Below are 72,089 nucleotides of genomic sequence, written 5' to 3' on the forward strand. Positions count from 1 at the left end.
TCATAACATTTGAGATCAGTGTAACATTCCATGGGCTGCCAGCACTGTTGTTTGGAATCCTCATCTTGTTACCTTCATGTAACAGTGTTGGATCTTCTGAGAAGCAGTGCATCTGTTGGAGGTGTACCTTCAATTCCTTAAGGCTGATTTGAGACTTTTCTTAGGAAAGTTAGGGTAATATCCCTCTGCGATTAGAGATCTGCTTGTAAAGCATGTCTTTTCTGAAATCTGTTTTCAGTAGGAGTTGTTCTGTGTCACGCCTCCCGGGATGTTGCCTACTTGCACATGGATAATTTAATGCTTTCATAGACTTCAGGCAGCTCTTATCGGGATCTCTGTGGCATTTTTTCCACTTCCTATACGACAGATTTCAGACTTGTCAGAAGACCTGGAGTCTGCATTCTTCTTTCTTTGCCTCACTAGTCCTCTTGTCTGTTGGCGCTTGCTTTTTTGTGCTATAATTTTGAAAGTACCCCCAACCCTCGAAATCTAAGATGACTGCAGAGCACAAATCACAGGTTTCCAGCCTCCAAGGATCAGAGCCAGGCACCCTCCATGCGCTATGACTGAAAACAGTTGCTTCACATAATTTTGTCAAGTTTTTTGTTATTTCCAAGAGGAGTTTCATGGCTGCTACTCATTTGAACATTTTATCACCGAAGTTGGGAGTTGCTTATTTTCTTTCCATGGCTGTCACATTATTGAGAACGTCTTTCAAATGTGGCTTCCAATGCTCGCTGGACCTGAAGCGTCCTGAGGCCCCCAAGACACATTTCAGCACAGTTTATTTTTGTTTGTTTTGTTTTTTCTCCTCGAAGCCTGCATTACTTTGCACAGTTACTCGTGTGCTTGCCTGCTTTGCTTTCCTCACTAGAATGTGAACGCTTTGACAGCAGTGGTGTTTCCAAGGCTGGTTACTGCTACACGCTCAGAGCTAGCACAGTGACTGGTGCTGAGAGGTGCAGATACTGGTTCAGAGCCTGGGTGTGTAGCTCAGCCGTAACCCTGAACTTGGGTTCAATCTCCAGCATAAAAACACAAGGCAAAAACTCATTAAATAAACAAAAAGAACAGAAAGCTGCTAAGTTTCTTAAATCCTGGGTAAACTAGAAATTTATTAGAAATTGTGGCTGATGAACTATAGAACAATTTACGTGAAACAGGTTTACATCTCAAATACCTAAATAAGTTTGATCATGCTGAGGCGTCTTATGTTTCACTGTAGTATACAGCAGTGTGAAAATATACTCATCTTACTTTAAAGAGATTAAATGTAGAGTGATTTTAATTAGCTTGTTCTTATTTAATAATTCAAATTTTAATGATGTATTATAGAATCATGAAACATACTGCACATTCTAAGAGTGCATGTATTAGGAGAAATGTTATGGTGACTTCCGTAAGATTAAATAAGTATTTCTGCTTACTGGATGAATTTTGGCAACTAAGAGTTAGTATTTTATAACATTAATTTTATTTCTGAAACTTTTAAAATTTGAAGAATAAGAAAAGATCAGAATGCCCAAAGTTCTAAATTTGATTCCTAGAACAATCAAGAAAATAAAATGAAAATATTAGAAGTAATTTTTAAAAGCTGAAAATGGATAAAAATCTAAAATAATTTTAATTTTTTCTATTACACATTTTGATTCTTTACATTGAGGATAAAAAGCTTTTATTTAAATTTTTAATTTACCCCTACATAAAGTCTTCGAATCATTTTCTTTTTTGTCTGACCATTGCAGTGTTCTTTCCAAATGAAATTTTGGATAAGTTACATGCTCATAATTTGCAAACATTTCTTTTGCAGTTTTTTTTAAGTACTTCTAATGAATAAGCATCAAATAAATAAGTGTAATTTTAGTCTCTTCTATATCTCCGTATTAAATATCAGTATAGAATATATTGGAAACAACTTTTAGTCACAAAATAGATCTCATAGACTTTAAAGAGAATTATTCTGCTCTCAGTTTCTATGTCAAAATTTTTCCTGCGGTATTTTCTTGCAGGGTATTCTTTCCAGGGTAGTAAAATGAAAGAGCCTATAAAAATCTATGTAAACTAGTGATTTAAAAATACACAATTACAAGCACAGTGTTGGCTTCGTTCTATGTATTAAATGCCTTAGAGACAAGTGAGTGCTTTGTAGCATCTGCTGACAAATGGCATGTTGTGCTTGAGACATATTGGAGAAACTGGGGCAGTATTCTCAGTGCTTTGCTATGACTTGATGAGAAACAAAAAGAGCAACAATATAATATGACATAAGATATCCTTGAGTGTGTTTGGTGAAGCAGGATCTTCTTAAAAGTTTTAATGTTGGAACAATGAGACGGCGAATAGATTGTCACAGTGTGCTGAGCCAGGACCAGATGTGCTTATGCAGTAAGTTTCCTTAATGCATATTATATGGAAAACAATTTTCAGAATGCAGGTCTTTGTTTCATGAAGTATCCATTTCAATTAAGATAAAACCAGAGTCAGGTTTGGTAAAGATACACTAAGCTAGGTTCATTAAATTCTGCTCATGGTGGGAAAGCTGCCCCAAGAATACTAGAATTCGCTTTTAAGAATTTTACATTCTTTGTCAACCATCTCTTTAGCTTTTAAATATCATAGATGCTCCCTTTTATGCAATTTCATCTAGAATAGGACTAATTTGTTTTATACTAGTGGATATAAATCTTATTAAAAAGGCTGAAAATATATGCATGTGTGGCCTGTGAATTGAGGTGTTTTTCAGTCATACCAAAAAACGCATCCATCTTGTGTGTGTATGTCATGAGATGACAGGTCTGTATCTGAGAAAAGTGGACCATGATTGTCAGTATGTAATACTCATAGATCCATCCCTAGTAAATATTCTAGTGCTCCTCATAGCTGCCAGAGCACACTGCATTATCTCCATATGGAAGGATGAGGAATTGCTTGTGCTAGGTAAGTTTTTACAGGTACTTTCATCAGCTTTCTTAAAATTGTGCAGCCACATGAGGCTCTCTGATTCCAAAGCATAAGCAGAGCATAAGACTGATGTGAAAGTCAGTCTTCGTTTTTATTTTCTTATATTTGTTGATCGGTAGTTTAAGAAAAGATGGCCAATGCAGTTCCAAAAAAGGTGATTTTTGAGTAAGAACTTTGGAAAACTGAGGGCGCAGGTCATTTGGGCATGTAGGAGGGCAGTGCCCTGGGCTGGACTGTCCCAAATACCCAGGTCATGAATGAAGTGTTCTGCACTGGCCTTATACTGTGCATCACTCATTCATTCATTCATTTACTCACTTTTTCATTCCATTTGTTATCCATTTATCATACAACTACACTTGACTACTGCTATTTATTAGACTTTGAGTTATGAAGAGGAAGCTAAGATGAACCATACATGGCAATCATATAAATCATATGAAATTTTACACTGAAAAATCAAATGTGAATAAAGATATTTCAAATACTAGTAGGTCACTTGCTTACTCTGTTGCAACTGCCAGGTTTTCTGCTATTCTAAAATCCATCAGACACAACATTATAACAGCCCTTTATTTTTGTTTATCATGGCTAAAATGTTACATCCTTGGAAAGCCATATGTCCTTCTTTATTATCATTATTTTACACTTAATATTTACCCCCTAACATAATACATAGTGTATTTATTTTCCCTCTTGTCTTTCTCTCTCATTGAATATAAGTTACATCAGGATGATTTTTTCTTATTTATTTACTTAATTTCTGTTTTTCCAACACCGAGAACATTCTTGAGTTTTGGTAGGTGGTCTATAAGTGCTTGTGGTTTAACTGTTGAATGTATTAAGTGGAAAGGGCGCGGTGCAGTGCAGTGTGTACATGTGACATACATTTCTAATAGAGAAGACAAGGGCAGGGGTGATTGTCTAACAGGAGAGTGGGATGTGGACTTCAGGGACTGTGGGAGAAAACCAGGGGTGGACAGATCCTAAGTTGCCCAGATGTACATGAAATAGGACACAGACTTTCATGTAGTTTACTCAGAGTCAAATATTTAAGAAGCTGGGAAAGTGTTTTCATTGTTTAGATCAAAACTGTGATGCATTCAAGTTACATAATTTAAACCATAAGTGTCAAATAATGCAATGCCAAATAATAATGGCATGACTTACACTCTGGGAGTCTACGATATTATAAAGCTAAAGGTAAATAAAAATAGTGATTTGTGACTGTAGAGACAGTCTAAAATGAGGCTGTACTGAGGGGCTGGGATGATAGAGAAACTCAAATGCTTCATAAACAACTATGTGTTCCCAATCTGTGTTTTTCTTAAAGATATAAGCATTATAAAATTAAAGTCCTTATTATCATTCAATTTGTCAGATATAAATGTGCCCTCATGGGGACATTTTGGATTTTACCTTAAATTTATAAATATATTTTCCATTAAAAATAGGATTATCATTGCGTGTACTGTTTTGCAGTTTAACTTACTGTACTGGGCTCATTCCATACTAATTCATTTGGGGGCTAAGATAGTCTATTTATATACCATTGTGGAGATGTCATAATTATTTTAGCCAGTTTGTTTAACTGGATATTGATGTATCTTTTTAAAGACAATAAATATTTGCAATTAAAAATATTTCAGACATTGCTCTATTTTTATTGCTATTGGCTTTGCATTCTTTTTGTAAAGTTCGTAGATGATTTAGCACTTGAAAGGTAGCCTTTATTTTCATTTACCCAATTTAGAAATTGTAACAATGTTAGAGAAAACCGAAAACCAAATTATGTATTCCAGTGATCTATTATGGTATAATACACTGTCCTCAAATTTAGGGCTTTGAGCAATGATTTGTAATTGCTTTCCAGTTCTATGCTTCGACTGGACATTAGTGGGTGTTTCCCACTTGGGATAGGTCATGCTATTGCAAGAGATGACTCCTGCTGTCTCTGCCGGTGTCTGCGATGAACTCTTCATTCAAGGTCAGGTACCTCTGTCTGCGTCCTTTGTTCTCATATTACTCATTTCTCCTCCAAATGGCGCTTAAAGAATGGCAGAAGTTTTCTCCACACAGTGAATTTTAAAAAGCAGGAAACAGAGGTCGTTAGAGCAGCTAAGAGATTTACCAAGAATAAGTAGCCTTTATATATGCCATTTTCTTTTGGTCAAAACAATCAAATTCTGTTGGTCAAATAGAATTTCAGAAAGGTGGAGAGTTCAGTGCTTAATGAAGGAGAAGCAAACTAACATTGTCTAAGAGCACATGGAATGGGAGATGTGGCAGTGACTATTTTGGAAAATGCCATTTGCCATATTATGTTACATTTGCTGTTATGAGTAGATTTTTTTAAATCCCATTCCATATCAAACGGTCATATGTGTCACCCAACTGTTTCATAGCTGCAAAACGAACCCTACACCAGTACTTTGCCCTGCCACTATATGGCTTGTGCTCAAGTTTCTCCACTTTCTTTCTATGTATTTACCATGCCAGATACATAAACACAATAATTCTTTCCACGAATATTAAATACCTACTACATATCTAGTCCCTGGACCTACGGAGATGGATACTACACATACTGCGCACTCAGGATGTCTATAATCTGATAAATAAAGTAAGGAAAACAAGTTTGAAGATATGTTACAAGAAGGCATTTCAGGTGTGGTGCTGAAGAGGAAGGAATAGTTGCCAGGAGTCTAATCGTGGAGGTGACTGAAAATGGAGGCTGGGCATAAGTTTGAGCTGCTCATGGTTAAAGTGTGGCAGGTCATTTGCATAAAGAGAAAAGCATGATGATGATAGGCAGACGTCCTGAGGAAACATGGACAGATTTGCATATTAGAAGAACAAAATAATATAGCAAGTATACAGGGAATGAACAGGGCTGGGGTAGGAGGTCAGAGAAACAGATCACATTAGATTCTATTTCTTGTGAAAAATAATGACCTACATTAAAAATAAATTGAGATGTAAAATCAAATAAAAAAAGGTTTAAAGGTAGAGTTTATGAGATTCTTTTCACTGGGAGGAATCTAGAATGGCTCATGAGTGTGTGAAATCACTACTAGCTAGAAAATGCTATTATCAAATAAAGGTGAGTAGGAGGAAGAGCGAGGTTGAAAGCAAGCACATGAGTTTGACACATCACTGGAAAATCCAAGTGAGGACGATCTTGGTTCCAGCACCATACTTAAGCTGGAAGCGTGGATGCGAGACCCAGCCGAGTGTGCGACCTCGGCAAGCTCATAGAGCAGGAGAAGATCCTAAAGAAGACCGAACTGTAAAGACCAGACAGCAAAGAGAAGGGCCAGGGAAGGCTGTAACAGGGAGTCAGGGGATGGACTAAGTTGCAAGACATGAAAAGCAAACAGGGTTAACTGTTTTGGATCTGTCGAGTGAGTTATGTCTGCTGTCTACACGTTGGGAATTTGCCAGTATGTTTGCCAGAGCCTGTGCTGGGTAGCTATGGTTGCCAAGACCGTCTGCTGTAAGTCCAAAGTGTGAGAGAAAGGTAAGCTAGGAGAAAGTATTGCTGAACAATTGGGTTATTTTCAATATTTACTTATATGTTTTAGTGCACCCTAGATTAGTGGCATTCTTTTCATATCTGAATGTATGCCAAACATTATTCTACAGCTTCATGCTATGCAGTTTTAAGGATGTGGTATTTCCTGGTAAATATGTTTTTCTAAGTGTATTTGTGGATTGATTTGTGACTTGTTTGCCCTCCCATATACTATCTTAGCGTGGAAGCTGACTTTTTATTATTTCTCAATATACAAATTTTCTTGGTTGTTGTAACATCTTACCACTATGGCCATCTCCTTCACGTAATGACCCTTTTCTTAATCAGGTTTTCCTCATGTAGTGATAAACCTCTCTAAATACTTCCTGGCATTGTTCTGATTGGTCAGTTTCAGTCATGTGTCCATCCTCTTGCTGACCCCTGGGATGGTGAAGGTGCATTATCTCATTGGCCAGGCCTGAGTCACATACTAACTTGTCTTTGGAACCATGGTTTCTCCTAAATCATGGTAATTAGAAATGCAGAAATTTATTTCTGTATGGGAAACTCAGGATGTCATTAGAAAAGAAGATGAAGGGACTCCTGGGCAGTCACAAAGAACAGATGTCCACTACTTATTTTCTGCTTATTATTCCATTAGCCTTCTGCACTAGTAAGTAATGTAGTTATGGTTATGAAATGATTTTCTTAGTTCCCTTTTCGTATGTTATTTCATTCAAACTATACCTCCAGAAACATTCTTTCCAAAGTTCTCTATGTCTTTACATTCAGGAAGCACTGAGGAAACTGCTCATTTTTCCTGAAGTGTATATATATAATTTGTATTATATGTATATATAATCTATATGTATATATATTATATAATATATAATCTATGTATTCTACATAGATATATCATCTATGTATCTATATATCTTGTCATATATATCTCATCATATTTATGTATATATTCAAACCTAGAGAACAGGAGTCTATATGCAAAATGGTTTACCATTTAACTGTAAGATGATCATCCTAACCCTCCTGTCAGGCCGCCCACTCAAAGGCTAAAATTGGGGAAAGCCACTTAGTAAAATTTTCATGATCTTGTTGAGCCAGTCAATTTGAGCCCATCACAGAGGACACGCCTCTCAGCTCCCTGTGGGACCCCTGGAAACCTCGGCGTGCACAGTGCTGAAGTACCATGCAGTCAGGCTATGCTATGATAAGGATTTGCGGGGATAGTCCTCACAGCGTTTCCGCTCCCTAACTGATGAGTGTAGTTCAAATGTCCTCTTCTCCTGACTGCAGGCTTGCTTCTTTTCATCCTTCACCTTCTGTCATTTACTGTCATTCAGTCCTCTGTGCTCATTGTCCCTTTCTGTCCTGAAGTCGTCATTTTCACCTTTCTGTTTCTTCTTCATTTCTTGAGAAACACAATTAATTCTAATCAATTTTATAGTTTCTAACAATTCTTGAGAGATACAGAGGAATAAAAATTGTTGTAATAGTATGTTCTCTCTTGGTCTGGGATATATTTTTATCATCGTGAGTCAGAGAAAAATAAGCCTCAGTAATTATCTTTCTAGAAACAGGATATAAACAAAATTAATGTAGCAAATTAATGTAGAAATTCTCCTAAGCATATACTTTAAGCTTTCTTTATCTCACAGTAAATATGAGAAAGTTTTTCTTTCAAAGAGACCTTTCCAGGGTAGTATTCTTTTATAGCACAAAGAAAAATTCCTTCTGTAAAATCTCCACTCCTATAAAAATTTTCCCTAAATAATTTTAAATTTTGAAGGACTGTAATGTAACTTGTTACATAATGAATGCTTTATTTGCTAATGCTAAAATTGAACTGAAAAATTAAACCTCATTGTAATATAGGAAATCTAAATGAAATGTATGGTATACCTTTTTTCTATTATACTTGTTTATTAATAAGAAAGAATTCATCCCAAACACTTTCTTGATCAGTCTAGGCCTCACTTCCCTTACTTAATTCTTATATAGCTACCGAATTGTATAAAGAGGAATGAGAAAATCATTTCATTTTTAAATTTGCACCTTGCTGTGTGTGATGGGACATGCCCAGTACACGTGAGGCCGAGCAGCAGAATTGCTGTGATTTCAAGGCCAGCCTGAGCTACATAATCAAGTTCAAGGCCAGCCTGAACTACTTAGTATGACCCTGTGTCAAAACAGAACAGAGCAAAACACTTTGCATGTAACACAATTGGATTTTAAAAATTTAAAACAATTAGAACTTTGTAATAAAAGCAGTTTTTATTTTTATTCACAATTAAGATTATCTAGTTTTGTTGTTATTACCTTTATATTATCTTCACTAGTTGCTGCTTCTCATAAATTGCTCTACGTTCCTGTTCTTTTACAACAAGGAGCAGGAAAGTAACAATGAAGCTAAGTAACAGAGCCAAGACGCTTCCCAGTGCTTTTGGTGCTAGCATGAAAGAAAATCATTTTATAAATGGGAAATGTAACCATTGCTAACAGAATAGAACACCTATCAGGAGATTCCCCGGACTTGGTGACAGATAGCTTGTATCCTAGTATCACCGAGAGCCGAGTCACACTAGATAGATGGCGGAGATGAGAATGAAGAGAAGGAATGCGGATCAGCAAGGCTTACGTTCTAGTTGGGATTGCAATAAATGTTACTTTGCCTTTTTAAATCTGTACAGCCACCGGAGACAAGAAGTCAACACCCTTGTCATCATTACAATTGAATAATGCAAAAAGCTCCGTCAGAAAAGGGCAGAATACTCACAAGGAAAGAGTTTTGAATTTTACTTGTTTGTTGGGGTCTTTCGGAGTTTTCTGTTTGTTTGTCTGCTTGTTTGTTTTTTGAGACAGGGTCTCATTGTATGTTTTAGGGTGACCTTGAACTCATTGGGTACCCCAGGTTGGCCTTGCAGTGATCCTCTTGCCTCAGTCTCCCCATCACTGTGATTTCAGACTTTGCCACCATTCTCAGCTGGATAAATGATCTTTAGAAGCACCCTTTTAAAGATTTCTGCTGAGTAGCATAAAATGTACCCAATTTTAGAGGCTTTCTAAATTTTTTTTCTAGGAAATTTCAATACATGACTGTTTTCTAAGCAAATCAAAGACTCCTCGTATATAAGTGCTTTTTTATGTATTTAAAGCCTTTAAAAAAAGAAATTACGTATATTCATGTAAAATAAATGTAGACACCAACTTCAATAAAATGAGTTTTCTTAGTTTCTGTCAAAAATACTGGCTCAAAATGTGAACAAATCTATAATTCACACACCATGCATTTATCTCGCCACCAGATCTGATAAAAATTTGCATTGCCGATACATCTGTTGTTCTGCTTTCATGCCCAAAATTTTCCCTAGTGGCCTGAAAAAAATGATAGCAACCCTTCCTAGAGAGCCTGTCCTATAATCAGAAGCTTCCACGCAGGGAGAGTCACTGGAATCTCTAGTAATTAATTATCGTCACTTGTCTCATTGGCAGCTGGGGGCCACATTTACCACACCAGCTGCCTGCCTTGTACAATGCTATATTTGTTCTGAGCCCCTTGGGTGATTCTTGCTGTATGCAAAACAGCAGCAGTTGTAGTTCCATTTGCTTCTGCATAGATGCTTTATGACTTGTGTGTCATAACTATGGCAACCCCTCAGGACCAGAGAATGCCTGGTAAATACCGTGAGATGACACTACAGACGTGAGTAGAGAAAACAGGAAATTATTAAATCACAAGTGGAAGTTAAATGGAGCAGCCAATAAAATGGCATTAAAGTGTGAAATGTCTCAGGACTTATTTAATTATTTTGCTTATTTGGAAATTAATGTGGTGATTTTAGGTGGAAGTTCAAACCCTGAACAAGACCCCTCCTGGGAATGTTTGTGTCCAGCTGTAGAAGTAGTTTGGTACAAAACTATCAGGCAGTGAAAAAACCTAATTATCAAAGTCTAGTCTATCACTAGATCTTATTGATCTATGACTTAAAGATATTCCACATGTAACATCTGGTGCCCTTATGTGTTTCTTTAAATATTAGTAGCATACACTCTAATACATGAAAACAAATCTGAGTACTATAAGATAATCCTGAATTTGATTGGTTACTCAAACAAAAGTCTTAATACTTTTGAAGATACAAAGATCTAACACGTTGATAACCTGAAAGTTTAGAAATGTGGATGCTGCTTTTTTCCCTAAGTTTCCTTCTGATGTTTTAAATTTGAGTTTAGGAAATTATTTTAAATGTTTTGGATGATTGGAGAGTTCACTTCCCTGTTTCTAGGACGCCCCTTCAAATATTCTCTTATCTCTGTCTGGCTCTCATTGTCCTGGGAGTTGTTCCTTATGAATTTGGATTTATTCAAATGAATGCAAAGCCTGTGTTGGGAAGTAGTTTAAGGGAACAGATCTGAGTACACACCCATTCTATCACTTTGTAAAAAATATATTAACTCAGGCAAGTTGATCAGACGAGATCTAGAGCTGATGTTCTGGGACTAGTTAGTTACTGCTAGTTTCTTTTGGGAATGCTTGCCATTGTGAATGACAACACTTATTAAAGCTCAATCCATGACAACTTTTAGTTAACCTTTAAACATTCATTTGAAGTTCAATAATGAAATTATACATAAGGACCTATATGCATAGTATACTAAGAATGTGCAAGAGCCTTTGTGTTCATGTTTATTAATTAGTTAGCCATAAAACCTATTTTAAGCTTGTGTTTATAAACTTGGGGTTCATAATGCTGAATTGAAGTACTAGGGTTTTCACTGGGAAAAGACATTGTCATACTGTGCAAATCCTAGTAGACATCAAAATTCTGCTCCTCTTTTAGTATTTCTTTTGCTACTTTCAATCTGATATTCCTTCGCCATGAATTAGAAAGTATTTCTATTGTGAAATTCGTATCAACATCTGTTCACCTCCATAAAAGTTTAAAGTTATATGAAAATTTGAAATGTAAATCAGATACCATTTTCTGTTACAACTTTCAATTAAAATGAAATAGCTAGATTTTTAAGAAAACCAAAATTAGCTGAAGGATTCCCACATAAATACAGTTTTGCTTAAATTCTAAAATCATCGTGGCTGATGTCATTTTCTCTTTTGATGTCATTTTATGTCTTTTTAGTCCATGAAGAACATGGAGCTTCTCCAGAAAACTTTTGCTGATAGGAAAAATTTAAAACTTGGTAATATAGGGTGACTGATTATCTTAGCCTGCATTGTATTAAAGATTATGTTGGTGTTTCTAAAGAAAGTTGGGACCTGGCTCTTACATGCACAGATTTATTTGAAAATTCTCCACTGAAGGAGAGAGATTTCTGTGACCTACAACAAGGTAAAAATCAGTAATAGTGGCAATGTTAATGAAAAGGCTTTACACACTATTAAGTGCTTTACAGAGCTACCTGGCGTATAATAGACATATGATGGCCTTGAAAGGAATGAATGAAAGTACAGGAGAAAAATTTCCCTACAAAAAAAGATAGTGAAAAACTTGAACATATCTTCTTTTCTACAGAAAGAAAGGATTTTTACTCAATGGTACTCTCCATTTACTGAGAGTTGAGTTTTTAATTATTTTCTTTATTTTAGCTAATATAATCTATTGGAAAATTTAGTGTTCAGATAATATGACAAATTTATGAATATTTTCTTTTCTCTGTCAGAGTATTTTGAATTTAATAATAGAAGATGTTAGAATGCACACTATATTTAAATGTCTCTAATTAACATGTAATGTTATAGTTTTTCATTTTCAGTTTTTATAATTGAACTTACCTCAGAAATATCCTTTTTCACTGCTAGAGGTGAACCTGAAAGTTTGTTAGTAGGTTGAAGTGTGCATTTGTCATATTTTGCCTCTAATTATTATGATATACTAGTGAACTTTGGCATTACAGAGATCTGGCTTGACAAGTACTGTCATCTTAGGAAATGTTCCTTCATCTGAAAATGGTCATAACAATACTCATCTTTTATAGTTGGCAATTATTAAGACATGATGTATGGAAATAATTTCAATTCAGTGCCTAAATGCATAAGAAGTGATAGCTGTTATCAAAATAACCTCCAATAGCTCTTTCTGGTAGAGGTAAACAAGCTATTTGTCATTCAATCTAGAAAAATTTTGGGAATTAGAAAAAACTCTATTCATAATTACAATTAGGACAACAGGCTTAAACTAGGAGTTTGGGAAAGTTGAGAACTGTAGTCACATTTTGGAAACATCTATCCTATAGATATATTTGCTAAACATTAAGAAAAATAATACACAAGACTTTATTGTAGTATAAATATTTCAATTTTAATTTTTCTCCTTTTCATGTTTGTGTTATTGCATGAATTTTAAAATTTATTAAAATAAGAGAATTGTTTTGGTAATGTGGAATAGAGAATCTTTGTGATAGAATAAAGGGATCTTACATGAAAAAGACCAAACTAAAATATGGACCAACTTCTTTATTTTACACAGAAAGAAGCCAAGCCTTGAGGCAATCTAAAAACATTAGTTAAATCTAAAAAATTAACTGAAGGCCAATTAAAGGTGCAGTGGTACCCTCTCATGCATTGTTTTTAATGATTTTAGTTACCTGATAGCAAATTGTATTATATTGTATAAATAGAAAGTGAAAAAGTCCAGAAACAAGCAATCCATATGTATGAAACTTCACATTATCCTAAATAGAATGGCTGAAATCTCAGGTCATTCTGCTTTTATCTTTCCAAGATTATGAATTATTTCTTTGCCCAGTATATGCACATTGTCCGAGTCACACACCCATTAGTCATTTAGACATCTCCAAGATCAGATTGATTGTCATATTTTTACAATGTTCCCTTTCAAGCAACCTTATTTTACTTATGGTGGCCCCAATGGTCAAAAATATAGGCTGCTAGCTAGTTTATTGCAATGTATAGTTATGATTTTTCAATCTTCCTGTTTGTTGTTATTAATCTCTTTCTTTGACTAATTTATAAGTTAAACTTTGACATAGTTGTGTATATATAGGGAAAAAATAAAGTACATGGGCTTAAATGCTATTTGTAGTTTCGGCTATTCATTGGGGATCTTGGTCTATATCTATTTCAGGTAAGAAAGGGGACTACTGTGAAATTTGGGGTTGTCATTTATCTAGTTGTCAGTCATCATGGAAGTAGAAAGTTGGTCTTAGCATATGTAAATCTTCCTATAATAGATCATTGAATCTAATCTTTCCATATTTGCCAGGGGCAAACTATATTAATCAGTACTGTGTTCTGCTCCCAAATTTCAAATGTGAAGCTTTAACTGAGATGGGTGAGAGTGTTATTTTTTAAACATGAATTACACTTTTGTCTGGCCCTGAAAAATTTACATTCACAGTAAGTCTGGCCATAGATTCTTTACTTTAAATGAAAAGCATGATTTTTAGATAAAAGGGAGAAACTTAGAAAAGGAAGAGTATCACAAATTAAGGAACTGGGCACTATAAATTGTCTTAGGCAACTCATTGGTATCAAAGCAAACAACGGGATAAGAAAAGCATAACACATATTTTTGGGTTGTGACAGCTGGTATTTATTGACTGCTAGACGTGCTGAGTCACAATGCTTCACTCGTGTTAACACAGGTAGTTGCATATGATATTGATAATGTCATTATTCCAATTTTACACAGGAAAAATTTATATAGAAATGTTAAGTAGATATCCTTCAATTTGATTATATAAGCCATTATTTTTTTCCTTTTACTTTTTAAAAAACAGATATGTAATCTATAACAAACAAAAATGGCAAGCACAAAAGTTAAGGTGGCTTTCAGAGACAGATAAAATATTCTACAATAAAACAAACGAAAAGAATGAAAATGAGGCAAACTGATCATCTATTAGGAAAACAGGAGGAGCTACAGAAAAAAGAACATGCATAATATGAGCAGTAAACACATTTTCCAGAAATGGGCCACATTAGCAACAAACATAAAAGAGGAAATGGGTGTAAATTGCAAGACCCATGGGGCTCATAATGTAAAAATAAAATATAAAGCAACTTTTGGGAAAAATTTATTGCTATTAACACTGAGACAAGAGAAAATTTTCTGTAAGGGGGCCTCATAAATAATAACTGCAGAGAGTCAGGGTGAGCCTTCCCTCCACATATGGCTCAGAAAGTGCAGATGAAGCCTCCCCCTACCTGGGGGAGCCTGGGTGGGTCTTTAAGACCTCCAATGACACAGAAGAGCCCTAGCTGGGGGGTATACTATGGACAGGTGGGTCTGGTGGCCTGGAAAATTCAAACAGCAGTAATAATATAAGCTAAAAGTTGGTTCACATCAATACTCCTAGGCTACTCAATGCAGGAAGAATCCAGGACTCATCCAAATGGCTCTGGAGGAGGAATTCAGGTGACTGGCCCTTTCCCTACACTGTGGGACCTGGTAACTGGGTGAACTCCAGCCACACGGTAGGACCCTGACTAAGAGGCACGGGATGAACCGGTGAGACTAGACCAAAATATGAACCAAGAGGTGAAAATCACAAGGGGAAAAAGAAAAATGCAATGTCAGACCTCCAGCCCATCTGGAACGAGTATAGGAGACACTGACATAAAATGAATTGGAAGATACACACCTGAAATTTCTGAAAAGTTAGTAAGTGAAGTAACAAAACAAATCTATGAGGTTGTAGAAGAAATGAGATCAGAAATAATGTCTCAGATAAAAAAGAAATGACTACTTTAATGAAGGAATTGCTCAGCATAGCTAGAGAATACATTGATTAAAAATGCAAGAGCATAAGAAAATGTTATGAAAACCCTGAATGAACAATATAGAAAAGAAATAGAATGCATGAAACAGATGCAAATGAATTTCAGTGGAAATTAAAAATTTCATTGAATGCTGGCAAAATTGTTTGAACAAAACTGATGATAGACTTTCATTCCTTGAAGACAGGATCAGGCTAGCGATCATGTAAGGAAAGATCTCTTAAAAACAACAAGGGACTAAATTTTGCTGAGAAACCCAAGAGCTGGGTGTGAGCTTGGCACAAGGTATCTGGTGTCTTGCTGACTCAAGGTGATTCCTAAGAAATTACCTGGAGTCCAGGTAATCAAGTCACCTGTTATTCTCCTCACAGTTCTGCTTGTTGTACTTTACTGTAGCCATGCCTTGGGGGGCAGAAGAGTAAGCTCAGTGTTGGGCAGAAATGCAGCCCGTCCCACGGTCAGGCCTGAGGAAAAAGATTCTGCTTCCTGCTCCTCTCCTGCTGCTGGAGATGCCGCTGGCCTTCCCCAGAAGTTTCCAGGAATTGCACTCATAGGCACTGCTGCTGCTCCTGCTGTGTCACACAGAAGATACAGCAAACGCCACAAGAAAAGAGCTGGAATGGCAAATGACTACTTTCTCTAAGACCCTACTCTCTACTGAGAGCTCAAATACAGAGCTTCTGGTGAGAAAGGCAGAAAAGGTGATGCCATACCTGATGTACAAATATAAAATGAAGGAGCCCGTTCTGAAGAGGGAAATGCTAAAGGTTGTGCATAAAATGTTCAGAGAGCAATTTCCCATGATCCTCAAGGTAGCTTGTGGGCACATGGAGCTGGTCTGGCCTGGAGTTGAATGAAGTCAAGTCAGATGGTAGTTCCTACACCCTTGTTATAGGCAGCTGAGCTAGTTAGAAATGTTATAGGCAGTCAGACAAGGCTAGGTCCTTGAGGAAGCTGGCACAGAGGATGCTGGCACAGATGTCTGGTGACCTTGGAGGAGACACACCCCTCTTGCTGTGGACCAGATCTCAAGACAGAAGGCAAAACAAATGCAACCACATCCTAAGTACAAACATTAGGGATTAGGTATGGATCACCTTGAAAATCCAAGAGTCACCATCCCAATACCCTACAGGAAGACTCACTGATCTATAAGAATGCTCACTTTCTATGTTACTTTCCTTTCCATTTTTCTCTAATTTGGCCAACTCTACCTGAACAATTAATCTGATTGGTTGATGATAGTTCTGTCCCACCTCATGCTCATCTGCCTTGAAAGTTCCCATTTATTCAGCACCTTAGACCACCTCCCCTCATGGTTTTATTCGATAAAAATTCTCAGAGAAAACAGAATCTTTGGCAATCCACTCGGGATCTCTTGTTTCTCTCTCAGATGGAAGCTTTCTTTCTCTCAAAAAATATTTCTACTCTTAACCTCTATTTTCCTAAAATTATTCTTTGATTTTAGAGATCTTGAGCTCATATCAGACATACTGTAGATCAGGAATTCCATTCCCCCATATCACCCTGAACATCATATTAGATCTCCCCAGTGATAACCAGGGCAATGACTTCACAAAAACTGGGCTTTTCTTATCTTTCCTTGCATGGCTGCCCTGCTGCTTAGAAAGACTTCTTGGAATTCCTGACCACCTTAGGGGTGACGGAAGGAGGAGGCACTTCATTTTTGGAGATGTCAGGAAGCTCATCACTGTAGATCTGGTTCAGGAAAAGTACCTGGAGTTCTGACAGGTTCCCAGCAGTGATCCTCCATGCTGTCAATTCCTGTGGGGTGGCAGGTCACTTGTTCTGAGGCCACTGACTTTCTGTGCTATTATGAAGAGGCTTTGAAAGATGAAAAAGAGAGAAACCAAGACAAAGCTGTGGCCAGGCCTTGAGCTACTGCTCACACCAGTCTAAGCCCCAAAGCCAGCTCCAGCCTTTCCACATGCTAGTGATATATGAGGCAGAGTCATCACGTTATCATTTAAAATGCTTGTTAGTCTCTATTCTTGCTATGTATGAATAATGTTTGAACAAATTTTGTTCTTATATCATCAAGGGCTTCCCTTTCCACAGAAGGTTTATTTAAGTTTATAGAGAAATTTGGTGAATGTTATAGATCAAGCAATCATTAGTGTTTACCAGGTTTAGCGATAAGGTATTGGTTTGTTTTGAAATACAAACTGGAATTCCTGAAACCACTTTGATGATGCATATCAAGATAACATATCACAGAAATATCCTTGGAAATGTGAAATGTCCACAGCAAAATGTTTGTGATCAGCTGTGTAGTAATTAACTGTGGCATCATCTTGTGTAGGAAACACCCATCTGATTGGATCACATATTTCTCTGTGTGAATAAATTGATTTATTGAAGACAGAGGACCCAGGTTGAAAGCAATAAGAAGAGAAAAGAGAGTGAGTCAGCTTCTATTTCTTCTGAGGAGCATTGTCTTCTCCTGCGCCTTGGCCATCCTATTCTGACTTCTAACACAAACCCTTCAGACTCCCATGGCAGACGCTTTGGCCTCCCAATACAGAGTCCCACAGAACTCAACAGTGACCTCCAAGATTTCTAAATTTGACTGAATTTTCCAGCTCTCCAGCATTCAGACACTTGCTTCGCACTCTCATCCCTGACTCTGTGAGTAGTCTTTGTAATCCTAGTTTGTAAATTCTGGTAAATTTATACATCTTACACTAATCTGTTTGTTCTAGTGCACATTGATACAAACTGATGGAGAAAAGTAAGAGTTGCTCAGTTCTTAGTTTGCTTTACTTGATTCCATTTCTCCTTTCATACATTTAAATGACTTATATTTAATTTGCTTATGCTGTTAAAAAATGTTTAAGAAATTCAACCATCCTGAATTTGAGTATCTGCCTTTGGAAAGTTTTCAGGTTTTGTCCTAATGCTTTTAAAACAAATGAATCAGTTCCAGTTCACACAATGTTAGATTCTGGGAGAATTATCACAATGGAAATGGAGGAGATTTTATTCTACTTCATAGAGAAGTAGAAGACAGTGGAATGTAGAAATGAAGAGAAGACATGATTTTCATTACTAAGTAGTACTTTTGCCTAAAATTTTTTGATATTGTTTAGTTCGTTTTTGTCTGTGAATGCTTTTGTACTGTGTGAAACCACCTGGTTTAAAACTTTTAAAAATATTTGGGGTATGTGCATGATAGGTGAAAATCATTATAATAAAAATACCTATCCTTCATATCTTTATAAAAGGCAGACACTAGCACAGAACTTCACTTATTCTATGTATCTTTTCTCCCTATTATAAACCATAGCCTATTAAACCTGTAGTTTTCACTATTCTACCATCAGATGAATTTTGTTTTGTTACTTTCCTTACTATGAAGGAGAACACACAAAATTATTGTACTGGCTTATTTCACTTAACCTAATGTCTTCCAGGTTTATCTGTGTTGTCACTGTTGACAGTATATCCTTTTTAACTGATGAGTATACCACCATGTACATGTGCCACATTTTCTTCATCCATCAGTTGAAGGGCACTTAGGTTGATTTAGACTTGGATAATGTTAGCTATTTTTAAATAGTCTATCCTAGCACTACTAACTTATTAATAGGAGTTAATTATTGAAATGAGCTAATTCTAAGGTATCATTTTATATTTGTTTGATTAATCTTCTATTTTTAACCTTGATAATCAGATAGACTTTGACTTCTGGACCAAGAATAACCTTTGACTTTCCTACCACTGAGATTTCAATGTTTGTATTTGAGAGGGCTATTTGAACTATTTAAGGATAGTGAATGGACCTTCCATGAGTTACAAAGATTCATTATAGAAAGAATTTTGTACCTGTATTTATTAGCATAGGTTTTACACAAGCTTTTGTAAGCAATTTCATTTTAACATAACACAATTTTAAAGATTTTCTTTTAAAGAAAATAATAACAAGAGACAATAAAACAACAATTCAAGAGCTCTGAGACAATGCAAAAAAAGCAATGTAAGATTTAAAGATGTCAATGAAAAAGCAAGAATCAACAAAAATGACATAAAAAACTATTTACTGAAACAATGGAAGAATATTTCCCAAGCATGGGAAAAGAATCTGATATACAGATAAGTATATATAGAACTCCAAACAGCCATAATCAAAATAAATCTAAACTCAGACATATAATATATATTCCAGAAATTCAGCACAAAAAGATACTATTAAAAGCTGTTAGAGAAAAGAAACAGGTCACCTATCAAGGGAAGCCCATTAGAATCATGGCTGACTTCTCAATATAAACCTTCAAGTCAAGAAGAGCTTCAAGTGAAGTATTTTAAGCCCTCAAAGAAAATAAATTCCAAACCACTTGATGTATCATGCAAAACTGTCTTTCAAAATTAATGGAGATATAAGAGACATCCATGACAAAGATCAATTGAAGAAATTCCTGTCTACTAAACTAAACCTAGAAAGAGTACTGAAAGATATTCTAGATAGAGATAAAAATGAATACAATTCCCAGAATGACAACAGAAAGAAACCACCAGGCAGGGCAAGCAATTAAACAGAAGGGAAAAGCAAGGAACTAACAACTGGAAAGTAACAGAAAAGGCAAAGATGAGTCAATACATATCAGTTATTATCACTGTAAATGGCCTCAGTTCAGCAATCCAAAGAAATATTGGCAGAATGAATCAAGAAACAAAGTGAAAAATATGCTGTAGAAATGAAACATATTTAACTCAAAAAGAAACTCAAAGGATGGAAAATAATTCTCTATGCAACAAGACTCCAGAAAAAAGTAGGGGTAGCTATTCTGTTTGCAAACAATGTGAACTTCAAACCTAAAATGACCAAAAGAAATAAACAAGTTCACTACATATTAGTTACAGGAAAATTTCAAGAGGAATAGATAACAGTCATAAATATGTATGCACTGAATGCAGGCATACCCAATTGTATTAGACAAATATTAATAGACATGAAAAATCAAATAAACAATCACATGATTGTAATGAGGGATCTTAATACCCCACTGTCACAAATAGATAGGTCAGTGAGACAAAAATTCAGCAAAGAAATAATAGAACTCAATCAAACATGTAAACAAATAGACAATTACATTAACAACATCAGAATACACATTCTTCTCAGCTGCACGTAGGATGTTCTCTACACTAGACCATATGTTAGCCCGTAGAACATGCTTAGGAATTGAAATTATCCCATGCATACCATTCAAACCATAATGCAATGAAACTGGAAATTAATGGCAAAAGAAACTGCAAAAACCCTTAAAAACATGGAAAATAAATAACACCCTCTTGATTAACCGATGGGTCACAGATGAAATTAAAGAAGAAGTTTAAAAATATCTACAATCAAATGAAAATGCAGATGCAACATATTGGATGGAACATGTTGGATGCAATGAAAGCAGTCCTAAGACGGAAATATATTTTAGTGAATTCTCACATCAGGAAATAGAATTAACACAAATAAATAACCTAAACTTTTAGAAAAAGGATACTGAGTCAAGCCCAAATCTCATAAATGGGAAGGAATTATAAAGAACAGAGCAGAAATTAATGCAATTGAGACTAAGAAAACAATACAAAGAATTAATGAATTGAAGAGTTTTTTCTTTGAAAGGACAAATTGATAAACCCCTACTCAACTTTATCAATAAAAGGATAGAGAAAACTCAAATTCATGTAATGGGAAAAGAAATGAGCAAAAGTACCACAGATCTATGCAAATTCAGAAGATTATGAATACCTGTTTTGAAAATCTTTTACTCACATGGGATTGAAAACATAGAAGAAATGGACAGATTCCTAGAAACATATGAATTACCAAAGCCTAACCAATAAGATATAAAAATTTTGAATAACCCAATATCAGGTAATGAAACTGGAAATGTAATTAAAAACTTAATAATGAAGAAGGGCCCAGGTCCTGATGGGTTCACAGTTGAAATCTAAAAGAAATTTAGAGATGTGATGCCAATACTCTCAGACTCTTTAATGAAATTGAAAGTGAAGCAATTATCCTTAATTCATTCCTGGAGACAATTATTACTCTGATATCAAAACCAGAGAAAGATCCAAGCAAAAATAGAACTACAGATCAATCTCCCTCATTAACATAAATGCAAAAATTTTCAATAAAATACTAGCAAACAGAATGTGGCAAATCATCAAGACGTTTATACACCATGACCAAGTGGGATTCATCCCAGGAATGTAGGGATAGTTCAATGTACACAAATCAATAAATTTAACACATCATATCAACAGAATCAAAGGTTAAAATCACACAATCATCTAAATAGATGCAGAAAAAGATTTTGATAAAATTCAGCACTCATTTATGATAAAAACCCTGCAGAAAATCAGAGTAGAGGGTCTGTATCTCAATCTGTTAAAAGCCATCTGTGACAAACCAACAACCAACATCATACAAAATGGACAAAAACTTAGAAATTTCACTCTAAAATCAGGAACATGACAAGGATGTCCACTGTCATCACTCTTATTCAATATAGTGCTGTAAATATTAGCCAAAACAATTAGATAAGACAGAGATATAAAAGGAATAAAGATAAGAAGTTAAATTGTCATTATTTGTAAATGATATGATACTTTACACAAAAGACCCCAATAACTCCACCAAAAGACTCCTAAAATTAATACACAAGTTCAGCAGTGTACCTGGATACAAAGTCAACACTGAAAAGTCAACACCATTGCTGTACACAAACAACAAACTCACTGAGGAAGAAGTTAGGGGAATAACATCTTTCATAACAATATTCAAAAAAGAAATACTTAGGAATAAATCTAAGAACTGATGTAAAAGATGTATATATTGGAAACTTACAGTACTGTAAAAAAGGAAACTGAAGAGGATATCAGAAAATGGAAAGATAATCCTTGCTCATGGGTAGGAAGAACCAACATTGTGAAAATGCTCATACTCCCAAAATTGTTATATGGATTTAATACAATCCTAATCAAAATACCATTAGCATAGCTCAAAGATCTAGAGAAAACATTTAAATAGCAAAGGCGTCCCTGGACAACAAAGGCAAGGCAGGAAGCATCTCAATCCCTGACTTGAAATTATACTATAAAGCTACTGTGATAAAATCTATATGGTACTTTCAAAGAAAAAAGAAAGAAAGAAAGAAAAAGAAAAGCGAAAAGAAGGTAGTAGATTAAAAGATACAGAGAAAACTACAAAGATACTCAACCACCTGATCTTTGCCAAAGGGATCAAACATGTTTACTGGAAGAAAGATTGTCTCTTTAAGAAATGGTGCTGAACAATTGACTTTCCACATGCTGAAGACTAAAGTACACAGATGTCTATCACTAAACTAAAGTCAACATGGATCAAAGATGTAAACATTAAAACATGGAAAGAAACTTAGGTAGAAGTCTTGAAGACACAGGAGTAGGCACAGAGTTCATCAATAAAACCCAAACAGCATGGGAAGTACTGCAAAGAATCAACAACTGGAATCTCATCCTATTAAAAAGCTTCTGCACATCAAAAGAAATCAACTGAGTGAAATGGCAACCACAAAATGGAAAAAATTTAGCCAACTGTACCCCAGACAAAGGACTTCTAGAACATATACAGAATTAAAAAAAATAACCCCTGCCCTGAATTCAAAGACCCAGGCCAAAAATGCACACCTGAGATGAATACTCACTTCTCAGATGCAGAGACACAAATGGCAAATAAATACATAAAAAATGTTCAACATCATTGGTCATTCTAGAGATACAAATTAAAACAACACTGAGATTCCATCTCACTCCAGAAACAATGAAGATCATCAAGAAATTAACCCAGGCCGGTGATTTAGCTCAGCTGCTAAGCGTCTGCCTTGCAAGCATGCAGTCATGAGTTGGACCCCTGGTACAAAAAAAAAAATAAATAAATAAATAAATAAATAAAATAAAATAAAGTAAAATAAAAGAAATTAACCCATAACTAATGCTGGCAGGACTGTGGAGAGAAAGATGCTTTTCTCCATTGTTGGGGGGGGAGTATAGACTGGTACAAACACTGTGGAAATCAGTATGAATATTCCTCAAAAAACTAGGTTTTGGGCTGGGGATTTAGCTCAGCGGCATAAGCACCTGCCTGGCAAGTGCGAGTTCATGAGTTCGATGCCAGTACCACAAACAACAACAACAACAACAACAACAACAACAAAACAAAACAAAAAAAACAAAGACAAAAAAACCTAGGTTTGAAGGTCCCATTCAGTCCAGTTATCCCCCTTCTGGGCGTTCTCCCTGAAGAACTGAAAACATCACATTAGAGAGATAAATGTGTACTCATGTTTATAATATCACAATTTTTACTAGATAAATGTTGGAATCAACTCAAATGTCCATCAACCACAGGATGGATTAAAAAAGACGTGGTATTTTTATACAATGGTGTACTACTTAGCTACAAAGAAGGATACACTCAAGGCCTTCATTGGTAAATGGATGCCACTTGAGACCATACTCATATTTCACTTATGTAAAATATGACTCACATTTGTAAACATCACTTTGTCACCCTAGTATGAAAAGCTGAAAGAGTAAATGGGATCCAAAATGTACAACAGATATTGTGCAAAAGTGATAGAGGAAGAAATTGTTCAAAAGGAAGGAACAACTGGGATGAGAATAAGGAGAAAATGAAAAAGGAAAAGATTATACATATATATGTATAATTACACTACTAATATATCTTATATATAATTATACTACTAATGTATCATGTACATATAATATTACTACTTAATCCAAAAGTATGATTTGTGATCTCATTATGTGATAATTTTTTCATGCTTATATCTTGTGATCTGAGTAAATGCTTTGAAGATAACAATATGCAATATATAAACCATTGTTAATCTCGTATTATATTGTTTTGAAATTCTGTATCATTGTTTTTGTTCTTTTTTCATTTTAAAATAAAAATAAAAGAAAATGTAACATGACATGTAACACTGAGAGTTACAAAACACTGCTCAGGGAAATTAAAGTAGATGTAATTAAAATAAGATTTATTGTGTTCATGGATCAGAAGACTAACTACTGTTGTAATCTCTTTCAAAATTCAGTGCAGAGTCAAAATAATTCTAATGGAAATCCTTGTAGTTTTTATTGTATTAGTAGAAATAGACTTAGAATAGCCAAAATAATTTTGAAAAAGAGGAATTATACTACACAATATACGCTACCTACCTTAAGACTTATCTAAGCTTACAATAGTCAGGCATAAGAGTATCATATAGCTCAATGGAAGATAATATTTTGATAGGGATATTAAAATAACTGAATATGCCAAAGCATAACAAATATAGTTACTGAAATAAAAAATAACTGCATCAGTCACATTTAATTCAGTATTTTTTTCCATTTCCCCATTTATTCTTCACAGAAAACTATTAGTTACTCTAATTTTGATGTTGGAAAAATAAGAGCACACATAGATTACATGTATTACTTGTGTTTAAACAGGAAGTTACAGAAGTGAGTGCTATAGGTGCTAAGCCAGCAACCTTACACTAAATTACATAAATTTTAGGAAACTTGCGTACACCAAAGGCTGTAATGAAGTGACAGGGGATTTTTCACTTTCTCATTGCTGCCTTCAAAGGAGTGTAATGAAATAATTTCAGACAGAATTATACAACAGCAATCCTAGTGGCCACCAATCTAGTGAGACTCAAAATGTATTCTTGTGCTTAATTCTTCCTAAGCCAAGCCTTTAAATTAGACTTCCTTGGTTTGTTGGGCATTGTCATGCTGTGAATGGATGACAAGCATGGGGTAAAGATGATTTAAATCCACTGGACATCTGGTTGTGGCTGAGATTATCCATATCACCAGGCTGGTTTTCAAGGCTCATTTGCATTGGACGGTGACCTAAACAGATGGCGGAAATCAAGAGCCTTGGCTATCGTTATTCCCCAAACTCTAGGATCCTGGGCAAGGAGGTGCTGCTACTTTGTCATCTACTGGGGCATCTGGTTGAGGAGCATCTGCCTGTGCATTCAGAGCGACCTGGAGGCTGCTGGGATTTTTGTATGCAGCCCAGTGTTGTGGGGATGGGTCAGGAAAGGGGCCGCCTCCGGTGATCCTCCAAATATCTCTCTTCTCAAAGTAGTTCTGTTTGTCTGAGGTACCCTTCCAAGTGGCAGCATGATGACAAACAGACTGCAAATGAGAGCTTCGCTTAAAACACAAAACAGAACTTGGTACGAGAAAGTGTGATTGGATTTGAAATTCATTTCAGTCTTACATTGGATAATGGAAGAAAAACAAGAGCTGTTAGTTTGTTGAACTAAAAATGTCAATGTTGTAAGTGTTTGAATGGTTGTGAAAAATAGTCCAAGGGCTTTTTCCACCCACTTTTTGGTAACAGTTTCATTGAAATGTAATTGACATACAATAAACTACACATATTTAAAGTCTATAAATTGATGGGTTTGACACATGTATGTAACTGAAATACCAGTGCCACAATGAAAAGAGTATGTGGATCGCTCCCAAATGGTTGGTCCTCCCTGGAGCTGCGCTTCCCTCCTGCCCTTTTGATGCTCACCCCTCTCTTGGCCAACATTGATCTGCTTTCTGTCACTATGAGTTAGTTTACATCTTCAGGAAACTGTGTTGGCAAACTCTAAAGCCTGCAGGCCAACAGTCTGTTTTTATAAATAAAGTTTTATTGGAACACAGCCATATTCATTCTTTGCACTATAGTGCCAGAGTCATGGTAGCTGAAACATAGCAGCCTCCAAATATTTACTAGCAGGACCTTTCCAGAAAAACAACTTGCTAAGCTCCTGTTTCCATTCTAGAGATACTGTAAATTGAATCACCAGCATGTACTGTGCTTTTGGGAGGTGGTCAGGCTTCTTTCATTCAGCATAATTCTGAGGTCCATCCATGTTTTGCATGCATTAAATATAATTCTTTCAGTATTAGTTTTGAAATTTATTTTTATTTTATATATTTGCTACACCTTTTTATTGCTAAGCAATAATCCATTGTTAACAAGGAATTGAACTGATAAAAAGACTTGTTTACTCATCTGCGTATTGGATATTTGCAGTTTGGAATAAAGCTGCAAAGAACATCGTTGTGTGGTATTTTGTGTGACCATACTCTTTGTGTATTTTCAGATAAATGCCTGGGAGAGGGATGATTGGCTTATGCAGTAGTTGTGTGTTTAACCTGATAAAGAATTGCTGGCCTGTTTTAAGTGTGCTTTTGTGTTTCCAGAGTGTAAGAGCTCAATCTCTCCATATCCTCCCCATCCCTGTAAATCCCTGGTGGAGCCACTCTTAAATGTTCAGCATTCTGCACACAACCTTGTGTAGAAGTGTCCCATAATTTTAATTCATGTGTTATCTACTATGGATAGGCAACATTTTCATGTGATAGGTATCCTTATTTTTTGGTAATATATTGCATCTTTATTTTTATTTGTATACTTATTAACACTATGTTTTGAAATGACATAAGGTGTTAATATAAATCCTTCATCAGATACAACCTATAGATTACGTTTCAAATCTCTTACTAGTGTCTTGTGAGGGCCAGGTTGTAAGTTTTGATGAAGTCTGATTTAGCAGTACTTTTGCTGTTGTTGTTGTTATTGTTGAAGGTTCTTGGGTTCCAACCTATGGGCAGTCCTCCATGGAGCTAACATTGTTTTTCTCCTTTTAAGACAGGGTCTCCCTAAAAACACCAATATTGTTCTCAGACCTCTCCCTCAGATTCCCAAGTGTTTGAGATTACAGGCACGCACACCATGCACGGCTGACAACACATTTTCATTGATTGTACTTCTGTACTTCTGATGTTATACTGAGTAATAGTTCCCTAGGTGAAGGACTGAGAGTCTTTTCTATAGTTTCATCATTTTTTCTTTCACTTTCCCCTCAATTTATGCCTTTATTCCTTTCTTTTACTAGTATGTTTGTAGTACATAATGATTACAATTATCGTGGGGAGTTGGTTCGTGTACATAATATATCATCATTCTTTTCTTTCCTTATCTTTTGTTAGTTTTCTTATTCCTTCACTTCCTTCTCTTTCCCTACTTTCGATCTTAATCTCCCTCCCTTTTGCAAAAGCTCTCTATTCATTTTCTTCCTTTCAATTGTTTCTCCTATCCTTTTAGCCTTCATTTTGTCCCCTCCTCCATCTCTAATGTTCTGCCATTCACTGGAAAAAGATCTCTGTACTTTTCTCTTCATCTATCTTCTACTTGGGCTCGCTCATGCATACATTATCTGTTTTGTCATATAAAAGAAACCAAGCAACATTAAGTTTATGTGTCTGACTTATTTCACTTAATATTATGGTCTCAAAATGCATCCATTTACCTATGAGTGCCGTAAGTCCAGCCTTCTTTATGGCACAGTTGTACTCTATTGTCTAATAAATTTGCATTTTCTTGGTCTATTTGCCTGTTGATGGGCATATAGGGTATTTCCAAATTTAGTTATTATAAACTGCACTGCTATAAACAAGGACATACATGTATTCCTGTGATACAATGTCTTTAACTCACCAAAATACCTGAAGGGACTAGCTGGGTCAAATAGAACTTTTAGATTTTTATTTAGATCTGTGATTCATTTTGAGTCGATTATTATCTATGGTGTAAAGTATGGGTAGTTAATTTCCCCTTTTTAATTCTTTCCTTGTGTTCCTTCCTCCTTTCCTGATTTCTGTGAATATAAAGTAGTTTCCTATTATTGAAAAGATTGACAGTTGAAAAATTTATGCTTTTGTTTAAGAAGTCCATTGCTTGTATAAATGTGATTACATTGGAATATTGCAAATATACTAGAATATACTGAAAAGGAATAAAGCCATGCATTGAGGAGTAAAGCAAAAGAACAATATTCAGAAGTATTTTGTCTCATTTCTGTTTATTTTTACATGCGCATCATATTTTTATTACTCTAGCTTTATGAGGATGAAAATCAGGTGGTCCTAGGTTTTTAGCTTTTTTCTTTTGTAAAGTTGTTCAGCTATATACTATATCCTTTATATTTCTTTTGCAGTCCCTTAAGAATTTTAAAATTATACCATGAAGTTTTAGAAAAAAACTTGTTGGTTTTGATTGAAATTTGATTGAATCTGTAGTTCAATTTGGAAAGAATTAAAATCCTATCTAAACTCTTTTGACCTTTCAAATAATTATTTAGATGTTCTTTAATTTCTTTTGACTTCAACATGTTTTTGTTAGATTTATTATTTAGATTTTATATTTCTCTGATGCTGTGTTTTATATTAGACTATACATTTCTGGCTTTTTGTTTCTAACATATAGAATATAATTAATTTTATTCATTTGTCTTATATACTGATAAATCCATTTTTTAGCTCTGGTAATTTTTATAGTTTCCATCTGTATAATTGAAGAAGAACTATTTTACATTGTTTTCAAAAAGGTTGAATGCTTCAAAATGTATTTTCTTGGTCTGGTTGCATTAGTCAAAACTGGGAGTACAATGCTGAATAAATGTGTTAAGAGCAGATATCCTTCCATTTTTGTTCCTGCCCTTGGATGGATATCATTTAATTTTCAGCACTGAGAATAGTGTTAGGTGTAGATCGATTGCTTGATCTATTCTTTATCAGATGAAGTAGTTCTCTATTGTTCCTAGTTGGCTCAGAGTTTTTAGGAAAAATGAGCACTGAGTTTTGTCAAATGCTTATTTCACATATATTAAAAAGATCTTTTAATATTTTCTAATTTATTAAAATGATACAATATATTGACTAATAATTTGTGCTAAATCAATTCTACATTCTTGTTTATAATAATAAGAAAACAAGAAACAATTTAAATATCTACAAAGGACTTGAATAGGTAGTACTCAAAAATGAAACTATATGTGTAAACATATATATTTACATGCATAAAATATACTATTAGGTGTATTAAAAACTTAAGACTTTTGGTGAATCTGTTTATCACTAAGAAATGCCATTCATTATTTATCATACAATTTTTGCAATGAAATATTTGATATAAATACAGCTCCCCAGCCTTTTACATTAGTGTAAGACAATATTTATTTTCCTATTCTTTTAAGTATTTATTCCTTTACAATAAAATATATTTCACATAGGCAACATATGATGGGCATTTTATTCAATCTGATGATCTCTAACTTTAATTTGGGGCATTTAGATCATTTACACTTATTGTGGTAGTGATATGCTAAGGCCTCTCATTTTGGTATTGGTCTTTTATTTGCCCCTTGTGTTCTTTTTCTGCCTTATTTTATTTAGAAACATATTTTAATTAAATATATTTTATAATTCTATTAGTGTCCATTTTGGTATTACTAGCTATAAGTACTTGTTTGGTTTTTGCTTCTTTGGGATTTATCATATGCAATTTCATCCCAATTTATCTTTAAATAGTACTATTTCATGTATTACATTGGTACCTTAAATAGCATAATTAAATTTCCCATCCTGGCCTTTTCATTTAATTATCAATTATTAATTTTTCACACTTCAATACTTAATTTTACTTGTTTAGAGCCTTAAATCCAGGCCTGAGTTGTGATTCCACGAACTCCTATAGGTAACTAAGGAAGAAGCAAACTGTGACCCATGTGCTGGAGGAAGCTAAAGACTCGGGATCAGACGCATGGTTACTGTTAAACTTCTGGGGCCTGAAACACAACAGTCCCAGGTCTTCTGGGACCTCCTGGAGGTCCCATAGGGTAGCCGCACTTTACTTGGGTTGAGTAGCTCTTCGCCTGCAGCTTCTGGTTGATAATGCTGGTTAGTCTTTGAGCATTCTGCATGCATTGAGATCTCTTCCTATCACATGGTGCTCGGGCAATCTGTTTAGCTGCCAAGTAACATAAGAATAGCCCCTGAGTGGGGATGATGATGGTGACTCAGTCAGGACTGCACTTGACGATCTGAGGGATAAAGAACTTGAGGATGTTAGCATTTCTCTGCACCAGATCCGGAGGATTCTCCCCCTCCTGCTGATGGACTCCAGTGGTGACCTCCATGATCTTTGTATTGGCAGTTCCAGAGTGATACCTATCTGCTGCAATTTTAGATGTCTGAAGAAACAAGTTTCCATGCTGGAGACCCACCGTTTCTCCTTTGAGTCTGTCTTCCAGAATATCCACAAGGGCAAGTTCGCCAGTCAGAGAGCCTCTCCGGGAGTGCTGATGGCATGCGCCATTCCTCCCTGCCCAGCAGTCTCTGCAGTGACATCTATCACCTTTGCCTCTTCTTCTGCGACTGATATGACCAGTTTTTCCTTAAGGGTTGCTATTTCACACCTATGAAAAGAGGTCCCTGCGGAACAGAGATGCCAGTGTCTCAAATAGTCAATTATTTAAATAGATAGAAATAATAAGAGGCAATCCCATATAAGGTTTTGTTATGGTTTATATTCGTGGCCCCCATGCCTCATGCGTTTGCATTGTGCATTTGTGATTGGTTCATTGTCTAGCACTTGGATTGGTGGTATCAGTGCTACACCCACCTAGGGGTGGAGCCAGCATACAGTGTAATGGCAGGAAGAAGGCGTGTCTCTTTGTCTTGGCGTTTCCACCTTGGCCCTGAACTGTGCCCCCCCCCATGCCACCCTGCCTTGGAGTCAACAGAGTATGGACTGAAACCTTGAAAAGCTGAAAGAAATAAAGGATTTCCAACTTTGGGCATCAGGTATTTTGTCTCAGTGAAGAATTAAACTAACTAAGACAAGTTTACATGCTTAAGAGTGCCTTCACTATTGTGCCGGGTTCCTCTGTGTAGTTGCATGGTCTGCCTTGTGCTGATCCCTTCTACCTGGAGAACTAACATTACACAAGCCGAGCATGCTGGCTTTCAGCTTTTATGTCTGCTTGGTCCATTTGTGCTGCTCTAACAATACCCAAGACTGGGTAATTCATAAAGAATATAAAACTCTTTCTCAAAGTTCTGGAGGCCTAGAAACCTCAGAGTAAGCTTGGGCAGTTCACTGACTGATAAGGGTCTTCTCTCTTTCTTAGTAGTTAGCCTGACAGATGTGGGTTGGCAGCAAACACCTTGGCCATAAGTGTGTCTTTTTGGATTAATATCTATTGAGGTCCTTTGCCTAATTTTAAATAGTTATTTATTCACTTACTATTGAACTGTATGAGTTCCTTAGATGTTTCTGGTATTAACTTCTTTTTAGGAATACGGTCTGCAGATATTTTCTTTTAATCCATTTGCTCTCTTTCCATTTTGTTGATTGTTCTTTTGCATTTTAGTTTAATGTAGTTCCATCCCCCCCCTTTGTTGTTTGAGCTTTCAGTGTGATAGTCAAAGAATTCATTGCTGGCATATATATATATATGATTTCCATATATGTGGAATGATTGCCATATATATAATTTCAGCCATACATATAATTTGATAGCTAACTAGCTACCTATTTATGGCTTGAGGTACAGGCCAAATTTATTTTTTTGCATGTAGAGGTCCAGCTTTCTCAATACCATTTTTTGAAGAAAATATCCATATGGCATCTACTTGATGCTCATATCAAAAAACAGTAGAACAGGCACATAGCTGTAATCATAGTTACTCAGGATCTTGAGGAGGCAGAATCTTGAATTTGAGGCTAGTCTGGATATCAAAGGAGACATGTTAAAAGAAAAAGAAGGACTTGGGCTATAGCTCAGTGGCACAAGTGCCTGCCTGGCAAGCACAAGGTCCTGAGTTTGATTCCTGGTACAAAAACAAAAACAAAGAAGCAGACAATATAATCTTGGGATAATTTGTTCAGTTTACCCCACTGACCTGTGTGTCTGGTTTTATAGCAATGCCACACTGCTTTGAATAATATAGTATTGCAATACAGTTTGAAATGAGAATATATACTTCCGACTTTTTTTTTTCTCAAGATTACTTTAGCTATTCAGGTTCTTTGTGACTCCAAATGAATTCTCAGTTTTTTTCTATTCCATAAAGTATTGTTGCTGATATTTGATAGAGATTGTATTGAATCTACTTAACATTTCTTGTAATATATTAGCTGTTCGTTGCTGGGACAAAGTATCTGACACTTGCAACTTAGAGGATGACAGAATTACTTTTGGCTCACGTTGTGGCTGTTCAGTCCAGAGTTGGTGGGCTCCAAGGTAAAAACAGCATATGAGAAAGGCATGATGGAGGAGAATTATGCAGTCCAAGGTTGCCAGGTAACAGAGGGGGAAGAAAGCCAGAGAGAAGGAAGGGATAACTCAGCTCAGACTTCCAGAGAGCCCTTTCTGCAACCAGGCCCCACGTCCTAATAATTTGTAGCTATGAATTAATATGTGGATCAGTACGCTGGCGAATACTTCATAGCCATGATCCACCCACCTTCAAAAACCCCACCTCTGCATACCTAGGCCTTTTGAAGGATGTTTCTCATCCAACTGAAACCATAATAGGTAACATCGATATTTTAATAACAACTTTTCTAAGTTATAAACATAGGTTATCTTTCCATTACTCTGTGTCTTCTCTATTTTATTGATGTCTTACGGTTTTCATTCTAGAGATTTTCCACCTCTGTGGTTGAATTTATTTCTGAGCATTTTCAAGTTATCATAAATGGAATGGATTTCACTTCTTTTTGAATAGGTTATTATTGGTGTCAAGAAACGAAACTGATATCTATGTTAGTTTACTAAATTCAACTCTACTGAATATAGTTTTCAAATTTGAAGGGCATGTAAGAGCAGGTTTGATTGGATGCCAATATTTATAAATTTTATTTTTAATGCTAACATTTTTATAGACTTATGAATATCACACTTTGTTGCCAAAGTGTCTTCCTCTTTTTGAGTGTTGATCTTGCAGTTTGTTAGGTAGGTCCCGTACAGTGCATAGGCTAGAGCTAATGGTTTGCTGACTGCTTTGCTCAAACATTTTATTTCATAAGTTCTAATTTTTTGAGCTCTTTATGTAGTCTAGATATTAGCTCTTTGCAGAATAGCTGGAAAAAAATGTTCGCATTCTGTTGGTTGTCTCTTTATTCTATTGGTTGTTTCTTTTGCTATGCAGAATTTTAATTTGATATAATACTTTTTGGTGATTTTTGGTATTATGTCTTGTGCCACTGGGGTTCAATTCAAAAGGTCTTTGCCTACACTTATGGATTCAAGAGTTACCTATTTTATTGGCCAGCAGATTAAGTATTTCTGTTTTCACATTTAGATTTTTAAGTTTATTTTGCTTGTAGTTTAGTACACGGTGGGGTACATGGGTCTAGATTAGTGATGGTGACCCTATGGTCCTAAGATCCCTCTCGGTTGGCATGAGAGCCAAGTGGCCTCAGAAGCTAAGCATTGGATAAGAGGTATATATATATATATATATATATATATATATATATATATACTAAAACTTAAGTATTCAGATTTAATTGCAATATTTACATTTTGCAATAAATAATTGGGTTTTGGATTATAATTGGGACATTCAGTCTCCAAAGTTTCACCACTACTTGTCTAAAAGAAAAGAAAGGGACTTCATCATTATTCTACCTAGTGCTCTTTGTTTTTTTTTTTTTTTAAGATGATTTTCTCTGTCATATTGGATATTTGTCTCATTGCACTCAATAATTAGTGCTGAATACTTTTGTATCACCACGAGTTGATCTGAGTTCCTTTTGTGGCATTTTCTTCTCTTTGGTATTTCGTAATCTCCCTAGTTTTTTGCATCCATCTCCCAGACTGAGGGAGTCCTGTATTTGGCTGTGGTTTCCCCTCTTTTTGCTTCTCCCTGCAAAAATTTCTTCACAGTTGTAAGCCTCAGAGCTCACTTCATTTATTTCTGTATTTGGGGTTAGCACTAATCTTTTACTTCCTAAAGTCTAGAGACATTGATGCCAGTCTTTTATATATTTTGAGTGGATTCATTGTTTCAGGTGGAAAAGTAAGTTTAGTCTCCGTTGCTTTATTTTGGGCTGGAATGATACTTTTTGTTATCTATTTGTACAAATTTTATAATTGGTAGTCACTCTTGAGATTTTGAATGTTTCTTTATTAAAAAGTCTTTATCGGGCTGGGAATTTGGCTCAGCAACATAAACGCCGATCTTGCAAGCATGCAGTCGTGAGTTTGATCCTTATACCAAAACAACAACAACAACAACAACAACAAATCCTTAAATTTAAGCTGGGGATTTAGCTCAGCACCGTAAGCGCCTGCCTTGCAAGCGTGTGGTCGTAAATTCAATCCCTGGTACTGGGAGCCCCCCCCCCAAAAAAAAGAGGAGATTAATATTTTGGGCTGGGATTTAGCTCAGCAGCATAAGTGCCTGCCTTGTAAGTGCACAGTCATGAGTTCAATCCCCGGTAACAACAACAACAACAACAAAAAAGTCTTTATCAAGAATTATATCTAACAATTTTAAACATTAAACTTACTACTGAACAGCACGTTCACCAATGCAAGCTGAAGATTCTCATTTGGTATTTGAAATATTTAGACACATGTGTTTTATTCACCTTTAACAATTATTGTTTTCTAATACACTGAATTTCATATTTAGATTTGCATTAAAATAATGAATTTTAAACTCTGCTGCCATTTAGATTCCCCTACTGTGTTTTCCCCAGTGAGCTATACAAGTATATTATAAAATTTATTTGTTCAATGACATGAAAAATGTTTTAGAAGAGCTAACTTACAAAATCTGATTAAAGCATCAATCTATTCCTTCCCAAAATGTCACCAAAATCCAATTTCACATATAATCTGCTGATATTTTAAGACCTCCTGAAAACTATTCATAGACTTCCTCAGCTAAAGCTCTCTGTTCTATCGATGAGAAGAGCTGCAGGCTATCCTTCACGAGATTGTCTTTTTCAGCTAGACATTTGGAAGGTCGTCCACGGGAGTGAATTTAAAACACTGAAGATACACATGCATCTTAAGCAAGACTGAGTTCAGGGTTCTGTCAGTGCTTAGAGCTAAGATCATGCACAGTTCATATTACTTTTAGAAGTCTCTTAAATCTCCTGTAAAGAAAAATATCCCTGTCTAAAAGTGGGTTGCCCACTGACCCCACTGCTCACGGGTGTTTTATTGACTAAAGCCATGAGGTGAGTTGGGTTCAAGGTGGAACAAAACTGTAGTCAACTAATAAAGTTACAAGTATAATTGCTTAAGTAATATCGATCTAGTGGGAGATCATAGGTGGGTATAAGTTGGGACAAGACTATGGTGAAAAGCATAAATTTTTGATTTCCTAAGCAAGTTATAATCCAGATCTATGAAACAAAAGCAAACTATTATTTATTACTTCCTTCCAATGATGTTGGTGGAAGACCTTCAAACGACATAGGGAAAACAAACTTCCAACTAGTTAGATGTCCAAAATGCCAAGTTCATATCTTCAGAGACTGAGGAGTGAATTCTAGGAACAATGAAGGTTAAAAGTAGGAAGAATTTATTGAGAGAAAAAAGCTTCTGTCTAAGACAGACAGACAGGGGCCTGGAAAGTGAGTTACCCTTATTTTGTATTTCTTAAACATGATGAAATTTGAAGATTAGCAAGTTTAAAAAGAAGAAGTGGAAGGTTTGTTATAGATGTTTAGGTTTCCTGCCTAAACTTTCAAATTACTGTGCAACACCAACAACCTCAGTAAATGTAAACGTATTACTTTTCTTGTGAGGATTTGACAAAAGAATTGATAACTACTTATGGGAATTGACAGAACATGGAAATGGTTTTTATTCCAAAGTTAGATTATTTAATTTTTTATTTTTTTAATTTTTTATATAAAGAGAACAATCTCAAGTGAAGCAGTTCAAGAGTTCTCAGGATTAATGGGATATTGCATATATTTTTAATATTTGTCTGTCCCTTAAGCATGAAATGAAGCATTATCTCAAAAATTTCAAAACACTTAAAAATGTACAGTTTTACATTTAAGTATATATCTAAATATATATCACATAAGGAATAAAATCAAGTACAACTATTTTAAAGATTTATATATATACATACATACATATCTCCATACTTAAAGAAAGAATAAATTTAATAAAATTATTAATACTCATAAAAATCACAAACTTTCCTGATGAATTCTATTACTTACTTGGAGACACTAACACTAACTCCTTTTAAAGTTTTGAAACTTCCATATAGGTAATATAATAAGGATTCAATTTTAGTGTTGGGTAGGTAAGAAGACTCTTGGCCTTCGAAGGGCAAGAGTTGTCACTGTTTACTGAGGTCTTTTATGGAAATGCATATTATAAATATGAGATCATCTACAACTAGGTACTGAAGGTTTTTTTTTTTTTTTTTCCTTTTTATCGGTACCGGGAATCGAACCCACGACTGCCTGCTTGCAAGGCAGGCACTTATGCCGCTGAGCTAAATCCCCAGCCCCGGTATTGAAGGTTTTTAAAAAATTGCAAAAATTAAATGATATCTTCTTTTGGGATGAGTGCATATGCTGCTAAAATATTGTACACATAAAATAAGCAAGGAGATGATAAACTGTAAGATATTTGAATACTTGTATTGGTTGGTGATATCTAGCAAAAGGCAGGTGTTGGGCCAGGAGTGGGACTTGTAGGTAGACTCATTTCAGATCTCACTATTTTCTATGTTTTGTGGTAGGTTGCCCTCATATTAATTTTTGCAACTAAGCTTTATAACAAGTGTGTTACATACATCTATTCAACTGAGATGTTGAATTTACAATACTAATGATGGATGTTATAAGTATAAGAAAATAACAATTATGCTATTAATGTTTTTGGTTCAAAATAGTGTTGTTGAATTGATGTGGTAAGTAGTTACAAATATGGCAGAGAATATGGTGTAGAAGGGCAGCCCCCCTAACTCTAATGGAAAATATGTAATCAAATAATTGATTGAGTCTTGTGATTTTAAGAAATTTTACAAAATGAATAAAGACAATCGGTATGAATTTCATTAAACTCACTGCATTTACTCACTTAATTCATAAATTAAATATTAATAAGTTGTATTAAGTTAGAGAAAAGATATTTGAGAAGGAAATAAAAGTCATAACTTTTATAAATGCTGCTAAATTTGTTAATGCAACCAAATATTATTCAAAGGCTCTTTATTAAAAAATCTGCTAAGGTTCTATAGCTTGATAAATAGATGGAATAATTGGAAACATAAATTTATGAGCCTCGGGAATGATAAGGGGCTTTCACTTTTTACTTTAGTAAACAATATTTTTAAACCCAAAGTAAACTTCTAATAAGTCTTTTTTGTGAATTATAAGACTGATAGTCACTTGATTAAACAGTTTTGGCAGACAAAGGCACAATCAAGAACACAGCAGCATCACAGCTAAGGTAGGGCCGGGATCATTGTGTGATTCAGGAGAGCCCCAGTCACAAGGGCACAGCGCAGCACATGGACTAGGAAGCAAGCCCTTCAGTCTTGGTAATGCTTCCTTTTAAAAAGATAGCTTGGTTTTTATTACAATGCAAAAATTTATGATAAACATGGCTTAAAATTTCATAGCAAAAATGAATATAGCAGCCAATCTGTCCACGGGGAAAAATTCAAATTAGCTGTAACAAAATCACTTTTAAACCAAAAAATGAACTAAATTATTATTATTATTATTATTATTATTATTTAAAAGCAACCTAAGAGCCTGTCATTGTGTTAAATAAAATAATGAATAAGTTGCTACAAGGAAACTATTAGCCGTTGTAGTAACAGGTTATATCATGGCTTATAAAAGTGGCGACATTGATTTTAATTCTAATTGCTCTTGATTTTTGTTCTGGCTACTACATATAATACGACCAGTGGTCTGATGAAACTGCTTTTGACTGTAATCATGAAACAGATGTTTGTGTATCCGAAAACAAAGAAAGTTTGTATTATCTGTGGAAGAAAGACTTGCACCATCAGTTGGTATTAAATAAGGTACAAGTCTAAAGAAACGGGATTGACAGAATCTAGGTTTCAGGTGGACTCCTTTTGAATCTCAGTCCTGGGAACACATCTTCCATGGCTGCAGGCAGTTCAGAAGCGAGACAACTGTCGCTTTATTGTTGTAGCTTTTGCAAGTATTTTACTGAGGACTTAAAAATTTATTTGGTAGTGACCTGGGAATATTCACTTTTCTGTTAATATAATTTCTATTGCATACATTTCTGTTTACAACCATGGAGCCTATCAGCAAGCTCTGCAGTAACCTCAGAAGAAGCCAGAAATAATGAGTGCGGAGACTCAGTCGTCATGAGCTCAAGGCCAGCTTGGCTTGCAAAATGGGACTGTCTTAAATTCAGTAACAACAGCACATGGACCCAGATACACGCACTGCAGACTCTACTATTGAAAGGGAAGATCCCTTAGAAACTGTCATCAGTAGTCACCCGTGGAGTTGAGAACTGTGTCTCACAGTAAGAAACAGTGAAGTAAAGAGGAGAGACTGGCAGAAAGTCCCCGAGGACTGAGAGTTTTATCATTCCAGAGGCAAGAATGGAAATAAAATCCAAATGTGGCATGGTTTATTTGGAGAGAGTTGGAAGATCAGTTCGGGAATGTAAGAATCATGTGTATGAGATTAAGATAGACTGTCAGCAGATGTTTATGATGAAATACATTGGAATTCTATTTCAATACATTGCAAGATGTAGTGCTATTTGGGAATGAGGATAATGTGATGGCTCAGGATATAATGTGTGTGGTGACATGAGAGAGACACAGAGAAATAGAGGAAGACAGGGAGAATGAGGGGGCAATATTCTCTATGCTTATGCTGAATTATTAATCTATAATTCTGTAGAGGCTGTTAACTCATGAGGCAAGACAGAAGGATCTGGAATTTTGAGATCAGCCTGGGCTACTTGGTGAGTTCCAGGCCAGCTGGACTAGGGAGATTTCACCTCACAAAAATGCATATGTATATGTAAGATATGGATTTTTTAAATACATGAAAGCTACAAAATGCAATACACAGTTGAATTTGTATCTAAATGATAGCTATATGAGCACGGCTAACTGCATTTAATTATACAACAGCACTTCAAGCTATGTGATCTTGTTTGAAGCTTTCTTTATTTGATTGCCTTCAGACACAGTGGAAATTCAATTCACTTTCACTTTGTTAGAAACCTCTCATGTTCTAATTATACCTGTTAGAGCAGGAGTAGACATGTGCAGTAAATAATACACTGGTAACTTCTAGACCCGTGGCTTACATCTCTTCTCGCAACCCTTGCAAGTTGAAACGGTGTGAATACAGTTGATGCATTTTGGTAGAGACGAGGTAGTCATCATTTTTAACAGAAAAGATTCACCATCTAAGACACAGAAAGAGGTTCAAAAAGAAAGATAACTGGACTAATTAAAGCAAACATGTATAATAAGATACTCTAAAATATCCAAAAGAAAATCCCTCTCAGGAATGTTAAAGGTTCTAGCTTTACACATGAGCAAAATTTATAGTCTGAAAACTTTTTCTAGGGAAAATGAGAGCCAAGTTTCCAACAGTGGCAGAAAATTTAGAATATCAGGATGATCCAATTAATTACTGGACATAGCCCTAGGATGTGAGAAGAATAAATGACATCTGGCAATGTCTGATTTCTACTTAATTTTGTATGTGAAGAGAATAGTCCTGAAATTCTGATATCTCATTTTACCGATGACTAGTGACCCTGCATTAACTTATGGTTATCAGACACTGTATTATTAAAAATAAATAAATACAGCTCTCTGGAATGAATTGCTGAGATGACGTGATTGTGGCAGATATCAAAATCTGCATCACAGTGTACTTGAACAATAAAGACTCATGACTGAAATATGAATAAATTTATAACTTGATAATGCTTTTTCATAGTTCTACAGAAGAATGTATTTCAGATATTTAAAAAATGAACAGAAAGTAGTATTCTGAAGGAACCAGATAAATCTTGTATTTATTCAAAAGACAAAGAATGTTTTATTGTGCTTTGCCTGTGACCTTAACCCCAGATAAATTAAATATAACCTCCACCCCCAGTTCCCATCCCTGAAACCAGCCTTCTCTTCTGCCAAGGAGAAAAATCTGTTGCCAAATTCCCCTGATTGGACTGAATAGTAGACAAGTCATAGTGGGAATCCTTTGAACTCATAAAACATCTCCCATCCACACAATGCAGAGCACTTCGAAAAGGATAACACATACACATTCACTTAGTCACTGAACCCCTTCTTGCTGGGAGTGGAGGGGAGGATGGGGTGAAACTTGGAAATTATATATTCTGTGCTCAGAAAAAGAAAACTTTCAGCAGTAAAATAATCATAGGTAAGAAATTAATGAAAATACCAAGGACGACTCAGCCTGATTGAAGGTTTATTGAATTGTGGGGTGAGCAAGTAGTTAAATGTGGATTTACAAGAAGAATTCACTAGGGTTGGGGGGGAAGGTAAATGAGATGCCTCAGCTGCTTCTGAGGATCCCGGAAGGGCCTCACTGAATTTTGCAGTAGAAAGGTGCTCTTGCTTTAGCTCATTGCTAGTGATTCTACTGGAGCAATGGCCCTATTGCCACTTAGGTGTATGTGTGTGTGTGTGTGCGTGTGTGTGTTGGGGAGGTGGAAGTGGCCCTGTTTTTGGTTTTATTTGTCACCAGATTGTGTAACAATACTGGCACCTTGTAAGTGATGTTCAGGAGTGCCAAGTGTCTAGAACAGATCAAGGTTGGCTGAGCATCTGTATCTCCCCAGGCACTATCCTCTGCACACTACTAATTTTGCCTTCTTTAATCTTTCCAAAGCACATGAAGCATGTGCTATGTAAAGGAATGTACGCATATGAAGCATTTTGCATAGCTCATGAGCATTTCAGGCTCAGGTTCTATGTTTGGAATTTGGACCAATGTTTCTCAAAGGTGATGCGCTCCATTCTATGGTGGGATCCTCCATCTCACCTTGGTAACTCATCTTGGTGGCAATACTAGGTCCATTCCAGTGCAGGCTCATACATCTGCTAGCAGAGAAGGGAACTTAGCCTCTTTTACTTCACAGGTTATGATTTAGAAGAATATTGATAAAATACTAAACAATAACAGGTCAGTCATTGTGACTATTTTACTATGATATTCAAATACAGGACATTTTCCTTAGTATTCTGTGTCCATGGAACTCAAGGGAACCTCTTTTATTACCTGTTCAAATAGCCATCCCAGTACTCTTACTTTTATACTAGAATTTGAATCTTATTTTGGTATCAGTTAATTTATAGTAAACCCCTTGTACTCAAAAGTTGCTAAATCCAAATCTGCATTCAGATGGGTTCTCCCATTGATTTAATACTGTCAAAATTGATTCTGGAGCTCAGGGAAGAGGTAATGAACTTGTTACAACCATTCTTAGTCCAGGCATAAGTATAGGGACATTTGGCCAGTCAGTTTCAAGGGAAGACCTTCAATTACATAACCGTGGACCCTCCATCACTTTTACTGGATACTGTCATATTGCCATTGGCATTGTGTTAGTTAGCTTTCCGTCATTGTAGCTAAATACCTGAGATAATTAACTTGTAAATAGATGTTGGTTTACGGTTTTGGAGGCTGCAGTCCTTGATGGGCTTGACTCACCCCTCTTAGAACGCTAGTGCTTGTGCCAGACGGCAATGGCAGGGAACGCAGCAGAGTAAACTGCTCATTTCATAGCTATGAAAGCAAGTAAGTGAAGGAAAAAGCAGCCAGGCTGCCACTGTCTCCAGTGCATGGGCTGATCTCCTAGAGGGTCCATTGCCCCCGATGGTACCATGCTGGGAACTGTGTGGGTATTTGGGGAGCATTTAAGATCCAAATTAGCTGGTCTTTCTAAAACAATTAAAAATTGATACAGAGCTTATTTAAACAAGAGCAAGTTCAAATGGTCAATTTGCACATCCTGGTGACTTCAGTTAGAAACATATTATGAAGTTGAAAGATTGTTTTAAGTTTCCGTCACCAAAAAATGTCAACATAATGCTTATGTGAAACACCTTGATTAATTCACTCCACAATAAATAGAGATCAAAGACTATTGATGCACATCATAAATACATAATATCTTTGTTTATTTAACAACAAAAGGATGAAGCCAGTGTTGTAACAGGCAGATCAAAGAGATTATCACTGGGCCTTTATAATCTCACAATGCAGGAAGCTCAGGCTTTCCATTTTGTGTGAGATAATAAATATATTTCCTGCCTAAATCAGTTCAAATCTTGAGTTTACTATTAGTTCCAAGAAAAAACTTGCAGGCTGGTGAGTGAATCTTTCAAGGTTTTTTTTTTTTTTAATCTCTCGATTGTAGATACCTGATGCCAATATAATTTGGTTAATCAGAGGATTGCTCAGGGCTTGGAACTCACCTAATTGAGGAACACATATATGTGTTTTTATATGAAATATTTAGAGGCATGACCAGAAGAAGATCAGGAGATTTCTAGGAAGGGAAACAAAATACCTTTTAGTTTCTCTGTGGGGCTGGATACAGTAAATTTATGTAACTTTATTCAGGTGATCTTAATAACTTTAGAGTCAGGCATTGTAAATGATATACAATGAATTAAAAGTATTTTAAGGAACTGACTTTCTAAAATTTCAAACAAAATCAAAGCAGAGGTAGAGGAGTAAAAAGCTGTGACTTAGCTCTTCTGGTTCAGTTATTCAGTATTTGTAACATGGTATTTTAATGTTTGTGAAGCCACTGTCATGGTAAAAGTAGAGGGCCCAAAGTTTAATTATTTCTGTACAAAGGCAAAGTCACATTCATGCTAGAGTTTCTATAAAGTAGGAACATAGAGTCTTGTCAAGCATCCTAAATGAAGAGCTTGAAAAGAAATAGAGTTTGGCAACATCCAAGAAGCAGATGGTTTTGTTGCAAGATGGATAAAACATCCATGTACCAGAGGTAGATGCACTACAAATTTATGGTATACTTTTTTGATATTATGCCTATGGGTGAACTGTACGGAGCAATTTTTCTTACCCTCCTTCTTTAAAAGTATAGACACTTAAGTTATTACATCGACTTCCTCTCTCACTCTGTGTAATGTATTATTTTTCATTTTTGCATTGTATGAATGGCTAGCAGAAGGAAAATTTGATGCAGCATTCGCCCGCAAGGCAAACAATCTGATGAAAATAAAACCAGAGGATAGGTCTGTGTACCTACGGGTAAGGGTCTTAAATTTTTGCCTGCTTTGGGAAACCATTACTTTACCAAATGTCTAGTTGTTTTAAGAAGAAAATAAAGCCTAAATTAATATTACAAGAATAAATTGAACAATAGTGATAAATTTGCATTTCATAAGATTAACAAGTAGATCCATGCCATTTTCCTCTAACTGCAGCTATATTAGGCTATATTTATGTATGTGACTGTAAATTTTAATTTCATACCAAGCACAACATGATTACTTTAGTTGGAGATTTGAAATACTCAGGAGTCTGAGAATTACTCAACTTATAATTGCAGTTGACATTTGTTACTATTATTGTTTCTGAATTCTGTTGTACTTCTGACATCTCTTCCGCTGCTCATTTGTGATTGATGATAAATAAGTGTATTTAAATGTTAGGTATTAATGTAAGATGTGCTTATCATTTCAATATTTAAACTGAGTAAAACACTAGTTTAGGCACTAGGAAACCTTTTCAAATCTACCTTTTGATTATCTATAGAAAGGGATTAAAAATGCCCATTCTAATAAAAATGGTTTGACTGTAATGAGGTAAAATTTTTGAAAACAGTTTTTAAAAGTACAGAGCCCTATACAGTGGTACCTTGGTTCATAAACACTTTTGTTTGAGAACAATTTGGTTTGCATACAGAAAAATTTGACGACATTGTTTTTATTTAGGAGCTCTGCCCTGGTTGACTAACAGGAATTTTGAAAATCATGGATGAATGAAATTCCTGAAGTGAGGTACCGCTCTAAACAGTTACATGTTTGAGAATTCACATGACATTGACTTGGGTGTTCAACTAATTCAAATGGTTGAAACCTAGAGGATTTGTCCTTCTAAGCAGTTCAGGAGTTGGTTAACTAACTTAGCAGTTCCATGGGTGAGCATGGATCCTGGACTTGCTTTTATAAACTCTTTCTGCTCTGAGCTTGCCAGCTAGGTCACCTCATGATTACATGTGGCTGTGTCTCTCTAGGATTTCTCTAAAATTTTAATCTCATCACACAAACATCTCTTCATAAATTCTCTGCATTCTTAAATCAGTCATTGAAAAGGAACAGTGGTTTAGTTAGACTGGTTTAGTTAGAGACTCCCGCCCCTGTACCTCCCCTTCCGCTTAAAAACCAGCAGCTGCTGCCCCCAGTCGCCTCAGAAATGATCCATTCTTTGTATGAGGGTGTTTTGCATGTCTAGCAAAGCAAAACCCAGTTTGTTTGTTTATTTAATTAATTAATTAATTAATTAATTTATTTTTGGTACCAGGAATCAAACTCACTCAAAACCCAATTTAAAATTAGCTTCATCTTTGAAAGTCTGTTTGGCTCGGTACTGGAAAAGTTCAGTCATGCTGCTGTAAGGCTCAGGGTATTATTATGGTTTCAACCCTTGTTTTCTATAAACATCTGAGCCCTCCTTGAGTTTTAAGTAAGCCACATCTTGTCTTCAGACTGGCTGCCTGGCAGCAACATTACTACAGGGATTCTTATTTTATATCTTTATTCTGTGCTCTCCAGAGGAAGAGCAGGCTTTGGCTCTGGGCTCTGCAGAAGATTTATTTTGCAGAGAATTTAGCTGATATATCCTCATGACCTGCTGGCCCTAGCTGGATTTGTCCCATTATTAAACCAACAGCTGTAACTATGAAGTTGGCTCTGCTGATTGGAGTGAATGAACAAGGGCTTCAGGCAGGCTTGATCACATCTGGACCTTGGGTGGAGAAGGCATCGGGTGTGTGGGTCCTTATTGGAAAGACCACAAGGAAAAGGGTTTACAAGGGCTGACAGACAATGTCCAATACATAGTTAAATTACAGATAGGGGCTTTGAAATATCAAGATGATGTGTCTTTGCATACATTGATTATAGATAGGACCAGAAAGCAAGAATTCTAACTTCCAAGGAAGCAAATTTTCCTTTTTATGATTCAACATTATCTCTGTAGTGTACTTATTACAGTTTTTAATTAACATTTTGTTGGAGTTTTTTTCCATATTTTAATATTGCATATACTTTCTTAGAGCTGAAAGAGTTTAGCGCTCCATAAATTGAATTTTCCAGATCCAAACATTGTTTCAAATCTGCTTTGTACTTAGAATGTACTTAATGGCATTCATCTAAATTTGTTGTATTTTTGGAAATGTAATAAATTTTAATTTTTAATACACAAAGACAGTGAAAATTTAACCCATTTTCTGTTTGAATAGACCAATTTAAGTCTTTTGAGGATAATAAATCAAGGTCTATATATTTTATTGTATTATATTCATAAATAACTTTATGAATTTAAGTTAATATTTTCTTATTAATTAATTTTCCTTGCATAGTGCTTTATAATAATGGTGAGCCTAATTTGCAGTGTATTTGACATTTATTCCATATTGTAGGTATATGGTATTTTTTGTGCTGACAGTTTGATTTGTAGAAGAAGACATTAAATATGAAAGATAACTTCATTTTTTCTTTAGTTTTGACTATTTAGAAACCCATAGCATATCGATAGCTAACTATGATTTGATGCATACCAGCAGTTCAGTCCTTTAAAATAAATCTCTATAGAAAATCCAGCAGATTATTGAGTGTGTTGTTTTTCATGGTAGTAAGGATGCCATGATCGTAGAAGAGCAAAATGAAAAGCCACACTTCTGAGGTGGGATACCCAGAGCATACTACATGCTGTGAAGAGCAGTGTCCTTATCAGGGAAGCCAGGCCTGTAGTTCCTGTAAGCTTCCCACATTGAGGTGATGGGCAGCAAGCTCACTTATCAATAAGGGAACAATGGAACTCCTGATGGTCAAGAACTTTGAATTGCCTAAACATTTCAGCAAACAAAATCTTAGAAGCTATTGCACAAGAAGGTAAAAATAAAAACATCCTAGTTGAATCAATGGGAGTCTCAAAATTGAAAAGCCAGCATTCTTTCTGTCTTCTACCTTCTTCTCCTGCCCTCTGCCATGAAACAGCCTCAGAAAAACCCCAAGGCTGCATGACAGGCATTCTGAAAATCACTGAAATGCATGATTTGTTTAAAAAATGTTCTTTGAACCTCTCCTATATGAAGCTTGCTGGGAAATCAGCAGGGCAAACATGAAGCAGTGTTACTGCTCTGAAGCTTATATTCTGATACAAAAATGTCAAATTAATAAGCATTCTCTACACGAAGTCAAACAAAAATGGGCTGGGGTGCACTAGTTGAGAGGGAGAGTGTGTGTTCAGCATGCAGGTAGCCCCTTGCATTGATCCCCGGCTCCTGAAACAAACAATTTGGAAAAGTTATGAGTAACATGAAGAACATAGATCTCATTCCCAATAGTGTTTGGTGGACCCTGAGATTTCACTGCTCAGTGGGGATAGACAAAATGTCACTAAAGGATGATGAGGAAGCAGCCTGCCCTTCCCAGGGAGAGAAGGAAGGCAAAGTGGTTAGGGTTGGGGCCAGGGAGCAGAGGCAGGTGTAGAGGAAGGCTATGCACAGACCATGTCAAGTGTGATGTGCTAGAGTTTGAGCTCTATCTTAAAAATAACAGGAAACTGTGATCACTTTAAACAGGGAGAGATAATGTGGGGTGTGCACTGAAATGCATCCTCTAGCTGCTCGCAGGAGAATGGGAACTCGGTGGCCAGGCAAGAGGTTTTCCCTTGGGTGCAGTGAAAGGCAATGCCAATCTGTACAAAGGCAAGATCAGCACAGAAGCAGAAAAGAGGGGAAAAATTAAAATATCTATTTTTATACAAATTCACAAAGACTTATTGCTAGGTCAACTACATGGAGTCAAGAGAAAGGAGCAATCAAGTTTGAAGCCTAGAATTATCAGTAAACCACTGAACATATGGGCTAGTTTCCTGAGGCGTGGAGTCTGGGTGAGGAAGACCATAGGAGGTGGAGAGCTTTATTTAAGATAAAGAAAATTTGAGTTGATTTCTAGGTTTTAAAGTAGAGATGCCAAGTAGGCAATCTGATATATAAATGAAAGGAAATGTCATAGTTGTATAAATTTGGCAGTCACTGATATAAATTTGGGAGCTACAGATGATATTTTTAAACTGGGAGAAGATAAGATCACCTAGGAAGTGAGAAAGACTGGAGGTAAAGGACAGAAGCCAGGTAAGCAGTAAGACATTTGGCAGTCCAACATTTAGGGCTTCTCTGGAAAATTTCTCACCTCTTTCTTAGTTCTGAGGGGTCTAATCAGGTTAGCAATGTTGGTTCTCCTTTACAGTACTTTTTAGATTTTCACCTACAGCTTTGCTACTGACTTCAGACTTTGTTTCTCTTGTCTCTTCATTCTTTTTGTCTTTCCTCTTAATTGGAAATATGCAAAAGTCACTGCTTGGCATAGATGTGTTTCTCACACAAGCTGTGGTAATGGCATGGAGTCCTCTCCTTAGGTCTCTGTGGATTAACAGAACAAAATGCCTTTGGCTACCAGCTGTTGAGCTTTTTAAATATTTTTAAAATATTGCTACACTTGAAGCTCATGGGGAACTCACTAATATGGGGACTCTACTTGGATCCTGGCAATGGCACATTAAATCCCGTATATGATACAGCTTTGGATAAGCACACTTCAGCTGAATGACATCCTCAGTCCACCCCTAGAAAGAAGGGGAAGGAAAATTAGAAAAAAGTTTAGAACATGCTTTGAGAACCGTTTTGTAACAATGTCTGCTGTGACTCCATTAGAGGTCTAAAGGTGCATAAAATTAATGTGACCAAATCTTTGTGGCAATTATTTTCTCTTCATTATTTTAGAGTTCTCTATCTCATGGCACTATTACTCACTAACTTGCTCAGGGCCCATCCATGAATTGTCTTTGTTTCTTCTTTTTCTGACTCCATATATTCACTGAATTACCAAATTCTGAGGGTTTTCTCTTTAAGATATGTCCCAGATCTGGTCATCTATCCTGCCCTCCACGGCTATGCCTCCTGTCTTTCCACTGTCACATTTGACTGTAGTGGTCATTTTGTTGTTTACTGTGTTGGTTAGATAATAGCACAGTAATGCCCTGTAATGATTCACCTCAGATTTTATTGTCTTTTCTCTTTTCCTGTATCCCTGTTATTTTTCCCCTTTGAGTAGTTTCTTACCCTTTCACAATTTCCATTGTAGATTTAGGGTCTTATTTACTCTTTTAGTTTCTCCCACTAGGGAGATAATAAGATATTTACACATGTGCGTCTTTGTATTTCCTCTGCATTTACTCCTGCTTCTTCATTCACATTCTTTATTCTGAAGTTTTAGACCCTCTTGTCTGTCTTCTAGCCTTTGTGTTGTTACTGCCTTTTTCCTTGTTATTTTAAAGAGATTTTTCCTTTCATGATCACACATTGCAAACCTGTCTTCAAGTTTTAAGTCTATCCTTAGTTTCTTTCAAGCAGTTTTGCCAGCTTTCAGTGGAGTTTTTTATTTCCTGGTCATCTTTTTGAACATGCTTCATGTATTCTAGGTTTTCTTTATTTTCTTCATCGAACATCTCTCTCCTTTGTGTGTGTGTGTGTTCCTCCATTCTTCCATTTGTGTCTTCTTGAGAGTTGCTTAGCATTTCTTTTATTAATCTACTTATACCTTGCTTTACTTGGTCAAATATTTCACTTTTGAACTCATCTATGAGGTCACGAAGATATCTCTTTATGTCCACTGGTGCTATGTCTGATATTGCATGTTTGCTGCCCTCAATGTCTTTTATATTTACCTCTCCTGGATCAATGTTCTCAGGGCTGGGGGCTGGGGACATTTTCTTGTTTCTTTCTCCTGTCATGTTTTTAATTTCTTCCAAACAGGTATATAAAGGGGGTCCCAGCCCCTTTCCTTATTGGTTATTGTTCCTCTGAAGTGTGCTGACTAGGGGACTCTGCCCACTGTAGTGTGTTATTGAGGTGCAAACAGTGGTGATGTGTTCCAGTCCCCTCCCCTCCGGTCAGGTCAGTCAACCTTTGGGGACCTTCACTACATTAGTGTGTGCTATGCATAAGGAATTGGTTTGGGATGACTTATTGGGTCCTGGCCAAAGTTGTGACCCAATATCCCATCAGTCTGCTCTGGGAAGGGAGCAACTGACTAAAGTCACTGCTGTTCCTTGTCCTGCCTGTCCTGACCAGTTCCAACATGCTGCCCAGTTGTTCACCCCTTTCCCATGGGAGGGTCTTATTCCAGCACTCACTGTGGGTAATGCAGGTCCCTTCCCAGCTCTGTTCTCCATTGGGCTTGCTGACCTCCAACTTCAGCAGGACCATGGCTCCAGTGAGTTGCAGCAGCAGGAGTTCAGTCAGCTCAGATTGAAGCAGTGGGAGTTTGGGTTGCACAAGTTCTGGCAGTGCAGTGAGGGCATATGCCTGTAATGTTAGCTGCTCCAATGGTAGCCCTGGGACTGCACGTTTGATGAGTTCTTTTCCCTTTACTTACTTCCTGGGTTGAGAGGATCCATCTCCCTCTGTCTGGACCTCCCCACGATGTTTTTTTCTAGCATCTGAGTTGTCTGTCTCAGGGAGCCTCTGTATTCCACTCTTATCTATCCGCCATCTTGGGGAAGGCTCCACACATGTGAGTGTGACATATTTCACTTAGGAGTATGATCTCAAGTCTCATCCACTTACTTATAAAGGTGTCCATGAGATCTTTTTTTTATAGCAGAGTAGTTCTCCGGATCTTTTTTTTATCCATTCCTCAATTGGTGGGCATTTGGATTGTTCCCAAGATTTGGCTATTACAAATTGTGCTGCTACAAACATGGGTGAACGTATATCACTGTGGTATGATGTTTTCAATTCTTCTGGTAAAATGCCAGAAGTGGAATAACTGGGTCAAATGGGACCTCTAATTCTAGCTTTTTGAGGAACTTCCACACTGATTCTCACAGTAGTCACACCAGCCTACATTCCCACCAACAGTAGAGAAGAGTTTCTTTTTCACTCCAGCCCCTCCATCATTTGTTATTGGTTGATTTTTTTTTTTTTTACCTTGTTCATTCTTTCTGGAGTGAGATGAAATCTCAGCATTGTTTTAATTCGCATTTCTCTAATAACCAGTGATGCTGGATATTTGTTTGCCATTTGTATTTCTTCATTTGAGAAGTGCATATTCATCATGCCCATTTATAGACTGGGTCTTTGAATTTTAGGATATATAGAAGTTCTTTGTCTGAGGGAGAGTTGGCTAAGATTTTTTCTCAATTTGTGGGGATTATTTCCCTCTGTTGGACATTTCTTTTGACATGCAAAAACTTTGTAATAAGATGAAAACCCAGCTGTTGATTTTGGGAAGGATTCTCTTTCTTGAAATTGAAAGAAATTCTGATGGATTATCTTAAATACTTTCTCTGGATGGGACAAAATACTCATTGCTCTCAACTAAAGCAGGAGAGATTGATTTTTCTTTCACAGTTTCTGTCTTCCAACAAGTAGAGAGTGAAAGGTAGAGCCAAGAAAGAGATACACTCATCCAGGTCACACCCCTTCCAGTTACCTGCCTCCAGGTAGGCCCCAACTTTGATAGCAAATCAGCTACAGTGAGTGCTGCCCTGATTGAATCACCTTCCAGGAGCTCCAATCCAAAACACATAAGCAATTTGGTGGACATTCTCCCCGTAAATAATACTGATAGAAGATACTAGATCACAACACCATCTGTCCTTGAGGAAATCTTTCATATGAACACATTGAAGAGCAGAAGAGAAACAACATTCATTAAGTCTTGGTGCTATAAGGAATTTTCCATGCATCACCTTATTTAACCTACAGGCAAACCTCCAACATAAAGGCGGTGGTATCTGGATTGGAAGTAATGGAAGTGCATTTGGGGGATGCAGAATATTCCCTAAGCTTACTCTCATTTTCAATACTGGATGGGGTGCCAGAGGAAGCTGGAGGTGGGAACAATGCTACCATTTATATCTACATTTCTAACTCTTGACTGATAAATGGTTTATTCTCATTTTTGGTGCTATATTTCTCATTGATTTCTCACTTTATCACATCAGCACTAAAGTTTTATGTGGCCATAATATTGCTGCTTCTTGTAGCCACATTGAAATGAATGCAAACATACTGTTTGATTCTTAATGTTCCACACATAAAGGTATCCATATGTTTCATGAAAATGAAGATGGAAGTATATGTTTAACAAATCTAATCAATAAGACATTTGCTAAAATGAGTAGATTGATTTTATTTACACCTAAAGTAATGGGCTCTCTGTACCTTTTCTACTTGGAGCACACACTGTTCAGGGCATTAGCAGTAAGACTGCTGACAGTCAGTGAAAACGGAAATCACGTTTAGCAATGGATGACTGCATTTGGAGATTTAGCTGTTTGTGATTAAATGAGTAGAAAGCAAATCACTGAATTTTGAGCCAGCAATTTACTCTCCTTAAAGAACATTTCTGTCCAAGTAGGGGATTTTCCTATTAACCATTAGGTCCTAAGTAGAGGCCAGTAAAGCCTGAATTTCTGAAGGGACATTCGCTTGAGATGAGTGCCAACTTTTTCTGTCAGTAGAGGTCACATTGCAATCAGGTCACTTATTTTATAGTCTACACATTCTGGATCAAGAATTCTAGGCAAGCCAGATGTGGTAATGCACTCTTGTAATACCAGTATTTTGGTAGCGTGAGGCAGGAGGATTGCCAAGTTTGAACTCAGCCTTGGCAAGTTAGCAAGAGTTGCCTCAAAATAAAAATAAAGAAAGAAATAGAACTGGGATACAGTTCATTATGAAGACTCTACCATAAATCCTTAGTATCGTGAAGAGAAAAAAATATTCTAGGCCCAACCTGATCATCAGGTTATTGTTCCAGTTATTGTTACTGGATCAGGTTCTTTTTGATTATCAAGCTCTTTTGACTTTGGTTTTATAGTTGGTTTGTACTCTACTCTGACAAATACATGATATGTCCTATCCTCAATATTTTTCTTTTCCTTTTTTCTTTACTCTTTCAAAATCCACAATTTATTGAAACAACGCATGTTTTCCCTCAGCGAATATGCAGCTTGATCCTCACTCAGTAAGTGTAGATGCTTAAAATTTTGAGATTTCCACCCCTTTGCATTTCTGTGCTGGGATGCTCTTTGGGTCCCAGCATCCCAGAGTGGCGTGTAGCATAAACTGCCTTACAGACTCCATGTCATATTCATCTTGTGAATAAACACAGTGGCTGCCTGAAGCTCTGGCTGAGGCAGAGTGCTGCCTTGGAGAGAGCGGTGAATCATTTAGCAGTGTTCGCCATGCATGCCATGGAGAGGAGGAATAGCAATATCCTTTACCAGTGTCTGGAAGAGGATTTAAGGAGCATACACTTATCAGTTAGCTCTGAGTAGATTCAGGAATGGATTGAGCAGCTCTTTTGTTCCCACTATAGATGGTTCTTTACCTCCCAAGCTGTGCCTACCACATGGGGTAGAAAGAAAGATACTGTGAAGGCCATGACCCTGGGCACAAAGCTCATGATGCCCATGAATCTGTGTGGCATAGCATAAACCTCAGACTGGAAGCACGTCAGCTGCAGGAGCAGCAGGACCTCCCTGGTATGCTCCCTGTGGACTGTGCTGCTCTTAGTGCTTGGCCCTGGAGTTGGCTTCATCCTGTGAAGACCCTGAGGCCTGGTCCTGAAGGGCTTACATGCAACTGGAGCTGGGCTGCATTTTGCATGGATCTTTTCATGTGAATAGAACCATAATCTTAGGCCAAATGCCTTAAATTTCATTTTACCCAGGATAGTAAACTCTAGCAGTAGTTTTTGGAGTGACAGCTCACCCTGAATACTTGACCCACTGGTTGTAAGATCAACTTTTATTTGGATTCTGATTAAAACACAGCTTAATAGATCACAATACTTGCATAATTGGATCATGAAGAATTAGGCTACCAAATTTGCTTATTTATTGGCAGTTCAATAAATCATAGTCATATTCTGTGTTTTTCATGAACTGCTTTATTGTTTCTTGCTATACCCCTTACTGAATTTTAATAACACGTACCAAATTGTCCAGAATTATATCATATTTACCCTCCATTTTTAGGTTAGTCATTTCATGTATAATGTCTCGCTTGAACTTTCATATTTCTTTAGTCCCTTGAACAGTTAGCACAATGAGAAGTAGAACAAAATGTGTCAATATATGGAAAACATTAATATCAATATTGTCCATTGTTACTTGCATTGGGTAAGCCTTCCTTTGCTAATCTAGCAAGAACAGACTAAGTAAGAGATGTGTAAAGAGCCCATTTTCTGATTCTTTCCTTCAGTGAGGTTTGAAGAAACCTCTGGTGATCCAGCTTGTGAGTTTTCAGTTGCTACCTTGCTTCACTGAAACCTTAAGACTGATGTGGTCTAATGATTTTTTGTAAACTGTGAAGTCTAAAGAAGAAATAATTTATAAGTTAGTGAAGGGCTTGAGAAGGTGACCCCATCAAGTACAACTGTAGAGGAAAACTTCCTTTATTCTGTATCATGTATTTAAATAGCTTTAAACCAAAATATAAAGAACATTTAGAAAATGAAAGAGGTTCTTGTTTGGAGTTTATGATACAACTCACCTTAGAAAAATTTCTTAGGTACAAATTTTCTCATCTCTTCAAAAGAGTCTACTAATCGAACACATGAAAGCAGCTTTTTACTTTGGAGGACGCATTTCATGCTATGTTTACATTATTGTCATCTTACAAGTAAAATCTGAGATGCACTCAGAAACTTGTATGGGCAAAATAAAAAGTAAAAGCTTATTTTGAAGAGAACTACTCCACATTCACGTGGCATCTGAAAAAGCAGTGTGTATGAGTTGCAATCTTTTAAAATAGGAATTGTTGCAATTACCCCATGCCTGAAAGGCCTCTTCTAAATTTGGTATCATATCAGAGAGAGATAATTTTCTTTATGGTCTGAATTAGGCAAACAATTTATAAGGCACTACTTCTGGTATTGTCAATAAAAAGGACCAAAAATAATTTAAATTCCATTATAAATTAAGTTAAAAATTCTGATCTTCCAGATGTTTGTATCCCTACCGAGATTGTTTCTCAGGAAAGAGTGTTAAATTATGCAGAATCAGTTTTTAGGTTCTTGGTATTATTCATGTTATTGTTTTATTTTCCTTACATCATGAATGCAAATGAAGAGTCTCATAATCAAAGTATGATAGGTCCATAAGGGAAAAATAAGAATGAACTAATTGAGGTGTCTCAAGTTTGATTAGGGTTTCATTATTTTGGCTCTAAAGTCCTTTCTGTTTTTGTGGAATCCTCCATTAAAACACAAACATTCAGAGAGAGTTGCATTGTGGATAGAAATTAACAACAGTGTCATATTCAGGAAGTTACTTCCATGCCCATGTTTACTGAGATATAATATACAGTAACTAATATGTGGAGCCAGTGTGGTGCTCATCGACAGATGTGTGGATACAGATGTGTGGATGGCTACAAGATATTATTCAGTTCCTAAATTATGAAACTGTGACATTTACAGGAAGATAGATAAAACTAGGGGTCATTATGTTAAGTGAAGTAAGTTAGACACAGAAAGACAACTGTTGTACAATTTCCTTATACTTGGAAGCTAAAAAAGAAAGAGGACCTGACAGTAGAAAAAGAACTGATAACAAATGGGAAGGAGAGGGGGACACAAAGCGGGCAAAGTGTAAGACGAAGCAGGTCAGAAAGGCAGTTGAACATGGTCAAGATGGAATTCATGCAAGTATGGAAATACCACAGTGCGGCCTGTTAATTCATACAATTGAATTAAGCTAATAATTATAACAAAACTAAATTAACAATAAGGAATGGGAGGCAAGTACTTCTGCCTCATTAGGTTTAAGATCTCAATAGAGTAGGGCATAGAAAAGAGGTAGGTTGTGAAAAGGAGAGGGAGGATATAGAATGGACAGACAGACGTAAGAAGCAAATGTGGGTGTAGAGGGAGATGCAGCCAAGGGAGAAGAGACATAGGTTATAGGAAGGAGCTGTGGCTTTGGAAAATATCTGTAAGAAACACAGAGATGTGGAAGAGTCCAGGAGAGTCAGATAAGACTCAAAGCACTACCCCCAAGGTATTTTGAACTGCAAAAGGGTGGGAGGGCTTCAGAGGCAAGAAGGTCACTGTGAGCTTCTGGATCCTTCAGTGTGAGAGGTGGTCATCAAGAAATTCTGACCTACCCTGGCTGAAAGGAGGTAGGTCCTACGTTGATTCTCCTTATAGAGCAGTCCTGCCTCATACCAAGCAGAGGAGTGATATCCAGAGAGGCCCAGAAGAATCTGAACAGTGAGGGCTTCCTGGAATTCCCTAACCTCAGGCTACTCTCAGTAGATCACACCTTTCCTTCAATTCCCCATTTCTGTCAATTTTTCTCCCACTCAAGCATAAAGATAGACACTATCTCTGGGGCTCTTGGCCTTCATTTCCAAATGTTCCTGCTGTGTCACACAAACTGTTTATTGAATTTGTTGTATTTGTCTCTTATTAACTTTGAAATGATAGGCTACCAGTGGTGGCAAACTTACAGGAAGCATGTTGCAGGGGCCTGTTTCAGTCATTGAAAGCGCTGAAAAGTTTCCCATCGCGGGACTAGATCCATATGAGGGGTGTACCCTCTTCTGCTCTATGAGTTCTTATTAAATTTGCCTAGTTATCAGAACTAATGATGGCAGGGTTTTTTAACACTAGTAAGTATCCAATTACCCAGTAAATTATATAGTTTAGTTACTTATTAAATAATCAGTTTTAGGTGAGACAACATAAAGAACTGAAAATTTATTTTATTATAAATTGGCATGTGTTGCTAATTCGGTGTTATAATCAATATTCTTTAATCATGTGAAGCTTCACTAGAAAGAAAAGTGCAGAATTGGGGAATGACCTTTTTCTGCATATCAGTTTAGAACAGATCAGAGTGATCAGCCTCAGAATCTTGGTCATCTGTGCAGTTGCAAAATTTTCTGGATTGGAACTATGACTCTTTCCTTCATAGAACAACACACATCTCCAAGGATACTGTTTTTCTCTCATTACTTGGCTCTGTGTTGCTTGATGCTTGATATGGCCTGATGTCTTGACAGGTTTTTCACGAACAAAGGCCCAGACTGGAAGTCAGTTTCTTAGGAATGAACCAGCTAACTATACAGGTGATAAACAGATATCCAATTCTCTTTTTACAGTGATTTAAAAGTACAGAGGAAATGTTCAATGGATTCTGAGAAGCTGACTGAATTGTAATGTGGTAGGTGATAATCTATGATCATGTGTCTCTAGGTAAGTCTTATTAAAACAAAGACAGATTCAGAAGGCAAAAGTACGAAAAGAATAAATATTAAATGTCTGCATCACACAGCTTGCTTTGCAATGTCTAGAGTGACACGCACCAGCTCTGCGTTTTTAGAGAGAAGAAATTTAAATTTTCTGTATTTTTCACCTACAAAATTTTTTAAATAAATGAAATCACATTGCTTTTGAAAGGACACCAGGATACACATATATGACATCCTCCCTTTATAGCAAGAAATGAAGGATCAGAAAAAGGTTAAGTGATGACTTCAAGGATATGCCGTTAGAAAGTATTGTTAAAATAGATAACAGAATAAAGTCCTAAGCTACATCCTGGAAGTCTGAAATGTGGATCTCCAGAATAAAAATCTCATGAAGTATCCATGCTGACATTATGAGCACCATTACGTAATCTGTCCTCAAGCCCAAAGGGGAGTATATTGAAGGGTGAGAGGGCAGTAAAAAGGACCGTCTTGGTTAGAGCTATGTGATCCAATAACCAGAGCAGAGAACACAGCATTTTTTGGGGAACTGTTCGGGAAGCTAAGGAGACAGCTCAAAGACTCTGAGAGTCTGCAGGCAGATGGAGGCCTACATTAGACACTTTTTGTGAAGAACGGCCACGTCCTAACCAAGTCAAGAGGAAGGATAACCGCCAACCTGAACTGCCACAGAAGGAGAAGTTACAGAGCATTCTGTCTGAATAATTCTTGTCTTCACAAGACAGATTTTTCATCCATTCCCACATCTCAGACATGTAGTGTTGCTACTGAGTTTACCAAATATAGAAGAGTTGAAAACAGTATGGATGATTTTATTTTATTTTATTTGTTTCTTTGTATTTTTGGTACAACCAGTCGAACTCAGGACCTTGCACTTGTCGGGAAGGCGCTTATGCCTTTGAGATATAATAACCTGGCCCTGGGCAATACTATATTAAAGGATTGAATCAAACTGTATTTTAAATAGAATAGGTCCTTGAACCTATTCATTTTTGTGCTAACTAACCAGTAAGGGCTCAGGAAGAAAACTAGATTATTTACTGACAAATTAAAACATCTGTGAGCATTGTAGTCAGAGAAAATTTTAGATTCCTGTATGCTAACACATACAGAGAAATTGTGGATTCTACTTAGCATAAATGAATATTCACTCAAATAGCTGTTCTCACTTTGGACCAACAGCGCAAACTTGGAAATGTTTGGAATTACCATTGGTTTTTATTTTATCAGTATTCATGAGTAACTAAGTAAAATACATATAAAAGAGCTCAGATAAAGCACTTCCTTTATAGCCACTTAAATGGACAGTATTGCTCTAAAGAAAGATAGGGGACATGAAAAAACTAACCTTCTGGACTTGAGGCCATTAGAGCTGGTGACCACTTACCCAGTGGATTCCATTTCTTCAGCCTACTTGCAAACTGGAGCATGGGGATGGAACATTTCCTCACTGTCACGTTTGGACTTTAAATAGGCAGTAATGTGTGCTGGATTGAACTGAACTGAATCAGCCTGGTGCTGGGTGAGGAAGACCCACAGGAAGATTGTTGCCAACATAAAAAGAACTGGAGAGGAAGAGATAGTGTCGTTGGTTCTCCTGGAGGAGGAGCTTGTCAACTTTCTTCCTGATATGAACTTGGTTGTTCTCACTGAGAGAGGAGTTTGAGACCTTGCTGTCACTGAGAATGGCTGTGGTTCACTTTGGGAGAGCTCTGCTCCTTGCTTTGAGCATCAAAAGCTTTCTGGCTCTTGAGGGGAAGAAGTGTGTTATTCAATCTCCTGGGGAAATTTGGCACACTGGCTTCCTGATATGAACTCTGCTGTTCTCACCGGAGGAACTCTAGATCTCGGATCTCATTGTTGCTGAGGATGACTGTGGTACTTTTCGGGTTGGTCTGGTTCTCACTTTGAGTGTTGCTTTCTGGTTCCAGTGCAGAAACCTCAGCCCACTGGCACAGACTTTCTAGCTTCCACCCCTGACCTTTGGTCCTTCCCAGTGCCCATCGGTGAAAAAGACTTGCATGAGACAGTGTCATGGGCTCTCAGCCTTCAGCTGGACTCATGTAGGACACTGCCATGGGATCCAGGCCATCAGTTGGATTCCTTGGGTCTTTAGTATATGGACAGATTTCCTGCACTATTTTTGTATTTGACTCTTTGAGTGACTATTATAAAATAATTCTGTAAATTATGTGTCTTGTTTGAAATCATTTTCCTTAGAAACCCTGACTATAACCCTATGTTTCTAAATGATCCGTGGCTATGGAAGCTGAAAAAGTTTTGTTCTGGGACTCCACAAGAGTTTACATGGCCTTTGATTCTGAGTTGTGCTAATTCAACACAACTCTGAGTAAGAAGTCTAATTGTGCCGCTGTTTTAACTGAGGCTGTACTGTGAATTGCTTCCCCATATTTGGAAGGGTCTCATTGTTAATATGTTAAATCTTTAATTGCTTGCAGCTGGAAGTTTCCTCTGGTAATTTTGTGATTGTTTTTTGTGTTTATATTGTTGGTCATCTTGTGTGAAACTGTTACCTCCTCATTTAACTCTCCTTCAGCACTTGAAAAATCATCACTTTGGAGACAGGGACAAGATCATCTTACATCTTTTTTCTTCTTTGCATTCAAGTAAGTTTCTATTGTTCAAAGTAGGCATGATTAAAATTTTAAAATCATTCCAAGTGGCTTTAGGATTAAAATTCCTTCAGGATTCAAATTTGGAAGCTTTGAGCTCAGTTATTTAGAAATTCTCTTTTTTTCCAGCTTTTATGAAGAAAAATGTTTCTTCTTTCATTTTCAATTTTTTGAGAAGTATAAAATGCTATATGCATGCTGGGGAGCTTTCTGTCTTTTCCCATATGAAAAGTGATAAGTAAACTAATTTTCTTTCAAGACAGAATTAAGAAATTATTGATTCCAGTCTTGTTATTTCATCTATTTTGAAATGCATTCATTAAAATCATTTTCTGAACCTGCTTTTGGCTTAGTCTAATGCAAAGTTTCTGGCTTCAGTGTGAGTCCCTTGTTGAAAATGACAGCCCTCTGCAGAAGTGTACTCACCTTCCTCACTTAGAATCAATATCCTTTTGCTTGAGAGGCATGATTATAATTTACACAATTGAAGCACTCAACAAACACATATTAGTTTTCTCTTTCAGAAAGAGAGGTGAGGCTTCCCTTTACACCGCACAGTCCTTAGCACAAGAGTCAATATAATACACACACTTGCATTTTAACTTTTCTGCTTTAAACTTTGTTGTGGCTTCTCTGAGTGACTGAAAGCCTTTCATTAAAGTGCTTAGCCTAACTGCTGCTTAGAGTATCTAGGTGTCTACACAGTATCTGTGGTTTTCATTCTAGCTTCTTCCTTTCCCTTTTTACCTGCCTTCCTTCCGTCCCTCCACTCTTTCTTTCCTCTCTCCATCCCTCCTTCCTTCTTCTTCCTTCTCCTCTTCTCTTTTCTTTCTCTTCATCTTCTTTTCATGTTCTGCTGTATGCATCCCCAAGTCTTGCCTTCTAAACAAAAACCACTTCCCTCAAGCCCCGTGTGCTGCTAGCAGGCTCCCTGTATCAGAGGCAGGCATATTTTTTAGTGAAACCAGCAGACAATTGTCTACTGGTGAGCCAGCTGGTTTCTACCCTGGAAAGACTAGCAAAGGAGGTGCAACCACAAGGAATAAGAGCAAATTCAGGCTATTGTTCCTTAACCAGGTGTTGCAAAGGTGATGTCTATGTAGAATACCTTGCAGGAATACAACAATGGCTCACGCTTGTTGAGGAATTGCTTACTGATTTGGTGTTTTGTCAGGATAATCATGTCTCCTCTCATGTCTTTATGAGGCACTGCCATTATTGACAGCTGTGGAACCCAACCAAAAGGAAATTGCTTAAGGGCTTCAAGTCAGTAAATGACAAGAGCAGAATGGGAATCCAGGCTCTGTCCCTAGAGTGTGGCTCTAACTTTCTTGCTGTTCCTTATTAGGTGAGCTTCGCATAGCTTTTTATGATTTCAACCACTGGATGCCGACAGCAAAGTTCCAGGTCTTTGGATTAGCATTGCCTGCAATAATTCCAGGCTCAACTATGCTTTTGATTTTACTTATGGGTTTGTCATAAAGAATTCTTTCACACTAATTCCTTATGAGACGTAAGAATCCATGCTAGATCTATTCACTCACATTATTTATCATTTCCTTTAAACTATAAGATTACTCAGAAGAGGGCCCGTTTCTCTCATTCATACATCTTCCAAATGTTTTTTGAGCTGATGTGGAGCCCTAGATATGTATCCTTTATCAATTTCATACCTTCTAGGTCCCCAAAACAACTACAATTACATAAGTTGTGGAAGAGGAGAAAAACACCATGGAAAGTGAGTGCTTTAAGGAGAAATAGGAGCAGAAAGGTGGGAAAGTGTCTCAATGCCTTCCTGGCTGGGGCACAATAGCTGATACTTACATCTTGAAGGAGTAGAGACATACATTGTCTCAAGGTTGTTTAGAGGATTCAGGCCATAGTGGTCTACCAGAAGGCAGGAAGGGCATAGTGTAAGGGTCTGGTGGAGGAAAGTTGTTCACTCAGGGTGACCAGGAAGCAGAGACTGCAGAGAGGCCTGAGGGAAGGAGATGCACCTTTCCAGGCTATGCCCTCGGGATCCATCCTAGTCTAACTGAGACAGGTCTCCCAACAGTGTATATGCGGTGTGAGCACATCTTGGATTAAGCCACCACTGAGTGCAGGCCTCCATGGTCACTTTCCAAAGCCTATCTTCTGAGCACACAAGGCTTTTAGGGGTTGTTGTAGGTCTGAACCATAGCAGAGCACATGCAGGGCCACCAACAGAGAGACAGGAGCAGCAGGATGACTACAGACAGCAGGAACCAGCAGGGCAGATTCCTTCCCTGATAAAATTTTAGTCAGTTCCTAAACTTTCTCCTTAGCCAATCCATAAAATTTCCTGGTGAAATCTTATTAGCGAAAGGCCTGCTGGATGAGTTTAATAAAAATACTTCAGCAGTGATAACTGATCACCCCGAGTACACGACCAGTCCTCTTACGCTTACTGTACTTTGGGCAAAGTCTGATTCCCTGATCACCTTTGCAAGAATTCTGTTAGGTCAGTCTAGCCAGACTGCCCCTTTACCTGTGATGTTTCCCATGACTTCTCTGCTCTGACCCTGGCCTGTAAACTTTCATGTGGTTGTTCCATGCTATGTTCAGAACTCAGCCCCATGCTCTCCACCACACCAGACTGTAGCAGTGATCTTTACCCCTCAAGTGTCGCCCTAAATAAAATCTGCATTACCCTGCTTTGTAGAGAGCTGTCTGGGCCTCATGACTGTTCAGAGGAGTTTATACTTGTAATCCTAGGGAAGAATTATCAGAATTCCAGTAAGTAAATTCCCATCTATCATTTTCAGTGCAACCCACAGTAAGAATAAAGTGATAAAGAGATACCTGTAGTTGTTGGATGCCAAGGGGGGTCCTAAGTCCAGTCAGAACAATGGCTAAGTGGAACAAAGGCCTCAACCCAGTACCAAACCCAGGCTTTATTAATTCATGGAGAGGGAAGTGGCTCAGGCATGAGTGACAGTGAGAGTGGTGGGAAGTACGTGAGTGCTGTGAGAGTGCTGTGAGCTGGGCTAGGACTTCAGTAATAGGCAGAGAGCGCTATGCAGCACCAGATTGCAGTAAGAGGTAGCCTCTGAGTTTGGGGGAATCAGGGTAGCAAAGTTTGAGGAAGTAGCTTCTGTTTTTGATCAGCTGCCTCAGCTTTAATGTCTGGTCCCTCTGCCTTTTTCTCAAGGCTCAGTCCCAGCCGACAGGAGAGGGCCTCTCATCTTAGCTCATGCTTAGGAGTAGGGAGCTATGGGTAGGGCATTGCTGCGCCCTGTTGCATTTCTTCAAAGGCTACACATCAGTGCCTTGGTTCCACCCATGTGCATTGCTTAAGATCAATTGAGGGGGTAAAGTATTATCCCAGCCAGCTCTGTACATATCAATCCATGGAATTAGGGCCAGGCTTTGCCCTAATGGAGATCAATGGTCTTCTTTCAGGGAGTGTCAGCCCACTGGCCCTCCATACCCCGTGACCAAGTAACACTAAATAATTATGCTTTTAGGAAGATTGTAGACATGCACATGGGTCATCTGTTTGTATGACAACTACATATTTACTTTGCATTAAAGTGATGCTCCTGTGTTTCATTGCCCTAGTTCAGGAACCTACATGTTGCGCGGTGTTAATCTCAGGAAGAAGTGACTAGGGTGGATGCAGACTGGAATTTTCAATAAGAATGTACATCAGTCAAACACACTGAAAAGAACTTACGGCTAATAAATGAGAAGTGGTTTCTGGTTTCATTGAGTGAGTCTTCTTCAGAGGCTGAATGGCTCTTCTTAGGAACAGCATGGAAGAATTACTATGGAACCCCAGAACTGTGAAGGCCGGCACTCTCTGGCTCACTTGATACACATTTAATATCCATCTGATGCAGGATACTTCCGGTTTTGGCTCTAAATCATTGCATTTTAAATATTAACAGTTTTCTTGCAGATTGTTCTTGAGTTTATTTTGTCCTTTCCTTCTCTTGTGGCAAAGGGGAGATACACAGAAGTAATACACATGGTTTACTCACTGGCCTAAGTCTATTTCTTCAAAATATGATTCTCATTAAAAGAGAGTAAAAACAACTGTGGATGGGAGAAACAAAAGAACACTGGTTTAGTGTACTCTTAAAATTACTTAGTAGTTTCAGTTTATCCACGGAATGGGACATACATTTGTACATTTGCAAATTTAAAAGTGTATGCAGGGAGCCGTCTCCATCTTGTGAGCTGAAAAATAGCTTGAAGAGGGGGCAGCAGTTGGGTCAGGAGCTGGAGTCCAGGCTCGGCGGTGACAGGCGCTCTTTTGTCTGTGCCCATTTGTGGCTTTGAAAGTCCCCCTCTCTAGGTGCACTGAGAGAGCACGGACTTCTGCTGTGGGGATACCTAAAGGGGAGACAAGTCTGGATTTCTGGTTTTGAGTTGTCTGTGGAGTGTATGAGAGGTGTACAGTAAAGATTTTTATCCGTTGCAGAGTTCTCTCTGGGCATATCAAGGGCTAAGCATCAGGGGAAAGAAATGTGACAGATGTCCTCCAAGTTACCTTGCTGAGCAGATTTAGGGACTCACGCTGCTGTCTGATGTGGCTTCCAGCAGACCTTTCATTAAATCCATGCCTCAAGCTGACCCACAGCACTGTGCCCTGCTCTTGTGCCCCGTTCCACATGGGCAGGCTGCCAAGACCACAGAAGGTTGTGCTGATGAGCCTGGTGCCTCTGGGGGCAAGAGATGCCCTGCCTTGTGTCCACAGGCACTGGTCACCAGGGTAGTTCCCTGCCTGTGAGAGCCATTAGTGTGACTAGACATGCCCTGGACCTCTTAGAGTCACACAGAAATAGCAGCCGGTTGCAAGGGCTAATTATGTCCCCCAAATTTAAGTGTTTTCAAATGGAAATAACTTCAAAGACGGCTGCACTGTGGACGCCTGTGCTGTAGGCATTCGCCCATTTCTCATCCCTGGGTTTCTTGGTCTGCTGATTGCTGCACAGCAGGGGAGAATTTTATGACCACATTTACTCACCCTTTTCCGCACCAAGTTACACGAAGGTGGTGCGGTTCATGCAGAACCAAAATTCACGTAACGGCTGATTAGTGGGAAAATGAGCCCTGACTGGTGAGGAATTCCTACCATGGAAATGAATCCTTGTGTTTGTGACATGAAGGAATACTTTATTTTGGAGTGCTAGGGGCATTTTACAAGGTTTTAATATTCTGCCTATCACACTTTCAGGGTTTATAGGCAGCAAACATTTTCCTATCAAATGTAGCAACATCTTGATGTTACATATTTTAGGGAGATGACTGGTACAAAACGATGCTGCAAGCACATCACTGTAAGATAACTGTGGTGCTGGCAACCTCTGCTTGCATCCAAGCCCACTCCTTGCTTGGAAACTGATAGCTGGTGGGAACACTCCGAGTACCAGTCACTGTACAATGTACAACTATAGGGTTTTGCTCATTGCTGATATCTTGGGACAAAGAAGACCAAATTAAAAGAGACATTCAAAAAATTGGCAGAGGATGCTAATCTGCTCGAATCTGTTTAGCCCTTTCTGAGATACTTCGTACTTGGGACCTACCAGCTTCTGACATCATTGGGATGCTAGTGTGTGTTTCCATCTACTTTGGCTGAGGGTGCTGGTTCTGAGCTTACAGTGTTCTTAAATACACAACCAGAATACTTCAAGGCTGGGGCAGAAAGCAATTTTAGGAGACAACTCAAGGTAGGAGGTGCCGGAGACAGAGTGACTGTAGAAGAACCGCTTAATCCTCCTCCTCTGCTCTTGTTAAGACTTCCCCTCGTTTCCCGCTCATCTGGCCCTCAGAGTTTTATCCTCTCATTTTACAACTCTTTTTTCTTAATAAAAGCATCTAAACTCCTTGTTTTCTTCCTTGAGGATAAATTAAGATGAAGAGTTCTAAAAGAGTTTTAATTTTGTTAGCAGTCATGGATCACGGAGCATGAGCGAGTGGCAGGAATTTCATGATGAACCAAGTGCTCTGAGGTTCGCAGTACCCTGTCATGGACTCGTCACGTTTTGGAGAAACCTTCTGCACTAAAACAGTCAGAGCATGCATTTTCTTCACACATTATATTCTGCAACAAGCTTGGTTTAAAATTGTATTAAAAATTTTAACCAATGTAAAAATACAAAAAATAACATACATGTGTTTGACATGGTTTGCCAAATTCTATAATTAGCCTATTTCATTTAAGATGTGGCTTTGGAGTATGTTTTTCTGATGTTCCTTGACTTGCTGTCCCTTCCTGACCAATGGGACATGCGCTCCTCCTCTCTGACATGGCCTGCGGACCTCTGCCTGGTACATATTGGATATGACTTCCAGAGAGGTCTGACTTGATAACAAACTGAAATTCACCTGTACGGCTGAGGAATCTCACTGACAGGACCTGGCATCTCAGGATCACCTCTCCCATTGTGATCATGTGTCTTTGTGCATTTGTATTCCAAGGTCTTGCCCCTCTTTCCTATGTCCCGTTTCTGAAGTAGTCGATGTCCAGGTAGAGAAAGATGAGAACATTTATTTTTCCATTGTCCAAATGGACATGGCTTCCCAGGAGTTATACACTTTCCCCCCCCTATTTTGTGCATTGTTCTATTTTTTAAGGTGAAAATATAGAGTTCAGCTAGCAAACCAATGATCAAATTTCACAAGATGGTTTCAAGAAATCAAGGTTTCTACCTTTCTCTGTGTTGAACTAGTAAGTGACTTTGAACAAGTTAGATGACCTTCCCAAAGGCTTCAGTTCTATCACTTACTAATTGCAGGCATTACAGGTAAAGACTACTGACATCAACATTGTACTCAACTCTGAAACATGTGTCCTCAGAGGCTTCCCAGTCTTGGTTTACATCAGTCTCTCTCATTGCTGAATCCTTACTTTCTTACCTCTAACACGTGCCTGCCAGCTTAACCTACCACTGCTCCACGTATGGCGGTTTCACTGACCAGCGTGTGCCCCCCGCAATAGGACTGCCCCATGGCACTCAGTGGGACAGTCACGCAGGTACCACTGGTGTTTCAGAGGTGCCTGACAGCAGGATCATGAATTATGGAACTGTCATTAATGTATACAGGCTTTGTGTTTGGAACAGCAGCAGCACCACCCTTGCGTGAGAAATTGTTAGACAGAAAGGTAAATTCTACCCCACATCACACTGCAACAGAAATTCTGCAGCCAGAAACCCATGGACATTTTAGCTGTGTTTTTCAAGTTTAGTTATTATTTTTGTGCCCTTTTTTATCTTTCTTTCACTTTTTAAAAACTGCACCTCAATTTGAGGAATGCCAGTGTGGGACTCTGGTTATTTGTGTGGTTTTTAGTAAAGTTTTCTCACTCTCCTGTGGTTCAGGGAGTATACTGAGTGCTGAAAAAAAAATCCCTAATAATTAAATGTGTCATCATATGATACCAAATAGACTACTATTCTCCGATGCTCATTTAAACTTTAATAGTGATTTCTCCCAAAGCTATGTCACATAAGATATTTCTTATCTTGTTTGCAAACTACCTTGCCTCTCATCTTATCTCTATTGATTAACATCTTCATTTTGCAAAAATTCATCTTTTATTTTAGATTTTATCTCTGTGACTTGTGCTTTTCATGATGAAATCATTTACAGAACCAAGGGACAAAGAGAGTAAAGCTTTGTTTACGTATATCATGGTGCTTCTTTATACTAGGAAAAAATAGTGCAATTTTTATACTAGTATTTAAAGCTATGATTTAAAGCTTATTTACATTGTCTATTTTGTTACTGTTGTAAGGGCTCACTGTGCAATTCAGGCTGTCCCCAAATTCATTATGTAGCCCATGGTAGCCTCAAACTCAGGGGTGATCCTCTTGCTTCAACCTCCCAAGGGCTGGGATTACAGGTGTGCATCACCACACCTGGCCTTACATGGCTAATTATTAAAGCATAATAAGCATACTTTTAAAAAGTATCAGGAAAAGAACATGCACTAGTCTACCTTCTGTTCCTGCTGGCTACATCTCCAACAGATGGCAGAAGCATCGGGCAGCCAGTCAGGAAGGCTCACTGATGGGTACTGTTCTTCCTTAGCAACCGCGCCTGGTCATTTCCATGAGTCAGAGCACAGGAAAGAGATGCCTTTGGATCAAGCTTCAGTGTAAACCTTTGACTTCTGCCAGAGTTAAAACAAAGGGAAGCTCCTAAGTTTGATAGAGCTGGAAACTATGGCCGAGTCCCCTGCAGTGTGGCAATGGTTTGTGCCAGACAGAATTCATGTGTGCTTTGAATCTTTAAATAAGGTGAACTCCTCAGTTTAAAAGACCCCAGATGACATTAGTTAAGCATGTCATTCACTGCTGGCCACTACTTGGTATACATGTTGTTTCTATTTCTGTTTAGCTGTTTTCTGAAGTCAAATGCTCCAGAATCAACAAGGACATATAGGTGACAGGGAAAACAACAACTTCTTACAATTAGTATGTCATAAAACTGTGGATTGCAATATCTGAGAAGGCAGTTAGCTTTATAGAGCATGCAAAATTTATTCATGAAAAGATCTACAAGGAAACTTGGGTAAATACTGTGAAACCGTGGCAAGATACTAACTTTGCAATTCCGATGACATTTCTTGGAGACCGTGCACAACATAAAGAAGGAATGTTAACATTTTGTGAAATCAGATGGAAGCAGCAAGATAAAAAGGGAAAATACATTTTTTAAAAGAAGTAAAACACATTTGTCTCAAGCAAAAAAGGCTATGAGAGAGGTAGAAATTTCAAAGAAGATGAGAAAGATTAGTACAGTCAACTTCAACGACACCCAGGAGAATTTTCCTAGTATATCATTGAAGTTGGGAATCAGAGGAGACAACAGCATCGTTAGGCATATCAAGGCCCTTGCACTTAAAATGAAACTGAAGTAAGAAGCAGGCACTCGCAGGGGCTATTGTTTTCCTGTCCTGTTCCAGCCAGTGAGTTCTCCCCTCTGTCTGGTTGATGGCCCTGAGCTCTCTTCCTGTCGTGTGTGCTTGAATGGATGAGCTACTCTAAATTTTCTTTCCTTTTTTGTGCCAGGGATCAAACTCATGACCTTGCACTTGCCAGGCAGGTGCTTATGCTGCTGAGCTAAATCCCTAGCCCCCGCTTAGCTACGCTCGTAGGGTTTGAGCAACTGGAAATCATTTTATCTTCTCGTCTTTGTGTATCTTAATACATTGGAAGACCTCAGTAAATTGAATGCTGCATGGCTGAGTGGGCCATTGGGAGTTCTGGCTCCACAAACTGCTGACCCGATACCAGTCCAGTCTTTGTTTGTGCCTGGTTGATGCCCATTCCCCGCCCCCCACTAGTCTCAGAGCCCTCACCCAGATTCTGACCTCCCATTCGCTTGTCTTTTAGTAACTTGTCTTTCTGTTCCCTCATAGCCCACAGGGAAGTACCAGGGATGGGGGTGTGTAGGGGTAAGATGATGGATTAATCACTTAATGTCCCTTCTTCATGTGAGGACTCTAAAGACAGAGAAAAAATGCACATCTTCTTTATAGAAATTCTCTGCAGTTCTTCCTAGAAACAGTAAACCAGGTCTTTATCATACAGAAAAGGCATGACGTAAGTTGTGTGGAGTATGAAATCAGGACACAGGACTGATTTAGTGGTCATATTTTTGAGATTGTGCCATCTGAATCCTTTCTCCTGCCCCAAATTCTGCCTTTCACTATTAGCAAGTCTAGAGTGACCTGAGTTTTCTCCATTAAATAGACAAAAAGACATCCTGATATCTTTAGGGGAGGCACTAGATTAACCACTGTATGATAGATTTGTATGAAGAATACAGTATCAGAAAGGCTCATTTTAGATTTATTTCACTGTGAATGAATCAACCAGCTCCTTGATTAAAGAGAGATAAGAAAAAAGGTCTTCTGCAATGAAAGACAAATTTTTACAGAGATTAAAAAGCCAGAGTGCTTAATAGTCATTATTACCCACTTAAAATAATACCTATACTTTCTAATAAGGCCCTTTGTCGTATCAGCCAAGTGACATGTGAGGGCTCTTAAGTATTCTAGCATTTCTCTCTTCTATCTGGACAGCTGTTCATTAAATGCTAGAGTAAGAACTTTATTATTTCAATTCTGAATAACTGAATCTTATGCACACTTTAGATGGCATACACATTTTGATGGTTTAGATCTAAAAGGCCTCCCCAAAGCCTCCAGTGTGGAGGTGAAGCCAAGTGAGCAGCGGTGAGTCACAGACGATGACTTGGAAGGCTGTAATCTAGTTCCTGGCTCCTCCCTTCTCTCACTGCTCGCCACCTGCCCCGGGTAAGCAGCTGTCTTCTGCTGGTCTGCGGGAGGCCAGTGAGCCTGGGACCAAGTGCACTGAAACTGTAAGCTCAGGTGAAAGATCTTCTTTCAAATTGTCATTGTTGGCTGTTTTTTCCCCAGAGACGGAAAAGTGACGCATGCCAGCATTCTCGAAGATTCCCTGCCCCTAAAACAAGTGAAAGATGTTCAAACTCCATTTAAGACAGATGACTTCCCTATCAGATTTGATGGGTCACTTCCAAAGTGAAAGGGTAAACCGTGCTGAATGTTTGCTACCCTTGCGGAGGACACTCTGTGTTGTTCAGCCCCCCTCCCTCAGTGTTTCAGTCTTTCAAGGCTTCAGATAATTTTTCTGTTTATTTATAATCCTAATTTATTTCCCTCATAGCTGGTCTCCTGTACGAGGAATTACATATGCATTTCCTATTGCTTGCTATAGGTGCAGTCCTTGTGTTTTTCCTAAGCAATCACAGGTGCTCAGCCACGATGTTCACCACCTTACCAAAACATACAGAACTGGTAGCGACTGCAGGAGACGTAGATTGGACTGTGAAATGTGTCTCTGCCTTGGGAACACTGATGGATCCATTACTGTTCTGTGCTCACACCTGGTAAATTGGAATTTTCAACGCTATTTCCTGTTGCCTTTATCTTCATTTATATTGCTTTTATTAGCCAATTCAGTTAGAGACGAAAATATATTTTCTCAGGCAGCTCTTGAGAATGTGCTCGCGCACTTATTCTGGGATATATCCCAACACAAAGAAGCCATCTGAACAAATATTCTGGGATCAAAAAAATAATTTTCAGGCATAAAACCAGTAACATAGGGAAATAGAAAAGCATTAAACTCAACAATATAGCAGTGAAGCAAGGGAATTTGGAAGTCCTTTGTTGGTCTGTAATAATAGGATATATCTTCTAATAATATTCATGAAAATGTTCTCTGTGGAACCATTACTTTCAGAAACTGCTTTATTTTCTTTTTTAGAATCACAGAATTTTAAATATGGAAGGGAATTTAGTGTGATTTAATCCAGCCTTCCTGTTAGGAGAGTGTTTTGGCTTAGCTTCCCTTGAAAGCAGAGTGTAAGGCAAAGGCTTTTGTATTTCTTCTTTAATCCAGGGTCTAATCCTGAGAAGCAATGAGGGACAATGGGAACAAGAAGGGAGGAGGCAGCAGGGTGTATTGATGAGCTGGCCACTGCTAAGTGCAGTGGACTGTCCGCTTCAGCTGGCTCTCCTGAGCAATGCTTGTATCTAGAATCTCTGACTCTTGACAGTGGTCACCTTGAGTAAAAGAGTCTGTTTGTGGTTTGGGGTATTTTTTGTTGTTGTTGTTGTTGTTTTGTTTTGTTTTTAAGACAGGGTCTCACTATGTAGCTTAGGTTGGCTTCAAACTCACTATATAACCCTCAAACTCACAGTGATCCTCCTGCCCCAGCCTCCTGAGAGCTGGGATTACAGTATGAACCACCACATCATGCTATGGTTTAGTTTAATTTAATAATTTTTTCTTTCTCTTCTTACTGTCTATTTTTTAATATATGTTAACATTTTTTGGTTTACTTTTATTTCAGAATTATGTCTTATCTACCCAAATTTTTTTTCATTGCTGCCTTTCCTTGTTTAGAATTTTATTATCTTTTACTGGTGATCATAGCTATCTACTTTAATTCCTCCTATTGATTTTCCTCCAGTGTGAATCCTCCTTACATACTGTACTTAGATTAATCTCATTCAGCTTCTACTTAAAAGTATCCATGGTTCCTCACTGTCTGGTCTGATGTGTGCAAGTTCAAATTCGTTAGACTGAAAGTGTCAGTTAAGAGAATTTAAGATGCGAAAACATACACAATTTAATTCTAATAAGATTAAGTAATGCAGGAACATATGATATTTCAAATACTAAGAATTCATAGTTACTCCCTATCTTAGTTACTTTTCTTGTTGCTGAGACAAAATACCCAACACCTACAAGTCAAGGGAGGAAAGATTTGGCTCACAGCGTGTTAAGGTTTCAGCTCACAGTCAATGGTTCCAAGGCAGGGTGCGTGGCAGAGAGCATCACAGAGGAGAAAGAGCTCATAGCAGGCAGAAGGCAGGGAGCCAGCCCAGCAATGAGGTAGTGGAAAAGCAAGCAGCAGGTGGCCACTGTAGCCCTCTTTCTATACAGGCTGCATATTGTCAGGGTGAGTGACCCTCACGCACGGGTGCTCTTCCGGTTACCCACACCTAGAGCTGTGCCAGATCGATCAGTGGACTAATTCGGTTATCACACACTCTTGATACCAGCATCACACACCCAATCCCAGATTCATACATTCAAGAAAAGCCCCACCTATGTCCAGATGAGACTTTGGAGGACATCTAGATCCAAGCCATAACACCGCCCTGCCTTAGCATTTATTCAAGTCTCTCCCACCCCAGCTTTTCTTAT

At 37.5% G+C, this 72,089-nt stretch overlaps 1 pseudogene; it reads right to left on the reverse strand.

Moving 5' to 3' along the window:
* Window positions 1-30,078: 30,078 nt before the first annotated feature.
* Window positions 30,079-58,752, reverse strand: LOC106028391 (L-lactate dehydrogenase B chain-like; annotated as a pseudogene).
* Between the last annotated feature and the right edge of the window lie 13,337 nt (window positions 58,753-72,089).

This window comes from Cavia porcellus, unplaced genomic scaffold, assembly GCF_034190915.1.
Source record: "Cavia porcellus strain 051 isolate PalLab524CR breed Dunkin Hartley unplaced genomic scaffold, mCavPor4.1 scaffold_19, whole genome shotgun sequence".
Taxonomy (NCBI): Eukaryota; Metazoa; Chordata; class Mammalia; order Rodentia; family Caviidae; genus Cavia; species Cavia porcellus.